Genomic DNA, 72,089 nt, shown 5'->3' on the forward strand with positions numbered 1-72,089 from the left:
CAAAGAAGTAGTTAGCGAAATAAATAATAATACAGAAATGACAATGAGCATTATTACACAACAAATGGATCAATACAAATACCAATAGAAATAGCGCTATTGATAATGAACAATACCAATAATTGACCTCTATTATCAACAATACAGTTGTTCAAATGCAACAATACATATACGTAATGAATGATAACTACAGATACAAAAGAATGCAGAAAAATGGAGGGGAAGAAAGATAAGCAACCTATATTAACCTTGTAGATTGTTATAGTAATAGGTTAAGCTTTGTCAGTGTGCCATGTGTTACCTAGTTTCCCCTAGAGCAACAACGTTAATATATGTTAGATGAAACCTGATTATGCGCATGAGTGTATGTACAGTATGTATATGTACTTGTATATGTACAGAATGTGTTTATGTATGTTTGGTACAGTGAATGTATATGTACAGTATGTGTATATGTTTGTTTGTACAGTGAACGTGCGTGTGGATGTACGAACTTTGAGTATGTAGGTATGTACTGTATTTGTGTATGTATGTGGGAGCGTAGGTACCTATGTATGTATGTATGTGAGTATATGTGTATTTGTATGTACAATATATTTGACTCCCAGTGTGTGTGGGAGCCAGAGTACGGCCCCAGCCACCCAGAGAGCCCAACCCACAAACAGCAGGTGTGGTGCCCAGGGAACCAGGCCCCACGCAGCCAGGCCGGCCAGCGACAGGAACCCCAGAGCCAGGCCCACTGTGTCGCCCGTAAGAGCCAGCAGCAGGCCGCAGACAGAGGACAAGGCACGAGAGAAGCAGGGGACAGCCAGAACTCAAGCCAGCGAGAGACCACACCCCACACGGGCAGAAAGGCGGGACAACCCGTCCGGGGGGCCCAGAGACTCCCCGCAACCGGACAGGAACACCTCCCCCGCTCCACCAGCAACTGGGCCCCCACGAGCCCAACCCCCACCCCCGGAGAGCACGGCGCGGCCCGCCCCTGGCCACCCCACTCAAGCCGGCCGCCGCAGGACCGCCCAGCACGGGGCCACGGGAACCACCCACCCCACCTGCAGGGACCCCAACGATGGAGATGGAACAACCAGCAACCGCCCTGTCGAGTTCCCCCCTGAGGGAGGGGAAAATAAAAATAAATATTAATAAAATATATATAAAAAATTAATTAATTAATAATTTAATAAATTAATAAATAAATAATAATACAAATAATTATATATTTAAAAAAATTAAAAAATTAAAAAATAAAAAATAATTAAAAGAAGATCACAGACGTGCTGACACACAAGGTCACTACCCCAGCAGCTGGCTGACTCGCAGCACCTCGGAATAGCTTGCAGCACCAAGCTACCACAATAGATGCGGGGACTAGACCCAGCAGGCCCCAACCAAGACGGGCACCCGGAAGGGATGGACGGTGGGACCCAGGAGCTCCAGACACGCAGTCCGGATGCAGTAGCCTGAGACGCCAACCCCCGCCTGACAAGCAGGCCCAGAGCGTACCCCCAGAAAAATCTACCGGTGCCTGGTTTACGGACCATAGTATTTCTGTTCTAAATTGGCCCGCCAACTCCCCTGACCTTAGCCCCATAGAAAATCTGTGGGGTATTGTGAAAAGGAAGATGCAGAATGCCAGACCCAAAAACGCAGAAGAGTTGAAGGCCACTATCAGAGCAACCTGGGCTCTCATAACACCTGAGCAGTGCCAGAAACTCATCGACTCCATGCCACGCCGCATTAATGCAGTAATTGAGGCAAAAGGAGCTCCAACCAAGTATTGAGTATTGTACATGCTCATATTTTTCATTTTCATACTTTTCAGTTGGCCAACATTTCTAAAAATCCCTTTTTTGTATTAGCCTTAAGTAATATTCTAATTTTGTGACACACGGAATTTTGGATTTTCATTTGTTGCCACTTCAAATCATCAAAATTAAATGAAATAAACATTTGAATGCATCAGTCTGTGTGCAATGAATAAATATAATGTAGAAGTTACACCTTTTGAATGCAATTACTGAAATAAATCAAGTTTTTCAAAATATTCTAATTTACTGGCTTTTACCTGTATACATATACACATACACATATATACTGTAAACACACACATACCTATACTCATACATGCACACACATATACATACATACACATACATACACACATTTACATAACTACATCCATCCATCCACATGCACACACACACACTCATATATACAACAACAAATCCATACACAGGCCAGCGGGACAGCGATCAAGTCCCGGCACCCACTGCCCACTGAGAACCAGCCGATCTCCTCCCCAACCCCCACAGGTCCGGCCGCGCACTCCCGTCACCCAGGGACAACTCCCGACAAGCCCGCCCCAGACGACGGCTTGACACCGGGCGCAAAGGGCGGCGCGGCGGAAGAGCGCAAGGGAACCCCAGGCCCACACCCGACAAGCCAACCAACATGAACGTAAACGAGTATGAAGTTCGTCAGCCCCGACAACCACCACGCGCGCGCGCTGCCACCAGTCACAACATTAACAAATGAATAAAAGCCTGACACCCCAGCGAGGTCTCTGCCCGGGAATGGCAGGCTACCAGACCGCAGTCCCCGCAACCCACGCCGGCCGAGGAGGCAATGAGGGGTGCGCCGTACTCCCGAACCCCAACCCCCCATGCATGTGTACAAGGCCCCTAGAGTGTCTACTGTGTAGTTAAAATTAGGAGGTCAGCTGTTACAGCCGACCTCCAGTTCCTATTGATGTGTGTACTGTAGCGTGAGTGAGATATGTATGCTTGTGGGAACTAATAATGTGATTAAAATTGGGGGACATCAAGGTCATGCTGGGTCCCAACCAAGCCGAGCCCCCCAAATCCAAAGTGTCTAATATGCAGCTAAGATTGAGGGATGGATGAGCAGGGGACAAGACAGGAGGACTGGAGCCCCAGAGGAAGCATCCTCATCCCCCCGCCATGCCTCCCCGCAGGACAATCCCCCAAAGTCTTATATATGTGTGAGTGTGTGTGCTATAAGTAGGAGGAGTAGAGGGCCCGGGCATACCCACCCCCAGTCCAAGCAGGCGACAACCAGGAACTACGGCCCGTGACCCACACCAGACCACTTTAACGTGACGCGAGTCCGACCCCCGCCAAACAAAGCCAGTCCCCGCTCGCCCCAACCCAACTCTGCAGAGTCCATACCAGCAACCGAATGCAGAAAAACTGCACAGCCCCCATGCCCAATGCAAACACCGCATCCTGGCCATCCATACTGCAACTTGCCCATATGAGTTCCGGCCAGGGGACGGAGCCCCTCAACGGGGGAAGAAGCCAATTCATCCCGTCCGCATGTCAGTACCCAAACCAGCCGGCAAGCCAACGCCAGCCAGCCCCCGCAACCCCACAAGCGCACAGATACCAATCACAGTCCCCCATCCACTCCAACCCAACACAGCAATGCCAACCGCTGGTAGCACCACAGCAACCATCACCACCACCGCCTGTTCGCAGTACAAATACCCGCGGCCGCCGAAACCTAAACAAAAAAGCGACCGACCCCGTAAACCACAACAACGCACATCCCCAGCTACCACCTAGGCCGCCAACCCACCGACCCCAACTCATCCACAGCCAGGCCAATCGAGCCACCGGACATCCACCTCGGCCAACCCAACACCCCAACGCACCGCCGACCACACCCAGCGCCACAGCCCCATACAGCCGCAGACAGCGCCGGGGAACGCCGCCGAGAGGCGAGCGGTACGCAGCCATCCCGGTCTGGGGAGGAAACGACCTGCAACCAGTAGACCCACCACCAATCTTACCGCCCCCAAGCATGCCCGTAGATCCCAACTTTATCCACCCCACTCGCTCTCTCAATACAAAGTAAATATATACATATGTATGTACACATATACACATGTATATGTGTATATATATAAGGGACGGCGTGGCGAAGTTGGTAGAGTGGCCGTGCCAGCAATCGGAGGGTTGCTGGTTACTGGGGTTCAATCCCCACCTTCTACCATCCTAGTCACGTCCGTTGTGTCCTTGGGCAAGACACTTCACCCTTGGTTAGCAGCCATCATATATATATATATATATATATATATATATATATATATATATATATATATATATATATATGTATGTATGTGTGGGTATGAATGTGTGTATGTATATATATATATGTATGTATATATATATATATATATATATATATATATATACACATACATACATACATATATATATATATATATATATATATATATATATATATATATATATATATATATATATATATATATATATATATATATATATATATATATATATATATATATATATATATATATATATATATATATATATATATGTATGTGTGTGTATGTATATATATATATATATATATATATATATATATATATATATATATGTATGTGTGGGTATGAATGTGTGTATATATATATATATATATATATATATATATAAATATATATATATATATATATATATATATATATATATACATATATATTTATATATATATATATATATATATACACATACATATATATATACATACACATTCATACCCACACATACATACACATATATACATATGCATATATATACACACACATACACACATACATATACACATACATACCCACACATACACATACATACTTACACACACATACACGTACATACACATATATATGCATGTACATACATATACATACACACACCTACACATACACACATGTATATATATGTATATACATACATATATACACATATACATATGTATATATGTACCATTAGTCTTGTATATTCTGGAGAACCAGCGTCCTCTACAGTAGAGATTTAATTTTGGTCCATTTATTTTGGTCTATTTATTTTGTCAGTTACTGAAGCTCTTTGCTGTTTTAAAGAACTTTTTGCAAAAGGCTAATCAAACATAATTTCTATGACAGCACTCTAGGTTTTTTTTAAGAATCTGCTGCAAAAAATGTGAGTCTTTCGCAAGTTTTTTGAACTGATCCGGATGGCCACCAGTCGAATAGCCCAAATGATGAAAGAGAGAGGACCTAAAAATGAACTTTGAGGAACACCACTAGTATAACGAAAGAAGTTGAACAAATGACTGACTGACTGCATCCAAAGTAAACAAGCTACAGCAACACCTTAGTTATATAAATCACATTATGAAAAAAATGTGGAATTTCCAAAAAGAAAAAGGACTTAAAGAGGTGTCTTAAAGAACGCCTCATTTATGTAGATCACATATTTGGGACGCCGGTGTTCAGTGTTAAAATGTCAATGCAAGGATCTGCCAATGTGGGTACAGTCGTCTAAGTATTTGTCTCCCAAGTTTTGAACTAAACTAAGGGGCCAGGTTGATGTCATTTCCAGGTGGGATTCGTCCCCCAGACCGTCAGTTGAGTGGAAAAACTACACTCTCTTTAATTAATCTGATAGACCCCTCATTGATCTAACAGAGCTCAACACCAAAAGCCCCCCTCCAGACAGATTTGTAACATATAATGTCAAAAAATCCACCAAAAATGAGTGTTTGAATCACAGACGCGTATCAACATCAACAAGTGCCTCAGGGTGTTACTAAAACGGGCTCCTTTTAGCACCGTAATATCTCAAAAATGAGTCCCATTTTGTCCACTAGCGACACTCTAATCATTACACATGCGTTTGTTTTATCGCGTCTTGATTACTGTAATTATTTTCTGGTCTCCCCATGTCAAGCATTAAAAGACTGCAATTGGTACACAATGCAGCTCCTATACTTTTGACCAGGACAAGAAAGTTGGATCATATTACGCCTACACTGGCCCACCTGTACTGGCTCCTGGTACACTTAAGGTGGGATTTTAAGGTTTTGCTACTTACGTACAAAATACTCAACTGTAGCACCATCTTGCCGTTTGTATTGTGCCGTATGTTCATCCATTGCAGTTGATCACCCTGGAAGTGGGATCCCAATATCTGCGGTCCCTTCTTAAGGTTTTCTTCTTTCTCCCCAGCTGGGGTCTGTTTAGTTTTTCCTTGCCCGGCTGTGGGTTTAGATCAGGGGATGCTGTGAGTTTGTGAAGCCCTTTCAGACACTTGTGATTAAGGGCTATAGGTTGTATTCACCTGACCTCACGTTCGGCTCATGAACTAAGCAAGGCTCGAAGTGGTGGGCCGTCTGTTGTCAAAACTTGCGTTGTTTTAGGCGGTTGGAACCATTCAAATCGCAAAAAGGATAATTTTCTTTAGATTTCCTCATGTGGAAATTAAGAAAGGCGAAAGAGTGCAAGAATTTACAAAAGTGGCACGCACTCCAGTCCAAGGGAGCAGAGTGGAAGAACGCACAGTGATCACTTTGATAAAAGTTTGTTTTATATACTCTTAACGTTTATAATTTCCCATTAAAGTATTATATTGATAATATTTGAATTTGATCTTGTTTCGGAGTCCTTAAAACACATTTTGCTACGCATGTTTTTTAAACAACCATCTCGGCGAGTCTAAATAAAAGGCAAATGTGAGCAAATTCTAAAAGAGTTAAGCTTTTACCAAGGCCAGCAATCATAAATGAAACTTTCAGCACATACACATTGAGATCTATATTTACACTATATTGACAAAAGCATTTGGCCTCCTGCCTTGACTCACATATGAACTTGAAGTGCCATCCCATTTCTAACCCTTAGGGTTCAATATGATGTTGGTCCACCTTTTGCAGTTATTACAGCTTCAACTCTTCTGGGAAGGCTTTCCACAAGGTTGCGGAGTGTGTTTATATGGTGAGTTCACACACTGATGTTGGTCGAGAAGGCCTGGCTCTCAGTTTCCGTTCTAATTCATCCCAAAGGTGGACTCTGTAGGGATGATGTTTGAAAACCGGTTCTCCCGATTGTTCGATAAGAAAAGAACCGATTCCATGGATTCAAATCCCTTTTTGAGAAACGGTTCCCGTTATCGAAGCCACTATAGTAAAGAAACAGATTTGGTTCTTTATTTGAGAGGCAAGATGGCGGCACATGGCTATGCTGCGGCTCGCTAACGCTCTTGGGAGTGTAGAGCGATTTGGCAAAAAACACCCGTCATTTCTGTCAATTTCATGGCTGGCTCAAAGCGTGAACATTCTGTGATCACATACGACAGACAGCAGAGGTGTGGACTCGAGTCACATGACTTGGACTCGAGTCAGACTCGAGTCATGAATTTGATGACTTTAGACTCGACTTGACAAAATGTAAAGAGACTTGCAACTCGACTTAGACTTTAACATCAATGACTTGTGACTTCACTTGGACTTGAGCCTTTTGACTTGACATGACTTGCTACTTTCCCCAAAACCTAAAGCTTAAAAAGTTATTTGGGAGCGCTCCGTTGCTTTCATTTTGTACGTGTCTGTCTATCAGCGTGTGTGCTGCGTGTCAGCGTGTGTGCTCTCAGTACAACAGCCAATCAAATTAGATCTACATTGTTTTCATCACACAGCATTCAGCCAATCAAATTGCAGGACAACAAATGAACAAGAGTTGTCAAACAACGCGCCAGTGAGAAAGATTTATACCAAAGTTGGTTTCGTTCGGGTATAAAAACTACGACTTGGTCTACAAAAAACGAATTGCCGTATGCAAATCACGCAGTTCGAATATTACAGACGGAGACGCAACAACTTCCAACTTCGTTCGACATTTGAAGTTGCACAAAGAAGGGTAAGTTTTGAATGTAAGCTAACGTTTATTGGCTAAGTAACATGACTTTTATTTGCTGTGTAGTTAAATCAGTGAGGCTGTAAACTCACTGCTAACGTCATAACCATAGACATCTTATAAGTAGACGCAGCATCGAGCGCTACTGCCTACTGGCGCAGACGAGACGCGGGGCCGCCATCTTGGAGTGGTGATCCGCTCCACTCAGTGCAATTCATTTGGCAGGAGCAATGAACTGTCAGCGCATTTAATTCATTTTACCTCACTGAATACCACTCATTTTCACGCGCTTTTTTGTCATACGTGTAGCTATGATAACGGACACATGTTTTATTATTCATAGTTTGCTTAACAGTAATATAATATTCTTATATGCTATAAGTGACCAGACGTCCGAGATCAAAACTGGGAATATAAACCCAGAGAAGGGGGAAAAAAACGGTCAGCTATTTTTAAGTTGAAGAAACAATATGATTACGTTATATATACATGCGTATATCCTACATAAACAATGTATGAATACATTAGATATCTATATATCTTATAGACTGTATCTCTGTTGCTGCAGCAGCAGAGAGTTTATTCTGTCTTGACACTTTGTATTGATATTTTGTATTACATTCTTCCCTTAAATGATAATGTTTACAGTGATTGTTATATATGTATTTTTTATGTATGTCGCTTTGGATAAAAGCATCTGCCAAATACTTAAACATATATAAACACCTGAAACTCTTTATATCAGCTAAAACCACCAATCTGTTTCACTGGATTCAGAATAAAACCAAATGCTGTCTTACCCAACAATGTTAGTATTTGAATATTGTTACTTGAAGACTTATTCCTGGTTACAATTATACTGTTAAGAAAGTTTTGTCTTATATTTTGCCTAAAATGAGAATGCATCATAATCAGTGGCGGCTGGTGAATTTTGTTTTAGGTGGGGCTGAAAGTTTGTAAACCAAACCCCTGTAGGGGCGTCATCCTCCCCCAGAAGATTTATTTGTGATTTTCACATACAAATATTGAAGATCTTTGCTCCTTCTCAACTCTGTGGTAATGTTATTTTCATAAAATACAACCAATAGTACATTAATGTTAAATCTTACTTGTGAAAAGTAATCCCCCGATTTCTATTTTCAACAGTCCGCTCATTTGAGCAGGAAAACGCTGAACACCAGCCCGGCATCTTTGTTTTCTACCTGTCAACTGTCAGTTTAGGCTGCTCGCCGGCTCCTCATCACCACTTCAAGATGCAATTTGCTCGCGTCACAGCAACCAATACTGCGTGTACTTACAAGATGTCTGTGGTTATAACATCATTTCAAACACAGGAATATGTTGCGTCCACTGCAGTTTGCCACCTTATTCATACTTTTTGTCAAGTGATTTTTTTAAGCAGGGTTGCATGAGGTACCTACATATAATGTTACGTTAGTCAATGTATCACACACAGTAACATAACGTTAGACGGCGGTCAGCAGCACAGCATATTTTAGCCACCTACAAAAAGACAAACATAGTCAAATAAAGGTCAGTTAAAATGTATACTATATTAAGAATATGTGTACATATTGCATAGGGCCCTGACATCTAAAAAGTACAACTCTGTTCATTGTTATGTTCATGTATTTGTTATGTTTTTCATGTGTACGCACACATAAACACACATACAGTATGAGATGAGATCAATGAGATAAGGTAAGAACAGAATAGAAACTGCTGTGGAACTAGTTACAATGCAATATGCCATGGAAATACAATGTTAACACTTTTGTACAAATAAGTACAGTTGCACTTGTTTTTGCAAATGTGTTTATTCTGTAAAGGAATGCGTTAAATGTTTAAAATTGTTTAAACTATTAAAATGACTGGTTAATAGTGCTATTATGAATTGCAATGTCAGTACTATTTTTTTTCCTGCTATTTCAAATGCACTTGTTTTAGTAAATAAATACAGCGGTTTAAAAGCATACACAATCTGTGTAAAAATATTAGTCTGTGGTTAAAAGGACTTGAAAGGACTCGAAACTCAAAATGCAGGACTTGTGACTTGACTTGAGACTTTCCAGTCTTGACTTTGGACTTGACTCGGGACTTGCCTGTCTTGACTCGGGACTTGACTCGAGACTTGAGGGCAAAGACTTGAGACTTACTTGTGACTTGCAAAGCAATGACTTGGTCCCACCTCTGACAGACAGACAATTCTGGATGTGGATGGAATGGGTCGTTATAGACTGAAAGATGCATGTACGGTGGACCTCCTCGCTAGCATGGGAATACTTCGCGGGCTACATCGAGCGGCCTTTGTAGCAGCGGAGTCAAGTGCTAGCGGTGACCGCCAATGGAGACGACGTAAGCGGTGCGAGCGGAAGCAGAAGCGGGGATGCCGAGCGGGGCTAACAACAAAGAGAAAAGCTAACCAAAGAAGCGTGGAGTCTCCGGGTAAGAAGCCATTTAAACTAGAACTAGCCGCCGTCAGGCTGGATAATCCCTGCACACATAGCAATTCTCTTAGAATAAAACACAACTCACATAATGTTTTTTCTTTTGTGACCGTGTCAGAGGCAGACATACATTGTACTGAGGTAGCTAACTATGATGCGTTCAGTTTATCGCAACATCAAGCAAACAATCTGAATATCCCTGTCGTATCAATTGGTCGAAACTATTTAAAGTGCACTACACATAATAAACGCAACATTATTAATATTGCTACTTCGGATAATTTCAACAAACAATCCTCAAAACAGCCCACTACCTATAATATGGGCTTTTTAAACATAAGATCATTATATTCCAAAACGTTATTAGTTAATGAAGTCATTAGAGACAACAAACTTGACGTCGTTGGTCTCGCCGAGACCTGGCTCAAACCAGACGATTTTTTTGCGCTAAATGAGGCATCTCCTCCTAACTATACCAATACACATGTTGCCCGACCTCTTAAAAGGGGAGGGGGTGTCGCACTAATATACAATGAAAACTATAATCTTACACCTAACCTAAATAATAAATATAACTCGTTTGAGGTGCTCACTTTGAGGTTTGTCACACCGCTGCCTCTCCACCTGGCTGTTATCTACCGCCCCCCTGGGCCCTATTCGGACTTCATCAGTGAATTCTCAGAGTTTGTTGCTGATCTAGTGACGCACGCCGACAATATAATCATAATGGGGGACTTTAATATCCATATGAATACCCCATCGGACCCTCCATGCGTGGCGCTCCAGACTATAATTGATAGCCGTGGTCTTATACAAATAATAAATGAACCCACGCATCACAACGGTAATACGATAGATCTAGTGCTTGTCAGGGGTGTCACCACCTCTAAAGTTACGATACTCCTGTACACTAAAGTAATGTCCGATCATTACCTTATAAAATTCGAAGTTCTGACTCATTGTCAACAAACTAATAATAATAATAATAACTACTATAGCAGCCGCAACATTAATGCTGCCACAACGACGACTCTTACTGACCTACTGCCTTCGGTAATGGCACCATTCCCAAATTATGTGGGCTCTATTGATAACCTCACTAACAACTTTAATGACGCCCTGCGCGACACCATTGATAGTGTAGCACCGCTAAAGCTAAAAAGGGCCCCTAAAAGGCGTACCCCATGGTTTACAGAAGAAACTAAAGCCCAGAAATTATCATGTAGAAAGCTGGAACGCAAATGGCGTGCGACTAAACTTGAGGTTTTCCATCAAGCATGGTGTGATAGTTTAATAACTTATAAACGCATGCTTACCTCAGCTAAAGCTAAATATTACTCAAATCTCATCCACCTCAACAAAAATGATCCTAAATTTCTGTTTAGTACAGTAGCATCGCTAACCCAACAAGGGACTCCTCCCAGTAGCTCCACCCACTCAGCAGATGACTTTATGAATTTCTTTAATAAGAAAATTGAAGTCATTAGAAAAGAGATTAAAGACAATGCATCTCAGCTACAACTGGGTTCTATTAACACAAATACGACTGTATATACGACGGATACCGCCCTCCAAAATAGTTTCTCTCTCTTTGATGAAATAACATTGGAGGAATTGTCAAAATGTGTAAATGGGACAAAACAAACAACATGTTTACTTGACCCAATTCCTGGGAAACTTATCAAGGAGCTTTTTGTATTATTAGGTCCATCAGTGTTAAATATTATAAACTTATCACTTTCCTCTGGCACGGTTCCCCTAGCATTCAAAAAAGCGGTTATTCATCCTCTACTCAAAAGACCTAACCTCAATCCTGATCTCCTGGTAAACTACCGGCCACCTTCCGTTTATCTCGAAAAAATTGTAGCACAGCAGCTAAATGAACACTTAGCGTCTAACAATCTCTGTGAACCTTTTCAGTCCGGTTTCAGGGCAAATCACTCTACGGAGACAGCCCTCGCAAAAATGACTAATGATCTATTGCTAACGATGGATTCTGATGCTTCATCTATGTTGCTGCTTCTTGATCTTAGCGCCGCTTTCGATACTGTTGATCATAATATTTTATTAGAGCGTATCAAAACGTGTATTGGGATGACAGACTTAGCCTTGTCTTGGTTTAACTCTTATCTTACTGACAGGATGCAGTGTGTCTCCCATAACAATGTGACCTCGGACTATGTTAAGGTGAGTTTTCCTTGCCCGTATGTGGGCTCTGTACCGAGGATGTCGTTGTGGCTTGTACAGCCCTTTGAGACACTTGTGATTTAGGGCTATATAAATAAACATTGATTGATTGATTGATTGAATCCTTGGGAACAAATCCCGTGTCACAGGAAATGTCCTGTGGCACGTCACAGGAAATGACGTAGCTCAGTCATTCGGCGGTAGATACAGAAGCAGCAACAACAATGGACCGGAAAAAACGCTCCAAGGCATGGCTTCACTTTACTAAGAAATACGATGCGGAAACGGCTATCTGCAATTATTGCCAGGCTTTGCTTTCCTGTAAGGGGAGCAGTACAACAAACATGTTAAAACATGTTTAGGCCATACATAACCTGAAGGTTAGAGAAACGTGTCGTGTCTTCGACACGTGGAGAAGCACCGACAGAGATGACGAAGCAGGCCCTCCTTTCTCTGCTTCAACCTGCAGTCCAAGTGATAGTGCCGGTTAGTTAAGTGCCGGTGAGTAACTAACGTTAACTGTTGCTGGTTAATTTCCATATCTGCTCATACAATCATGTGTGCTTACGGACTGTATCCCTGCAGACTGTATTGATCTATATTGTTTTTTAATGTATATATTGTGTTTTTTATGTTGATTTAGGCCTGGTGGTTGGGGACCACTGGCCTACACCACTCCAGAGTTTGCAGGTCTGTCTAATAAACTAGTGCTTGCAAGATGTGAATTAAGATGTTAACGTTATCCTATTTCAGATAATGACATTCATGACAGCCAGAGTGACCAGGGCAGTGTTTGCTGTTTATTTTTTTTTCTTAAAAAATAAGTGAGCTTTTGTTAAACCAAGTAGTGTTTTTTTTCCCATATACAACAACCTATCTCGATTCGATAAGAGAATCGATAAGGAATCGGTTCGATAAGAGGATTCGATAATGGCATCGAAATCGATAATTTCTTAACAAACATCATCCCCAGGACTCTGTGCAGGCCAGTCAAGTTAATCCACACCAGACTCTGTCATCCATGTCTTTAAGGACCTTGCTTTGTGCACTGGTGCACAGTCATGTTGGAAGAGGAACTAAACTGTTCCCACAAGGTTGGGAGCATGGAATTGTCCAAAATGTTTAGGTATCCTAGAGCATTCAAAGTTTATTTCACTGGAACTTAGGGGCCAAGCCCAACTCTTGAAAAAGAACCCCACACCATAATTTCTCCTCCACCAAATTTCACACTGGGCACAATGCAGTGTAACGTTGTCCTGGCAACCTCCAAACCACAGACTCGTCCACAGATTTCCAGATGGAAAAGCGTGATTGATCACTCCAGAGAACACGTTTCCACTGCTCTAGAGTCCAGTGGCGACATGCTTTACACCACTGCATCCCACGCTTTGCATTGGACTTGGTGATGTATGCCTTAGATACAGCTGCCCGGCCATGGAAACCCATTCTATGAAGCTCTCTGCGTACTGTACGTGGGCTAATTGGAAGGTCACATGAAGTTTGGAGTTCTGTAGCAACTGACTGTGCAGAAAGTCTGCGACCTCTTTGCACTATGCGCTTCAGAATCCGCTGAACACTTGGTGGCTTAGTTGCTGTTGTTCCCAAAATCTTCAATTTTCTTATAATAAAGCCGACAGTTTTACGCCGACTGTGCAGCACTCTGTTTGCTGCACAGTAGCTATGTTGGTTTTGTGGTCCACCACTTTGTTTACTTCCGTTCAAAAGTCATGTGACTTAATACAACCTACATTTTGATTGATTGATTGATGGTTGAAATTCTACTAAACTCTTTCAAAACCTCCACAAAAACAGACATGACTTGAGGGAGTTGTATATTTTATTACAACACATGCATTGCTACGCTACTAAATGTGGTTTGAAATGCGACAAGGAAACTCGTGGTGGTCCAGTCATGACATTGACCACAGTTAGTTGCGTGATGACAATTTTAGGAGTTCACCTCCAGAAATGCTTTGCAGCATCGTTGGCACTGCTCGTACACCTTTTCAAAGTCTGCATCGCTGCCCTGCAGCCAACAAAAAAGAATGAGAAATGTCACGCTGCAGTGAAGTGGCAAACATCTTCAAACAAAATAATTGAACGGAGGTTACAAATTAAGTGCCGATAAAGCAGGGATAACTTTTTTATGATGTGGCCAAACAAATGTTTAATGGGAGTTTAAGTACTTTCAAGTCATTGTCGAGTTGCCCTAGGAGGAAACAACTTCCAGACGCACTATTTCGGTTTAAACAAATGTAGCAATCATCACCCAAAGCAAAAGCAACACTTCTAAAAACAGAAACATCTTTTTTCCCATAATAAACTAGAACACAATGTTCCTGTTATTCTGTTAATTTCTCACGCTTTGAGATTAGTATGAAAAAAGATTTGAAGAGGATGAGAGTCAAATTGTAGAAGTTATAGCATGTGGGAAGTGAATCATGTCTTTATTATTCACAAAGGATCATAAATGTATTTACAGAATACTGTGCAAGTGAAGCATTCATTTTCCATGATGAATACGGTTATGCCTAAAAATTTTTGTCAAACCACAAAACACATCTGAATGATTAAATCAAAGATCAGTTGATTACAATTTAATTCTCCATTTATTGTTTTTACATAAATGTGTATATATATATATATATATATTAGAGATGCGCGGTTTGCGGACACAACCGCGGACTCCGCGGATAATCCGCGGGTCGGGCGGGTGCATGACGAAAAAATTTTTTTTTAAATAGATTCGGGCGGGTGGCGGTTGAACCAATTCAGAAAAAAAAAATACATACCGTATTTTTCGGAATATAAATCGCAGTTTTTTTCATGGTTTGGCCATGTGTGCGACGTATACTCCGGAACGACTTATGTGTGAAATTATTAACACATTATTGTAAAATATCAAATAATATTATTTATCTCATTCGCGTCAGCGACGAAGCAAATGGCAGCCATCGTCACACACACGCCAACCAATAAGAATTCGGCGGGGGCGGGTCATGGCAGAGATGCATTGTGGGTTTTGGAATGCTAACTGCTATATGCTATAAGTACGGAGCCCCTAAAGGGACATGGGAATTTTTTTTTTTTTAGACATGTATCTCGTGGCCACGAGAAAGTATCTCGTGGCCACGAGAAAGTATCTCGTGGCCACGAGAAAGTTTCTCGTGGCCACGAGAAACTTTTTATAAAAAAAAAAAATAAATAAATAAAAAATTAATTTTTTTTTTTTTTTTTTTTTTTTTTAATAAAAAGTTTCTCGTGGCCACGAGAAACTTTCTCGTGGCCACGAGATACTTTCTCGTGGCCACGAGAAACTTTCTCGTGGCCACGAGAAACTTTCTCGTGGCCACGAGAAAGCATTGGATGCGTGCTGATGGTTTAGTGTGTGTTAAAATGGCAGTTTAGGAGTTAATATGGCTGTATTTCCAGATAGGACTTTCCCCCATGTGTGTTGTGGCAAAATGTGAATGCTTGATTAGTAGGTGTGAGACAAACACTTTATCTTCCTGGTTATTGTAACGCTACGTGTTTGACATTATTTAAGACGTTATCATGCCCGGGAAAGGACAGTTTTCCTCTTCTGTGGCTGTGGGGGGGTGGGCGTGGCTTGCGGACCTGCAGCGAAGCGCAGTGTGTCAGTTAGTCCGATGTTGATGTGATCAAACTTCTTTCTTGCTTGGAAGATACACACACAATTGTAACTGTTATTTCTTCCTGCAAATAATAAATATGTACAACGTGTTTGGATGTATTCATTTATGTAAAATTGTCATTAAATGTAATATTGCCTGACAAAAAGTGATACGACGTACGTAATATTTTGATATTTACACATCGCATATTTACACACGCGCATCTGACTAGAATACCCTTATGTGCATTACATATATCAACATCAACTACCTACTGTACTGTTTACTTGTTGAAATACCCTTTTTAGAACAAATATCTACCCACATAATTTATATGTGTATATATAATATATATATATGTGTATGTATGTATATGCATATATATATACATATATATATATATATATATATATATATATATATATATATATATATATATATATATATATGCATATATATATATATATACGTGTATGTATGTATATGCATATATATATATATATATATATATATATATATATGCATATACATACATACACGTATATATATATATATGCATATATATATATATATATATATATATATATATATATATATATATATATATATATATATATATGCATATATATATATATATATATATATATATATATATATATATATATATATATATATATATATATATATATGCATATACATACATACACGTATATATATATATATATATATATATATGCATATATATATATATATATATATATATATATATATATATATATATATATGCATATACATACATACACATATATATATATTATATATACACATATAAATTATGTGGGTAGATATTTGTTCTAAAAAGGGTATTTCAACAAGTAAACAGTACAGTAGGTAGTTGATGTTGATATATGTAATGCACATAAGGGTATTCTAGTCAGATGCGCGTGTGTAAATATGCGATGTGTAAATATCAAAATATTACGTACGTCGTATCACTTTTTGTCAGGCAATATTACATTTAATGACAATTTTACATAAATGAATACATCCAAACACGTTGTACATATTTATTATTTGCAGGAAGAAATAACAGTTACAATTGTGTGTGTATCTTCCAAGCAAGAAAGAAGTTTGATCACATCAACATCGGACTAACTGACACACTGCGCTTCGCTGCAGGTCCGCAAGCCACGCCCACCCCCCCACAGCCACAGAAGAGGAAAACTGTCCTTTCCCGGGCATGATAACGTCTTAAATAATGTCAAACACGTAGCGTTACAATAACCAGGAAGATAAAGTGTTTGTCTCACACCTACTAATCAAGCATTCACATTTTGCCACAACACACATGGGGGAAAGTCCTATCTGGAAATACAGCCATATTAACTCCTAAACTGCCATTTTAACACACACTAAACCATCAGCACGCATCCAATGCTTTCTCGTGGCCACGAGAAAGTTTCTCGTGGCCACGAGAAACTTTTTATTAAAAAAAAAAAAAAAAAAAAAAATTTTTTTTTTTATTTTTTTTAATTTTTTTTTAATAAAAAGTTTCTCGTGGCCACGAGAAAGTTTCTCGTGGCCACGAGATACTTTCTCGTGGCCACGAGATACTTTCTCGTGGCCACGAGATACATGTCTAAAAAAAAAATAATTCCCATGTCCCTTTAGGGGCTCCGTATATAAGCTACTGCCGGAGCTATTAAAATGGACCACATCAACGTTGGAGGTAACTTATAAAAACTGACAAGGACTGAACTAAAATGGCACCGAAAAGGAAATCATATACTGCAGATTACGAGCTGGACGTAGTGAAATATGCAGCAGAAAACAGCGATCGAGCAGCCATCGTCACACACGCCAACCAATAAGAATTTGGCGGGGGCGGGTCATGGCAGAGATGCATTGTGGGTTTTGGAATGCTAACTGCTCAGTCTCCTTTCTGCCTTGCATCGTCTATATTAGATATATAACAACGGGTGGGTGGCGGGCGGTTGTGGTTTTGATAAAATGTTAGGGATGGCGGGTGGATGACGACTTTTGTGATGCGGTTGCGGATGAAATAATTGCCTATCCGCGCATCTCTAATATATATATATATATATATATATATATATATATATATATATATATATATATATATATATATATATATATATATATATATATATATAGGTGTGTTGCTTCATGCCTCTTATCTTCTCTCCGGACAATACAAAAACAATATTTAACGTTAGTCTTGCTCTTAGGCAATAGAAAAAGCCACTTATGAAGGACTATGCAACACCGTCGTACATCCAGTCCCAGTGGAATAAATAAATAGTTGATTGATAACCAAACTGTACCACATAGTGAAAAATTGGTTGAGCCATGGATCCCACGAGTGTTGTGAATTTTGCCGTTCCACTTCTTGTTAGAGAACAGCGATTTTTGCAAAAAGTACTGAAACATTAAACAGTTGGATATTCACAACTTTAGAGAAAGTCTAATTAACTAACTGTGTAGTGTAAAACATTATAAGACTTGGATCCAAGATAAGGCACTGCTTTTTAAACTGTCAATCCATTTTGAAGTTTCACCTGTTGTGTTCATAATAGTTTTGAGGGCATCCATCCACACTTAGGCTATAACCAGTAAACCCAAAAACTTACAGTTTCAGGTATATTTAGACAATGAATAAGCAAAATCCTGTACAACTTACGTAATACGGGTCTTTAATGATCAGCTGCTTCTGTGGGTCGTACGAACCAAGAAGTTCAATCTTTGCTTTGTGATTTTTAACCAAATTTGCTCTCCGGTTCAACTCACTGTAGAGACAAGAGTAGAAAACATGGTTTATTGGTATTGGTATTAGTTTATTTCAAACATGCATACGATTACAATATGGTGCATCAAGAAAAAACCAGTTTCTCTTTACAAAATGTCCAAAAAGGAGTAGGAAGAAGAAGAGCTTAATTAATCCTACCCATTTTCTGTTTCATAGCAATTGCTAACACATGTATTTGTTCACTTCCTGTTCTCAATCTTTAACACAAATATAAAAATAACAAATAAATAAAGTTCTCATTAATTTATAGCTGTAATTCCCTTAGAGATAAATATAATTATCACTTTATTTGATAAGTGGCCTTATTATATTACACATCAATAATTAGCCTTGTTCATTATTTAAGTACACTTTGTTGTATATTTCTAAATGAGATTTCCAGTTCATTTTATCATCCATTATTACACCTAAAAATGTGATTTATTTTATCATGTCAATGTCTACACCATCTGTATTTGTGTTTGACCTTTTTTTCTACTATTACCGGTACTGTATAGCATTCCAGGATAGTCGGTTTTTGTCAAACCATCTCTTTATTAATTTCTTCTTTTATTATTTGTATTAGCTTCTGTATGTTCTTTCCTGAGCAAAATGTGGTCGTATTATATGCAAATAATACTAACTAAGTTTTTTGTAACTTTACATACATTCATAGAGATTGAACAATTATGGTCCCTGTATTGATATATTTATGGCTGTAGATGTGGCATATTTTTAAATACATACATTTACAAAAACCACATCTTTAACTACAATCGATGAAAATGAGTAAATATGATGACATTTTTTTAAAATAAGATTGCGCACAATTTATTTCAAAAGATTCTAGTAACTTTTTTGAAAAAGTGGTTATTTTATCTTTATTTTATTTTCAGGGGTATTTTGTGTTCTTAGTATTTATGATCGCCACAAGTAACCTTTATGTTAATAAATACCATACAGTGACAACAGCATTGAAGTTGATTTTACAAATAGAAGGAAAACTAGACCTTTTGCTCCAGATAAATTGCCCTTTTTTCAGTCTGGTCAGATTAACATTTGCTGAGAAAAATATGTGGGAGAGAAAGGGTGGGGGAAAGTGCCCAAAGAGCATAGACGAGGCATCCAAAGAACTCGGTAAGCTGCTTACAGATCAGATCTGCCGTGAGCATGTGATCTCAAAATGATCCCTAAACGTTCAAAGTAGCAAGAAATATCCCTCCCCCTTTCGAAAGAGCTTAAGGAAGGATATTGCCCATTAAAAGGAGGCATTCATCTACATGTTAGTTACAGCTAAATGTTACTGGGAATTTGTGTTGGAGAAGCATTTGTCAACTTGCGAGACATTCTAATTTTTATTCATTTTATCTGGACGCTCTAGTGTGATCCCATTATTCTTTTTAATCTGAGGTAATTATTAATAAGGAGGTCAAGGACGCTCGACACCTGACATCAGCCTTTCCGGAAAGCACTATTCAAATTCGCATGAAAAGTAAACCCTCACCTTAGATTGCTCTCGTCCATGCAGAGAATGAATTCAAAGCTCATGAAATCGTCCTTAGTCACCTGCAAATGGGAGACAAACGCAAAACAAGATTTAAAATTTTGGATCTGTATGCAAAAGCTTTCACCCCCGATGTCGTTAAAAACTTTCGTGGCTGAAGCCACCATTCCCATGCTAAACAGCGCCATTTAACAGAAAACCAAACATGAAGGCATGCAGGAAAACTGACTAAGCACCTAGCACACCCAAGCTACATTTGGGATTGGGTCAAACTTCTACCAATGCAAAAAGTCATTCCATTCTTGGGATTGGGTCAAACTTCTACCAATGCAAAAAGTCATTCCATCCCCGATACCAGTGAAGACCCCAAGATACAGAACCAGCTGACTTACCGACTTGATTGATTGAAACTTTTATTAGTAGATTGCACAGTGCAGTACATATTCCGTACAATTGCATCAATCTGCATCAGTCCATCTTAGATGAGCTTGGGCCCAGCGAAGCCGGCGGCGTTTCTGGGTGTTGTTGATAAATGGCTATCGTTTTGTATAGTAGAGTTTTAACTTGCACTTACAGATGTAGCGACGAACTGTTGTTACTGACAGTGGTTATCTGAAGTGTTCCTGAGCCCATGTGGTGATATCCTTTACACACTGTTGTCGGTTTTTGATGCAGTACCGCCTGAGGGATCGAAGGTCACGGGCCTTGCCACTTACGTGCAGTGAGTTCTCCAGGATGTCTGAACCCATCCTGGAGAAATCACTCAGGCGGTACTGCATCAAAAACCGACAACAGTGTGTAAAGGATATCACCACATGGGCTCAGGAACACTTCCCTTAATTCCTTGCAATAGCTCGTTGAGAAATGTTGTTCTTGAACTGTTCGACAATTTGCTCACGCATTTGTTCAATGTGGTGACCCTCGCCCCATCATTGTTTGTTAATGACTGAGCATTTTTTGGAAGCTGCTTTTATACCCAATCATGGCACCCACCTGTTCCCAATTAGCCTGTTCACCTGTGGGATGTTCCAAATAAGTGTTTGATGAGCATTCCTCAACTTTCTCAGTCTTTTTTGCCACTTGTGCCAGCTTTTTTGAAACATGTTGCAGGCATCAAATTCCAAATGAGCTAATGTTTGCAAAAAAATTTGGTTTTACAGTTCGAACGTTAAGTATCTTGTCTTTGCAGTCTATCCAATTGAATATAGGTTGATAAAGATTTGCAAATCATTGTAATCTGTTTTTATTTACAACATGCCAACTTCACTGGTTTTGGGTTTTGTACAATGCAACTTCAATTTGAATAATGTTAGTTTTTTTATTTTGGTGTGAACCAAGAAGTGTTTTTAATAAAGATGTACAGTAAATATCCAACAAATAATTATCGGACTGATGTGGACAATTATGTCTTACCGATAACTCCAATAATATTAACAAAATAGCTCCGGTAAAAATGTGTTAAAAAAAAAACGCTGCAAAAATCAAAATTACCCATACTATGCTTTAGGTGGGTTAGGGTGAGCAAATCAAGCTGCCGTGCGGTCAATTTCCCCTGACTCATTGTCATTGATGATCGTGTGGGACTTCACTGTTTCAGCGGAAGACATTCTACATGCTATTTGCACCAAATGTACTGCTAACATTCCACAAGGGAAAAAAATAGCTTCAACAAATCAAACTTTATCAGCCACCTGAAACGCCAGCATTGCTACAACAGTGTTGTGAAAGCCTACAAAACCGCCCACGCTGCTAAAGAAGCTGCCTCAAACCCAGCTGTAAATAAAAGTGTGCAAACACTACAGTTACATTTCAATTTAAAAATAATTTTTATAAATAACTTATCGGTCTTGAGAAGTGGAAGTTATCTGTATAGATAACGGCTTAAAAAAATAATGTGCATCCCTATCTGTTAAAGGGGCTGTTTGCAACATTCACACAGATGCATAGAGCCCGCAATTTTCCAATGTATTTGTATCTTCCGGCTTCTAGGCTGTAATCACATAACTATGTACGTACTTAACACTTGCACGCGCATTAGCTTTGGCTACTGTATAATATTAGCAATTTGGATAGTCAGTCATTTGAATTGATATTCTATCCTAACAAGACTGCAAATTATTTGTTGCTTCTCTTGGACTGCTTTTGTTTGTGTGCACATGCTCCCTGCGCATACGTGTGGACGAGATATAGTGAGTGACTGCCGTAGACACAAATTTTTGTAACATAAACTTAGTAATTGTGAAAAATATAAACAATTGTAAAACAAATGTGGGCTGTTAAACCACTAATGAAAACATGGTGGTTTTTTGCCAATGGTGTTTTTGTTGTATTTTTTGCTTTGAAAAATGTAACTGAGGAAGTTGCAAACAGCACCTTTAAGACACCACATACATGCAACACGTCACTAATGTATTTGTGTTTCTCCATCACTTTACCCCAATAAACTAATAGCATTGTTCCCCAGGCTGCCCATTGTCAAGTAGTCCCTGCTAGAGCACAACCTGACTCCCACATTGATGGTAATCCTGGTTTGAACTTGCATGTTCCTCGCTACCCTTCATTCTCACACTCATGAAACACCGGTAATCCCTCAAGTTAAACCAAAAAGAGGCTGACAGAAAACTCGGTTTGGGAAATATTTGACCCAGAGTTTAAGTTGAAAAGGACAAGCATACTGCCTTACCTTCATCAGTGCTAAACAAATTATTAAGGGAAGAATCAACTACATTTATGTTTCTTCCGACGTTCATGATATAGCAATATGAGAAAATATAATACATTTGAGTCAAAGAAAAGTAAATATGTATTTTGTAGCAAAACAAATAGGACACCAATGAAAAGCTACGGTAATAGAATAATGTCATTCCAAGGATTAGGAAGATACGGCCTACAGGCCAACACTATATCGCGGACAAAGTACAGAGGACGTTAGTAAAACTACTAATACTATACCTTTAAAGGACCTCATGTGTTTAGATTACGTGTCCCACTGGACGTATTTTTTATTTTGACTGCAATACAATTGGATTTTTGGCTCCACAATTGAAATCTTCCCTCACCACATCGTGTTTTAAATACATGAGTATTTAAGTGAAACATTTTAAAAATGCTTTAGGATGACATTCTGTGATATTTTGTGTCCAAATATTGGGATCTGTAAATTGATTTAAATCATGCAAGACAGTAACAACCTGTGATTAAGCATGATTATCTAAAATTGAGTGTATATGATCTAATTTTAGAAATGTATCATTGGACAGCACTAATTAATTTATATAAAAATAGATATAATATTTATAAAATCAAAAAAAAAAAAAAAAAATTTATGTGCCACATCAGGACAATTACGGCCACACAGAAAAGTGAAAAAAAATACCGGTAAGTACAAACAATGTATGAGAAAAAGTTGAAATGTTGAATGTTACAAAAGGTCACACTAATTAATGCTTACTAATAATTAGTTGCTTTGTCACCTATAATACAACGAGCAGTTCTGTCTTTAAATAAATATACTTAACTATCTATCATATATTCACTTACATTGGTTTGATTTGTGCATGTTAAACAAGCAAAAGATTGATAATATCCAAGTGGGGAAATTTGTGAAGTCATAATAATTTAAAGAAACCTTTTTGGCCCATAATGAGGTGGGGAAGGGACCCCTGCTTACCAATTTTGCCATTTTTTTGGTCCTGCCGGGACCACTGATGAGGATGTGAGAGGAAAAAGCTTGTGCCTAACAGTCCCTCCCCATTACCACTTTTGTCAAAAATTAACAGCTTAGCAAAGTTTGATAATACCTTCTTGTGTGCATAGTAAAAGCATATACCAAACTCTTGTCAACCTTTGTCAGTTTAAGAGGAATGACAAGTAGTTGGTAATCAGATTTATCTCTACTTTTCTTTCTCTAACCATGCCTTAAAAATAATAAATAGGAATTGTATTATTTAATTATTATTTATTTTAATGTTTTCGAGGGCGAAAGGTGCGTTGCTAGGCTTGAAAACATGCATTTGTCAAAAACTAAATGATAAAAGGCCAAATTTTGAGAATGATGTGTTTTGGCCTAATGTCACGCTCATTTCTTGACAAGTACAAAAAAAACGCCAACTCCCGAAAAGCACGTTAAAAAATGTTGGTTGATTTTTGATGAAGGGAAAACACCCTACAAATATAATCCAAAACAGATTAACAAATCAGAGTGTTGGTTAATTTTTTCTAATCAATGGGGTGTCAATTCGACCAGTTTGCAGAAAGGAGAGAGGGCAAAAAAGTGACTAGAGAGGAAAACGAAGGGACAAGAGGGGAAAAGTGGTAATAGTTAATAAAGGAGGCGAAAAAGGGAACGTTAAAAATGCAAGAGCCTGTCAAAGCTCATTTTGGGGGCAAAGACTGAGACTCTGCAGTTCTGCTTTGAGGAGATTAGACCAAAATCTAGCTGGACAGGTTTGCAGAGGGACAAAGTAGCAAGACAAGAGATCTGAGGAACCGGGAAAAATCCATGCCCTCTTAGGAGGTGGGGTTGGGGGCGGGGGGGAATTGAGGGCACATGGACGCATGAATTGAACTGAGAAAAAAAATACCGTACATGGACAAACAACTCTGAAATTTTAGGTTGGCTTGAGCATTTGGAACATAACAAGGATACAAAATTATGGACGGCTCCTTTTTGCTGCCTTGTGATTCATCGCCTGCAGCCAAGGGATAAAGAGGCTGACCGCTCGGAAATACTTGATAGATTATTAAAAGATTTTGGAAAAATAGAAAACCCGCCAGAAATCTCGTTTCAGATTGTCCATAATAATCCGTTCTGACAATGCTTTTGTTTGGCACACATTTTATGCAGCAGAATAAGCAGGGCCATGAGGGCCCACTGTTTACCTTAGGAAGCTAAATCCTGCCAAGTGGAACCTAAAGCTCAACAAAGACTTCCCTGCAACAGTTTTACTCTTTGATAAGCCTAGAAATACAAAAATAAAGTCCCCAGACACCGATTTATCGGTTTAAGTAGGACATTTCTGATGGAAATAGATTACAGTCAACGGAAAGTTATTATCAAATGGCATTAAGGATGTGTCAACTTAACGTACTGGCATTAAATTATGACTGACCCTTAAAAAATATAATTGACTTTACCAGCATATTGGAAATAAAAAGTGTAAGTATTTGAAATGCAGATGACATGTTCTTTATTGAATTATCATTATTTAGAGACATACTAAAGACCCAAATACAGAATTTCCTCTAATGGTGGCTAAAGGTGTTTATCTAAAGTTCAAGTTAAAGTTAAAGTACCAATGATTGTCAAACACAAGGTGTGGCGAAATTATTCTCTGCATTTGACCCATCACCCTTGTTCACCCCCTGGGAGGTGAGGGGAGCAGTGGGCAGCAGCGGTGCCGCGCCCGGGAATAATTTTTGGTGATTTAACGCCCAATTCCAACCCTTGATGCTGAGTGCCAAGCAGGGAGGTAATGGGTCCCATTTTTATAGTCTCGGCCGGGGCTTGAACTCACAACCTACCGATCTCAGGGCGGACACTCTAACCACTAGGCCACTGAGTAGGTGGCCTATAGTGCACTGTGCACTACCTCTATTGAGTAGTGCACTAGTGCACTACTCAACTGCAGAGAGAACCAGGCATCATCATTTGTAGGGGAAGAACCTTATATGTACCAATGCATTTACATTTTAATTCCACATATATTTTTGTGTAATTTTTCAATGCATAATTAAAGAAAGACATGAGTCTAGCAGATTTTTTTGCATCAATCTTCTAATGCTTGCCCCTATCTGGCAGCTAATGCTTTTTTAAATGTGCACTATACAATTGCCATACATGTACTTAGGTAAAGACATCTGCCAGTATACATTGTAAAGGTCATTATAGACAGCATTTTTTAATATAAATCCTCTATTTCAAGTAAGTTGCCTATTAATACGAGTGGACAGCATACCTGGCAATAAACTTGTGCAGAGCATCCACAGGTTGAAGGCTACTATGAGGCAATCGGTACACACTAAAAAATGCTGGGTTAATTTGATAACCCAATTTATGAGTTGCGAGTGTTGGGTTGAATTTCCGAGTTATTTTAACGAAGAGCAATTTCTGGGTTTTAAAAATTATGAACCATTTTTGGGGTGTTTTTCAATGAGTAACGCATTTTGGGGTAAAAGGTTTTTTTTTAATTAAAAGTAACTTTTTGCTTGAAGGGAATTTTATTCTGGATTAATCTCATTAAAATTATTTACAATCTCACATTTTATGTACATGAACATATTTGAACATACTGAATAGGACTGCTATGACCATACACGGCAATTCTTGTAAAAAAATGTCATTCATATCTTGCTTTTGAGTATATTTTAATGGAATAAAAATAATTGTGATCAGTATTTGGGAAGGAGTAAGACAAACCAGCAGTAAAATTTGTCATTTTTAACCAACTATTGGGTCAAGAAGCGCTAAATTGCGCAACTCAATAGTTGGGTTGGGAATAACCCAACATTGTAGTGAGCATAACTCAGCTTTTGTGTTAAATAAATTAAACCCAATAAATGGGTTATGAATAACCCAACATTGAGGTAGCATAACTCAACTTTTGGGTTAAATAATTCAACGCAAAAGTTGGGTTGAAAAAATTAACACAAAATGTTGAGTTAAAATAACTCAAATAAGGGTCTCGTCCTTTTTTGAACCAGCAATTGGGTTATATTTGTAACCCAACATTTTTTAGTGTGTACCTGTCATTAATTATTACTTATTTAGAACATAAAAGTAACTGGAGAAAAGCAAGTTGTACAGAGATGAGCATCCTCAAAATGTTACATACAAGACCTCGCACTAGTGTTCAACACATACACACCAAATGGCAATGTACACAACATGTGGTTGTACCTGTCGGGCCCTATGACTGCTCTCAATGCCATGCCCCTTTAGACAGGCTAGCCCACGGCCATCTGGCGAGCAGCCTATATTCCAGTCGGATGTGGCGCCACTGTCTATGAGCCACTGAAACAACACAGAACAAAGGTGGATGATCATACCTGCTTGGCCACATGCCTCATGGGCACGCCGTGCCTCTTCATGCAGGCCAGACCGCGATTGTCGGGGGGGTTTCCTATCTCATAGGTGGAGGTGGCGGCACTGTCTATTCTCCACTGGGCAGAGTAGAGCACAGAGAATAAGAACACAACAAATGATGACTTCACTCATAATATTTTTCTCGTTTGATAACTCCAAAAGACACATTTTATCAAGATACATAGGGCGGACTGTTTTTGTTGTTGTTTATAGCTCAAACCCATCTTTTGCTTTGGAATTATCTTAAGTTGGACAAACCTTTTGCTAATGCTCTGATTCACCACCCCCTCAGTAGGCACAACTATATTTTATCTAATTAAATGACATACAAAAAATGTAACTTATGTTAAATAATAATATATTAACATTATTAATATATTAATAATGATATATTAATATATTAACCTAACAAATACAACAACCCTTCGAGAACTATCTTTAAAGTCAATGTGTTGATTATTGTAATTAACATATTTCTGTATGATTACTAGGGATGGAAATCAAAAAACCGGTTCTTGTTCAGAACTGGTTCCCACTGTATCAATTCCTTGGAATTGCTTGCCATTTTTTCAAACGGTTCCCTTAATGATTCCGATGGGCAGGAATTATGTCGTTACGCAACGCGCGTAGGGACGTCAAACAGCAACATGGTGCGCGTAAACACTTCCGAGTTTGGCTACATTTTACAACAAACGATTGCAACAGCGCTACTTGTAATAAATGCAAAGTTGCTATTTCATTAAGAGGAGGACACACGATCAATATGCTGAAACATTTGAACTCACAGCATGCAATAACTATAAATAAATGTCGCGTTTTTTAACCGAGTCAATCTCATCCCAGCAGCAGTCTTCTGTCGTAAATACAAGGTACTAACACCGCCTACAATATTAGCGCAATTACCTGTTAAATTGAAATTAATGCCTTCTCATTTAAATAAGCATGACTCATGGAACTGAAAGTCAAGCTATTTAGACATAAATGGATTGCTTACCCGAAATCAAAAAGGAAATGTGCCCGGCCAGCTGGGCCAGACAAACAACTGTCCATCGAGTGAGTCCCTCTAATAACGACCATTATATACAGCACGTTATACGTTTCACTTCAACTACAATCAATACGCTGTCTGGTTAAATTAGCTGTGTACAAACAAAACATGAAATGCGGGCTAATACTTTACAGATACTGTAATATGATTGTTCATGTTTTTCAGTCGGTACAGATTGGTGTCGTATTGCAGTGTTGTGCATTACAAACTCAAACGCGTTTCGTGTTGTTGTAGAAGCTAGCTTATCTCTTGCCATAGTTAGCTGTTACGGAAAATACTGTAGCATGCCATCGTGTTACTACGATAGAAAAATAGTTCCTCAGTGTTCGCTCTTACAGTAACAACGTCGCAACAGCTTGGTTATTATACAGGTTACGAAACGTAAATGAAATATTGTTGATGTTTTTTTTAATGCATTTTTAAAGTGATTTAGAAGTAGAATTGATTGCTCCCATTAGATGCATTGCTAGCCACCTAGAACGAGCCGATTTTTAAATGTTAGAAAGCAAAAGAAAAAAAACAACCTTTTGTCTTCTTGTCTCTCATAATGATTGTGAACGATAGCTAAAATATTTTTTTTAAAGTACTGTTCCCTTTTAATGTATTTGATTGTGGAACATATTAGCCGCCACATCTTCAAAATATTTGGATTTTTTTACGTGAAAACTAAATAAAGTAATATAATGTATTGTAGCGTCCAGTAGACACACAAAGTCCAACGTTCTTTTTAGCTTTTATTGCCAATTTTATGTTAACAAGGGCCCATTTTTTCCCCCCTCCGTGCACACACGTCTTTCTTCGTGTTTCACGCCCAGACACACAACACTTCCTCATTCTTCGCCGACATGATGTGTTCGCAGACCATGGGAAAAATAAACATACACTTTAACACCAGCAGATAGTTAGTTACAGTTAGAATGGATATATATAGTTTATTATTTGCGCACTAGTGATGCACTGAACATTTGGCTGCCGATCACCGAACAGCACTGCTGAAATCAAATGTGGTGATGGCGTAAGACATACGCATAGGGTTGTCTGGATCGAAGGCAGCATGTCCGCGATGTGGACGTAATTTATTGTATCCGAGATACAGTGAGCTTTAAAATTATTTTTTAAGGAGAGGAAGGCTACCAGCAGCGCAAATAAAGTACAACGTCAGGCTCACTGCAGCTCGCTTTTCATTGCGGAAATGAAGTGACAGAATTAAAGATTCTCTCTACATAAGTACAGTCCACAATAACACCAGACATACTTTAGACGCTAGATTTGTTTTTAATTTTAATAAAGAAACAGTGACTAAAAGGATTGGAGAAATCTCTAGAACAAAAAATTATTCTCAACAAAGTACCTTTTACGATAAGCAGCAACAATCGAAAAATAAAGCAAAATTATGTTATGTAAGAAAAAAAATATGTCAATACTATACTTAAAACCAGATTTATTTGAAATGTATTTATTTTTTTGCCATTTTAAAAGAAAATATTTTCACAATAGCAAGTAATGTGATGACCTCGTATTGAACACGCCCCCACCGCCACAGGTATTTGGACAATCTAAGAAAAACCCTGTAGATTTTTTAGAGTTCATCAGTCTATTTTCCAGGGAGATGATAAAGATTCTCAAAAGTTTTACAAATGTTACTGTAACATTCCTGTGTAATTTCCACATATTTATTTATAATATTTTTTTCTTATATTTATTCTGAAAAACCTTTTTTTTCTATGCTGTGTATTTGCCTTTTAAGACCTCACTGTTGGCTTAATAAGGTCACGTTACCTGTAAACTAAACAAAATTGATGCTAATCCACACTTTGTCCTCTTTATTTCCCAGGTAACAATCAATAAGAGAACCGATAAGGAACCAAATTATTAAGCAAAACTAAAAGTGAAATCAGAACCGGAAAAACCACACACAGCAAGACGCAACAGTCAAACAAAACTAAGGATTATTACTATAACGGCCTGCAGTGTTTGTATTACATTTCATGACATTGTCAATTGCTATAGTGAATGCCAGTGTTGGCGTTAACGCACTTTTAGTGTCTTTTTACGCATTGAAATCACAAAGGATGTGCATTTTCGCAGAGTTTTTTTGTTTTTTTTTACCGACCCTGCCTTCTCCAGGTCAAAACTCCAGTTTGCTTCTTTTTTTAAATGTTTGATCGATTATCGCTTTCTGCCGGTGTTTTGTCTTGTTTATTGTTAAGGTGCGCTCTTATCACGTCGTTACTTGAGGACCGGCACGTCTCTCTCTCTCTCTGGCCAGGAGCGCGAGGACGCACCTGCACGCTGACAGCGGGAGCAAGCGCGCTGTCACAAAGACAATGTCAGTGTCGTGACTTAGAAAAGATAACCAGGTCAAATTTCCGTCCTCGTTTATTGCGTTTTTATTGGTCGTCTTCAAAGTAATGAACTTTCCGGTACAATTTCTTAAATTTTGATTCGCCGGAAGTTTTATCAATCACAAATACTGCCTCCGTTTGCACTCGGACAACTTTACTGCGAGGGGCTGTCAATAGAAAGACTTCACTGAGGTGTAAAGTCAACTTTTTTGACTTCATCATGTGCCATGTCTCCAGTGAATGAGTTGTTTCAGTCTTTGTGAGTCCATGGAAACTTCACTTTTATTTCCCGCTGGATCGACATTGTTCCAGGATGGAGACAGGCTAGCTGTTAGATTCAAGCTAACCAGCCCCCGACCAGACTCTTCCACCTCAAAAACATACTTTGCAGGTCAACAAATATGTGTCTTTTGAAGTGTTAATGTGCGAAGAGTGTTCAAAAGGAGTCTCTTGGAGAAGTGGCTGACAAGTTAACAAGTGTCGCTCGCATCGCTGACAGTGACATCATCACCGTCATTGTTTACTGAAGCAGAGATGCTGACTCTGCCTTATGATAAACGCACATGCGTCGTCAGGATATGCTTTTTATCGTTATAGACTTATCAGATTTCATTTTTTATTATCTATAGCAGGAGTGTCAAAAGTGTGGCCATTTGCGGCCCGCAGCTCATTAGCTGGCCCACGGCACATTCTAAAAATACTATTAAAATACAGTAAACAAAAAAATAAAAAAAGTGGAATAAAAAAGCTTACAGGTGAAATGTAATTTAGAAAAAGTTGCAATGTTGACTAATAAAACAAAGCTGTTTATTTTCTTTAAAACTGTCATTGCTCAAAACATAATATTGAATCAAAATCAATGTTTTTATGGATTACTGACCTACACAAGGCTCCGATTACTTCACATCAAGTATTCCACTTTGAAAAATATTTTTTGTGGAAGATTTTGCTATTTTGCGTTGGCCATAAAAACACATACTTTTCTTTGACAAAAAGGGCAGAAAACAAACAAACAAAAAAACAACATGAAAAAAAACCCAGAATTGACGGATAGATCTGAAGTTGATGAATGTTTATAACTGAACACATTTACATATACATAAAAATGTGTTTTCTTTTGTATTATTTTTTTAATGAATTGTTTATGACAACCTTTTTCCAAAACACAATATAGAATGTGAGATGTTGGATATTTCTCATTGCAGAGAGCTCAAACCACGCGTAAACGTTTTTGTGTATCTGTATGCGGAGTAAAACTATGGAACAAACTGGACTTACAACACAAGCAATGCCAAACTATTAATCGATTTAAACTATTATAAAAAAAATCGGGTCTGGTTCAAATATAGAGATGAGGGTCTTTAATTTGACCTGCTGTTGTACTCTGTCTCAAAGTGTTAACATGTGCTCAATGTTTCCTTACCATTATTACTATGTTGTCTACTACCATTGTTGGTATTTTGTCTATTACCATTGTTGGTATATTCACTCTTCTTACATTGTTGATACAAATTATTGTTACAGTGTAATAATTATTGTTACCTGTGGTAATGCCACCATGATACAACATTTGTACAATACTTAAACAAAGTAACAGTGAAACTCAATGTATTAATCACTGAATTGAGAACTGGGGGTGGGATTAAATATGTTATCTTCTTCCCACTCCCTTTCAGGCAAAACTGGACCATCATGGTTCATGCTTACACACTGTACATTACCTTTTGCATTATATTAATTTATATCATTGCGTGTTGTCTACCTTGTACTTTAAAAAAAAAATGTTTTATGTCATTGCCTGAAATAAATGAATAAAATGAAATGAAGATATAACAGGATAATGCATACATTTATCATTTGTTTTCAAAACGGTTACAAAAAAGTGGGACCCCAAAAATTTACTGTGGGACCCCGTTTTTATGACTTGATGGGGTCCCTGGGACCCCATTTTGAAAATTCCTAGCGCCAACACTGGCTTTAACAGCAGACATGTATCCTAAATGTGTGCTTTACATGTATCCTAAATGTGTGCTTTACAGTAATTCAGCACCATATCACACATTTAAGTACCATACCTTATCAACAGCACCTGCATCAGTTGCCATCTTCCTAAATACGGCCTCTGCAATGGGGGATCTGCAGATGTTCCCTATAAAAGAAAACATTTGAACATATTTCACTCAATGTAAAGCAAAAGCAACACACACCACTTTCCAAAATCTCACTGTCAACACGTTGTATTGTCATGCAGTGTTTTTAGTGTATCACAAAACTGCACTGTCTATAAAAAAAGGTATAGGGCTTTTTTAAGGCTTAAATTGCTGCTGCTATCGTGGACGTTGAACTTTAACAGCCGTTATCAGGTTCCAGGTTTACTCATGGTCGTATTATGAATGAAGAAAACGTAGCTCCGCGTGTTTATAAAAAACATTCTACTCCAGTTACACCATTATTGACACTGAATAGAAGAGTATACACATTAAAGTAGATGTGGATACTAGCAAAAGTTCCCCTCAGCATTAACAGTCATTCAGTTGACTACATTTTAGTGAACACATTAGCGAACAAAGTCCGTCGACGATTTAATAAATCATTAATACATGACACCCACTGTCTAGTAATGTCAACATGTTTTGCTTTGTTGAAATAAAAACTAAGTATCTTACCCAAACAGACAAACAGAACAGATTTTGTGCCTGAGACCGCCATTATGCTGCTCGGGTCCTTGATGACGCAGTATTGGTGGCCAACATGTGCCTGAACAAAATATAAAAGTACAGTAGAAGCTGAATTAAAATTAAAATACAGTTATAATATTTTGAATTTGCCATGATTGGTCATGATTATAGTTTTGTACGATTAAACAGGAAATGCAAAAAATAATAATGTTGTGGCACGATCATCAGCGACCTTATATTAAGTACAAGAAATATAATTCTTCTGAAAAAAATGTCAACCTTGTCAATCTTATTTTTAAAACAACCGAACAAAACTGTGCACAAAGAAAGCAGAAAGAAAGGAAACAGTTAAACAACGGTTAAAACATTTAAAACAGGTTTCCTGACAGTTTTATTCCTAGTTATAAGCACGTGCAGATGCAGGGGCTGCGTAACTCCAGGGGGAAGGCATGGCTCCTCAGAACACCGGGTGCTGGGGGTTATTTTCTATAATTGCTACTTTGCTGCCTTGACATGAAGGGAAATAAAACCTAAAAGGTCTATTACTTGTCCCAACTGCTATCTAGAATGACACACACACACACACACACACACACACACATCTATACACACACACACACACACACACACACACACACACACACACATATATATATATATATATATATATATATATATATATATATATATATATATATATATATATATATATATATATATATATATATATATATATACATATATATATATATATATATATATATATATATATATATATATATATATATATATATATATATATATATATATATACACACACACACAGTATATACCTGTATATACACATTGAAATATATATATATATATATACACATTGAAATGAGAAAGTGTGTGTGTGTACATATATATATATATATATATATATATATATATATATATATATATATATATATATATATATATATATATATATATATATATATATATATATATATATATATATATATATATGTATGAATATAGTACAGGCCAAAAAAAAAGTTTGGACACACTTTCTCATTTCAATGTGTTTTCTTTATTTTCATGACTATTTACCTTGTAGATTATCACTGAAGGCATCAAAACTATGACACCTTTGAAGTGAAAACCATTTCAGGTGACTACCTCTTGAAGCTCATAGAGAGAATGCCAAGAATGTGCAAAGCAGTAATCAGAGCAAAGGGTGGCTATTTTGAAGAAACAAAAATATAAAACATGTTTTCAGTTAGTTCACCTTTTTTTGTTAAGTACATAACTCCACATGTGTTCATTCATAGTTTTGATGCCTTTAGTGACAATCTACAATGTACATGTCATGAAAATAAAGAACACGCATTGAATGAGAAAGTGTGTCCAAACTTTTTTTTTGGCCTGTACTATATTCATATATATATATATATATATATATATATATATATATATATATATATATATATATATATATATATATATATATATATATATATATATATATATATATATATATATATATATATATATATATATATATATATATATATATATATATATATATATATATATAATTTCTACAACTCTTATTTTTTTGTGATAGAGTGATTGGAGCACATACTTGTTGGTCACAAAAAACATACATGAAGTTTGGTTATTTTATGAATTTATTATGGGTCTACTGAAAATGTGACCAAATCTGCTGGGTCAAAAGTATAAATACAGCAATGTTAATATTTGGTTACATGTCCCTTGGCAAGTTTCACTGCAATAAGGCGCTTTTGGTAGCCATCCACAAGCATCTGACAAGCTTCTGGTTGAATTGTTGACTACTCCTCTTGACAAAATTGGTGCAGTTCAGCTAAATGTGTTGATTTTCTGACACGGACTTGTTTCTTCAGCATTGTCCACACGTCAGGACTTTGGGGAGGCCATTCTAAAACCTTAATTCTAGCTGATTTAGCCATTCTTACCCCTTTTGACGTGTGTTTGGGGTCATTGTCCTGTTGGAACACCCAACTGCGCCCAAGACCCAACCTCCGGGCTGATGATTTTAGGTTGTCCTGAAGAATTTGGAGGTAATCCTCCTTTTTCATTGTCCCATTTAAAGCACCAGTTCCATTGGCAGCAAAACAGACCCAGGGCATAATAGTACCACCACCATGCTTGACGGTATGTATGGTGTTCCTGGGATTAAAGGCCTCGCCTTTTCTCCTCCAAACATATTGCTGGGTATTGTGGCCACACAGCTCAATTTTTGTTTCATCAGACATCACATGGACAAACAGAAGACCTTCTGGAGGAAAGTTCTGTGGTCTGTACTTAAATTCTTCAGATCTCCCATTTCAACCCGACAGAACACTCAGTGTGCTTTGATGCACATCTGGACGTAGGAGCAAAATTAAAATAAATCTCTAGGGCAAAAAGATAAGAGCAAATTGGACGCAATTTTAAATACACGGATGGTCAGCATCAACTCTAAACTGTTTTCATTGACTTTAGTGTGTAATCCAGGATCCTTATAATGTTTTGGGCAAGTGGCAACAAGATGAAAGAGAAACCTTTCAACTGTATTGAAGTACGTGCAGAACAAAGAACATCCACTTGCAAGAAATACTCGCCATAAAACAACTGTCATGGCTGCTTAAACAGTTGTCTTCTCCACATCCTTTCGCTAATAACTGACTTTTTGTTGTGAAGTCTGCCTGTTATTCTTTTTTCAATAACCATAGATTACTATAATCAGTGAATCACGATTATATAATAATCTAATAAGATTGTAAGGTGACGTGTCATGTAGCCTGTAGTTTTAATTAGTTTCTGTTCAAATAATGTAAGTGAACAAGGTTCTTTTGAGATCTTGGATATGTTTGAATTCCGAAAAAAATAAACCCTTTGGGGTAAATCTGTTCCAGTGTCAAACTGGTACCAGGAAAAAAAAATGTGTACACATATCCGGCAGGCATTTTTGGTAAGTAACATTAATGTGACGGTTCAAATCTGTGCCACTTGTGCCAATGTTTATTGTTTGTCAAAATTTTAAAATTTGAACAACTTTTGGTGCACTTAACTTTCCAATGTTTGTTTTTGTGTATGTTTCACAACCCTTTGATTAGCCATTTGACATTGAAACAGTCCCAAGAATTGTACTTTTCCTTGTGTAGTTTGCCTGTTTGTTAGTTTTTATCATTAACCATTAATTATTTATTGGAATCAATGAATTACAAACCCCAAAACCAGTAAAGTTGGCACGTTGTGCAAATCCTTTTCAACCTATATTCAATTGAATAGACTGCAAAGACAAGATACTTAATGTTCGAGCTGGAAAACGTTGTTATTTTTTGCAAATATTAGCTCATTTGGAATTTGATGCCTGCAACATGTTTCAAAAAAGCTGGTACAAGTGGCAAAAAAGACTGAGAAAGTTGAGGAATGCTCATCAAACACTTATTTGGGACATCCCACAGGTGAACAGGCTAATTGGGAACATGTGGGTGCCATGATTGGGTATAAGAGCAGCTTCCATGAAATGCTCATTCATTCACAAACAAGGATGGAGCAAGGGTCACCACTTTGTGAACAAATGCGTGAGCAAACTATCAAACAGTTTAAGAACAACATTTCTCAACGAGCTATTGCAAGGAATTTAGGGATTTCACCCTCTACGGTCCGTATTATCATCAAAAGGTTCAGACATCCTGGAGAAATCACTGCACGTAAGTGGCAAGGCCCGTGACCTTCGATACCTCAGGCGGTACTGCATCAAAAAGCGAGTGTGTAAAGGATATCACCACATGGGCTCAGGTACACTTTAGAAAACCACTGTCAGTAACTACAGTTTGTCGCTACATCTGTAAATGCAAATTAAAAGTCTACTATGCAAAGCGAAAGTCATTTATCAACAACACCCAGAAACGCTGCCGATTTGGCTGTGCCCGAGCTCATTTCAGACGGACTGATGTAAAGTAGAAAAGTGTCCTGTGGTCTGACGAGTCCACATTTCAAATTGTTTTTGGAAACTGAGGACGTTGTGTCCTCCGGAACAAAGAGGAAAAGAACCATCCGGCGCAAAGTTCAAAATCCAGCATCTGTGATGGTATGGGGGTGTATTAGTGCCCAAAGCATGGGTAACTTACACATTTGTGAAGGCACCGTTAATGCTGAAAGGTACATACAGGTTTTGGAGCAACATATGTTGCCATCCAAGCAACGTTATCATGGCCACGTGTTACAACAGTGTGGGTACTAGACTAGCCTGCCTGTAGTCCAGACCTGACTCCCATTGAAATGAAGCCTAAAATACGACGGAGATCCCGGACTGTTGAACAACTTAAGCTGTACATCAAGCAAGAATGGGAAAGAATTCCACCTGAAAAGCTTAAAAAATTGGTCTCCTTGGTTCCCAAACGTTTACTGAGTGTTGTTAAAAGGAAAGGCTATATAACACAGTGGTAAAAATGCCCCTGTGCCAACCTTTTGCAATGTGTTGCTGGCATTAAATTCTAAGTTAATGATTAATTCCCCCCCCCCCCAAAAAATGTGTTTCTCAGTTTGAACATTAAATATCTTGTCTTTGCAGTGTATTTAATTGAATATAAGTTGAAAATGATTTGCAAATCATTGTATTCTGTTTGTATTTACGAATTACACAACGTGCCAATTTCACTGGTATTGGGTTTTGTAAGATAATGTGGTAATCTAATAAGATTGTAAGGTGAAGTGTCATGTAGCCTACAGTTTTTAATTGAATACCGGTCAAATAATGTAAGTAAATAGGATTCTGTTGAGAATCAAACACGTTCGACCTATATTTGGATTTCGAAGAAGAAATCCTGTTGATATGTATGCATATCAAGTAGGCAAGTTATAAAGTTACCGTTTAACATAACTCATAACATTTTACAACAAGTTACCATGGGTGTTAGTAAAATGAAAACATTACAAAACACACAGGGCCTGATTTACTAAGATCCAAACACCATGCGGTAAACAGGGTGCGCACTCTATGAAATACGTGTACTATAAGTAGGCTCCCTGTGCAATCGTAAAATAGTGCAGACCGCCTTATTTAAATGAGGGTTTTATGTGTACTATACGGGCCATCAACACAAAGACACTCTCATTTACTACACATTATTGCATCATGCTCCGACTCACCACTTTTTTGGGCATTTTAGAAATAGTCGGGCAGATCATCTACAATGACACCACTTTTTTTTTTTTTCTGCCGAAGGTGCGCTCATTGGCGTGAGGCTGCACTTGCTCCACTCAAGACGCACAAAAATGCACACTTTAATAAATTTTAAGAAATATTATAATGATATATACAGTACAGGCCAAAAGTTTGGACACACCTTCTCCTCATTCAATGCGTTTTCTTTATTTTCATGACTATTTACATTGTAGATTGTCACTGAAGGCATCAAAACTGTGAATGAACACATGTGGAGTTATGTACTGAACAAAAAAAGGCGAAATAACTGAAAACAAGTTTTATATTCTAGTTTCTTTAAAAAAGCCACCCTTTGCTCTGATTACTACTTTGCACACTCTTGGCATTCTCTCGATGAGCTTCAAGCACACCTGGGAAGTGTTGTGTTCATTCAAGTTAATCTTAAATACTGTTCTTATACTTGAATGCCTCTTGGTAATGTGTTCTACTGTCTTACTCAGGCTATTTACGTTGTGCCTTTTGATACCTTGAAGCCACCGTAGTTGGGCTGGGCCTTTTGAGGAAGTTACTGAAATAAAGGGGAGTGCTGTTGTGAAGTTGAGCGAGGCTGTTGTGTCTGTTATTTGAACATAACAATTGGCGAACGAGGATGGCTGACACACCTATATTCTCCCTGCCACCTCCGGACCCGTTTCTACCCCTCCCGGGCGATCCTGTCATTCCCTGGAATCAGTGGAAATCGTCTTTTGAGACGTATCTTTTGGCCACAGGTTTGGACAATGCCACTAGCGCGAGGAAGCGCGCCATTCTCCTACACCTGCTTGGAGCGGAGGGGAACAGAATTTTCAATTCTCTCAGCGGTACGCTGGACACTTATGATGCAGTCATAACAGCTTTGAGCGGACATTTTGTAAAATCACAGAATATCCTACTCCGCCGGTTGGAGTTCAGACGAAGATGTCAGCGCCCGGGTGAGTCTGCCAGGCAGTATGTAGCAGATTTAAGAGCCCTATCACAGAACTGTAATTTCGGCAACCTCACTGATGAACTCATTCGAGACCAGCTCATTGAAAAAACGTCTAATCCCAGAGTGCAGGAGGAGTTGTTACTCAAGGATGCAACTTTGACACTTGATGACGCACTAATAATCGCAATACAAGTGGAATCGGCTACTGAATGTGCGGCCAAAATTGCGGAAAATAAGCCTCATAGGCCTACCCCTGTTATTGAACAGTCAGTGCAACAGCTATCAACCTCAGACCCTGATGCTGCTATACAGGTAGCGCGTCCCCAGCCAACACGTCAACAGAGACGGTGTGGGAATTGTGGCTCCAACCGCCATGCAACAAGGGCCCAGGACTGCCCTGCTAGGGGCCAAACTTGTCGCCGTTGTCAGAAGCCTAACCACTTTGCCAGGTGGTGCCGGTCCGCTCCGGCCGATTACCCTGATGCACAGTCACATGACCCGGCGGTGCCTGTGCGCACTGTAGGCCCCCACTCAGCGACTTTCTCGAGGTGCCCTGTTTACCTGGATGACTGCTGTGTCCCTCTCCTCCTCGACACTGGGGCCAAAGTGTCACTACTGAATGTCGACACCTGCAACCTGCTCTTCCCGAACAGACAGCTACAGCCCCCGTCCACTGCCCTCTGTGGCTACGGCCGCAGCAAAATCGATGTCGTCGGCCTTCTCTACCTCCCGGTTCGCTACACCTCTACAGCTGTGGACCGTTTCCCGTTCCACATCACGCGCCGCGGCGAGAACATCATGGGCCTCGACCTCTTCACTAGCCTGGGTTTTACCCTGCAGGACAACAGCGGTATGCGGATTCTACACGTAGCGTCTCCGAGGCAACACGACCAGCCGGAGCTGTTTAACGGCCTGGGCTGCCTCAGCTCATTTACACACAAGCCACCCCTGGACCACAGCGTGCCTCCCGTGGTCCAGCCCCTTCGCCGTGTTCCCCTGGCTTTGTGGGACGGCGTTACGCAGGAGCTTCAACGCCTCCAGGCTGGTGGAATCATAGAGCCCATCGACGCTTCCCCATGGGTGTCCAACATTGTCATCGCCAAGAAGAAGTCGGGCGGACTGAGAGTCTGCGTCGACCTCCGCCAAGTGAACAAGGCAGTGGTGCCTGACAAATATCCTCTTCCTACGACGGAGGAACTCACTACACACTTCCACGGCTCCCGAGTTTTCAGTAAATTGGACTTGCGCCAGGGCTATTTACAAGTCCCTTTACATAAGGAGAGTAGGGATTTGACAGCGTTTATCACCCACACTGGCCTGTACCGCTACACGAGGATGCCTTTTGGGCTCAATTCAGCGCCGAGTTGTTTCCAGAAAATCATGTCCACAATCCTCGCTAGCTGCACTGGGACTGTGGCGTATCTGGATGATATTGTGGTGCATGGGCCAGATGCTGCCACACACGATGCCCGCCTGGAACAGGTTTTCACCGCACTCAAGCGCCACCATGCCACGCTGAACACAGAGAAGTGTGTTTTCGCTGCACCCGCCATAGACTTTGTTGGGTTCCGTGTCTCCGCCGACGGCATCTCGCCTCTCCAGTCGAACGTGGATGCCATCATCGACGTCCCCACTCCTGCGACGGCCTCCCAGGTGGCATCATTTTTGGGGATGACAGCCTACTACATGCGGTTCCTGCCTCAGTACTCCTCCATTACGGCCCCGCTCAGGATGCTGCTCAGGCAGGAGACACCATGGTCTTGGACTCCCAAGTGCCAGGTTGGTTTCGACGAGTTGAAGCGGCTCCTCACCACGTCTCCGATCCTGGCGCACTTCCAACTGGACAGCCCCACATTCGTGACCTGTGATGCTTCCGCAGTGGCTCTAGGTGCCGTTCTGTCACAGATCCATGATGGCGTAGAGAGACCGGTAGCGTTTGCCTCTCGGGCGCTCAGCCCCACTGAGCAGAAATATTCAGTGGGCGAACGGGAGGCACTCGCCTGTATATGGGCATGTGAGCGTTGGCATCTCTACTTATACGGAAGGTCCTTTACTTTACGGACGGACCACCAGGCCCTGACGACCCTGATGTCTACCTCTGGTGTGGGGCACAGGCCCCTCCGTCTTCACAGATGGTCAGACCGTCTGCAGCAGTATGACTTTCAGCTACAATTCACCCCTGGCAGGAATAACGTGGTGGCAGACTACCTGTCCCGTCCTGCCACCACCCAGGGCCCCGCTGTCTCCCCGGAGGACGAAGAAGACGTGGTCCACCTGGTCCACTCACCATTGAAGGACACTGTCTCCCTTCGTGATTTGGAGACGGCCTCAGCAGCCGAGCCTGTCTTCACCATGCTGCGTGACTACATCAGACACGGTTGGCCTTCCCGTGTCCCACCTGAGCTAGAGCCGTATTCCCGTGTGAAGAACGAACTGTCATGCTGGGGTGAGGCCTGCATCGCCCGGGGACACTGCGCTGTTATCCCAGTAGCCCTCAGAGGGTGTGTCTTACAGATGGCACACCAGGGTCACCTTGGCATAGTCAAAGCCAAGCAAAGGTGCCGTGACACAGTGTGGTGGCCCGCCATCGATCGAGACCTGGAGGGACTCATCCGCTCCTGTGCAGCGTGCCTCACCAGTGGGAAGACTGGGCCACCCGCTTCGCCTCCACTCCAGCCCCTGGACTGGCCAACTAAACCGTGGGACCATCTCCAGCTTGATATCTGTGGTGAGCTGCATAATGTGCCACACCACCAGAGGTTTCTTGTGGTGGTCTACGACCTGCATTCCAAGTGGCCTGAGGTGGCTCCCATGGGAACGGTCACCTCTGCTGCCGTCGTCGCCTTCCTGGACCGCCTGTTTTCCCGTTGGGGTTTACCCCGAGCCATCACCACGGACAACGGTCCTCAGTTCCTGTCCTCGGAGTTCACCGCCTACCTTGCCAGCAAGGGTGTTACTCACATCAGAACCTCCGTCTACCACCCCCAGGCAAACGGGGGGGTGGAAAGGTACAACCAATCACTGAAGAATGGACTGCGTGCTCACATGTCCGAGGGATACTCGCTGGAGGCTGCACTGAATCAGACCCTCCTCCACTACAGGGCGACTGTCCACTCTACAACAGGGGTCTCTCCTGCCAGCCTCATGGTGGGTCGAGAGTTTGTGCTTCCCCTGTCGAGACTCCGCCCACCGATGGCCGCGAGCCCGCGACCATGCTCAGCAGCAGTCAAGTCTCGCGTCAAGGGACAACAAACTTCCATGAAGCAAAGGTTCGATCAGAAGCACAGGGCTAAATGGCCAGCTGTCAGAGTGTCGGACTGGGTCAGAGCGCGCCGGCCCCACCGCGCCAACAAACTGTCAACATTCTGGTCTGCTCCATACCAGGTCAGCCGCCAGCTGGGCCCAGCTTCATTTCAGTTAACCGATGGATCCCGTTGGCACGCTAGCTGCCTGCGCAAGGTACCTGCCCCTCCTCACCAGCCTCACGTCACAGGGGTGGCACCGAACATTCCCGCATTGGGGCCACGCCCTCCGGTGCCCGATCCAGTGGCAGCACCCCTCGCCCAGGCTGTGCCGGTCGCGCAGTGCCCTGCTCCAGCACCGGCCCCACTGCCGGTCCCCCTTGCTCCTGAGCCTCGGCCTGTTAGGGCCCGTGCACGCCCTGAGCGTTTTCAGGACTTTGTGGCCACCTTCCATACTTGAAGTTTTAAGAGAGGAGGGGAAATGTTGTGTTCATTCAAGTTAATCCTAAATACTGTTCTTATACTTGAATGCCTCTTGGTAATGTGTTCTACTGTCTTACTCAGGCTATTTACGTTGTGCCTTTTGATACCTTGAAGCCACCGTAGTTGGGCTGGGCCTTTTGAGGAAGTTACTGAAATAAAGGGGAGTGCTGTTGTGAAGTTGAGCGAGGCTGTTGTGTCTGTTATTTGAACATAACAGGAAGTGAAAACCATTTCAGGTGACTACCTCTTGAAGCTCATCGAGAGAATGCCAAGAGTGTGTAATCAGCGCAAAGGGTGGCTATTTTGAAGAAAAACATGTTTTTAGTTATTTCACCTTTTTTTGTTTAGTACTAACTCCACATGTGTTCATTCATAGTTTTGAAGCATTCAGTGACAACCTACAATGTAATTAGTCATGAAATGAAAGAAAACGCATTGAATGAGAAGGTGTGTCCAAACCTTTGGCCTGTACTGTATATTCTATGAAGAAAAAAACGAACACCATTACAAACTACAGGACTAAAGGACACCAAACGAAAGGACACCAAAACGCATCGATTGAATTCATTTTAATCACCCCCTTAGGCCCCTAGCAGCTGTAAAATTATAAAATTATGTTGCTCAATAGACAATATGTCTAATAATTTTTATTTTTGACCATCCAAAATGTTGACACACACACAGATTCTCGTCTGTCCATCGTCTGTCTATGCAGCGCAAGCTCTGATCCTGCATCTGTGTGAGGAACTGTGTCAATTTGCACGTTCTTCCCACACATGCTCAATAAAACGTAAAGTAGTGCTCGCAAAAATGGTGATGAGTGTTGATTAATCTAACAGACCTTTATGTGGTTTTCCTGGATCTCGCCAATGCCTTTGGCTCAGTCCCTCACGACCTCCTGTGGACAGCTTTCGACTACTTCAGGGTCCCAGCAGCTCTCACAACCCTTGTCAAGGCCTACTTCCAGGACGTCCAGCTATGCGTGACAACTGCCGAGTACACCACAGCATGGCAACACCTGGAAGTGGGAATCATGGCCGGCTGCACCATCTCCCCGCTGGCCTTCACCATGGCCATGGAGGTGATCATCCGGGCATCGCGATGGGTGGTTGGGGGACAGCTAATAAGACCTGGCCTGAGGCTGCCGCCTGTCAGAGCCTACATGGATGACCTCACAACACTCACCACAACCAAGGCTTGCACTGTACGGCTTCTGAGAAAGCTCCAAGAAAATATCGAGCTGGCTCGCATGAAGATCAAGCCAAGCAAGTCCAGAAGCATCTCTATTGACAAGGGGAAACTGTCACACCACCGCTTTCACATTGGTGAGGAACCTATTCCAACAGTCTCCGAGAAGCCTGTGAAGTCCCTAGGTCGTTGGTATGATGCCTCCCTCAAAGACAAAGAGCAGGTAGATCAGCTCAGGAAGGAGGTAGCCAGCGGCCTGGCGAACATCGACAGAACCCTGCTTCCTTGCAAGCTGAAGCTCTGGTGCATGCAGTATGGACTACTTCCACGCCTATTGTGGCCACTAACCCTCTATGAAGTCCCGCTCTCTAAGGTGGAAAAGCTGGAGAGACTGGTTAGCTCATATGCAAGGAAGTGGCTTGGCCTTCCCAGGTGCCTCAGCAGTATTGGACTCTACGGCAAAGGAATGTTAGAACTGCCCATTTCCAGTCTCTCAGAGGAGTTCAAGTGCGCCAAAGTCAGACTGGAGATGATGCTACTGGATTCGAGTGATCCATTTGTAGCCCACTTCCTACTGGGAGGTAGTGGACCCCACTGGCTGCAACTGAGCAGGCTAAAGCAGCACTCAGGCACAGAGACATTGTGGGCCGAGTACAGCAGGGGAGGAGTGGTCTTGGCCTTGGGGCCAGTACACCAGCCTGGAGCAAGGCCACTCCATCTCAGAGACGCAAGCTGGTGGTCCAGGAGATACGTCGGGAAGAGGAAGCAAGGAGGTGCGTACAAGCTGTGGCGCAGGCAAAACAAGGGCAGTGGATGACATGGGAAGGAGTAGAGAAGAGGAAGATCTCCTGGAAAGAGCTGTGGGAGATGGAGGCATTCAGGGCGAGCTTTACCATCAGGGCTGCCTACGATGTCCTGCCTTCTCCAAAAAACCTCAGCCAGTGGTATGGTGAAGACACCACATGCTCTCTGTGTCCGAGTCCAGCAACACTGAAGCACATCCTGGTGGGCTGCAAGACCAGCCTCACCCAAGGCCGTTACACCTGGCGGCACAAGCAGGTGCTAAAGTGTCTTGCAGCAGTGCTGGAAAGTCGACGGACAAGTGTCAATGCCCTTCCTCCTTCGTCATCCCGTTGGCAAGCAACAACATTTGTCCGGGAGGGCGAGGGTCAAGCCAACCTCACCCCCACAAGACCAGACACTGGACAGCTAGGCGGGGCACGGGACTGGAAACTGCTGGCAGACCTGGGCCAGAGACTCTGCTTCCCAGTTGAGATTGCGTCCACCAACCTGCGGCCAGATCTTGTTCTGTGGTCATCTTCGCTCAGGCTCGTGTACATCATAGAGCTCACGGTGCCCTGGGAGAGTGCAATGGAGGAGGCCTACGAGCGCAAGAAGTTGAGGTACACTGAGCTTGCAGCCGATGCGCAACAACAAGGCTGAAAAGCGAGGGTACGCCCAGTGGAAGTAGGCTGCAGAGGATTCGTGGCCACCTCAACATCCAGGCTCCTCAGGGAAATGGGAGTGCGAGGGAAGGCCCACCGGCAGGCAGTGAAAGACCTCTCAAAAGCCGCTGAAAGGGGAGTCAGTGGCTGTGGGTCAAGCGAAGGGACTCCACCTGGGCTTTCAAGTGAGTGATGGCATCTAGGGAGTGATCCTGGGACGCTGGGACTCACTGCTGAACCCTCTGGAGGTGTCGTGGGCCTATCAGCGAAACACTGAGGAAGGGGGGCGCCCACTTGATAACCCAGAGGATGCCTTCACTCACTTGACCATCCCACAAAGTCGCATAGGTGTCTCAAGTATGCATTAGGGGATTGTAACATCTAGTCCTACACAACAGATCTGAGATTGCACGTGCTAAATAATTATATGTGCATCTTCTCCTCCCAGTATCATGGGCATTTTGATGATTATTGCAAAATAATGAAGACAGAGACGCAAAATGGATTGCACGCCTCAGTCTGCTCACCTAACAGACGCAATCCACTTTGCACAACTGCACACGTTTGGTAGAACAGTTTTGCGTGTGCTATCAGGTTTGCACGTGTTTTTGTACATGCAAGCCAATGTAAATTAGGCCCACAGTGTTTACTGTAATATAGGGACATTATGGAAAAAGTGTTTCAACGCCTTTTTCTTAACCCTCACACAAGTGTAAAAAGAAGTTAACCACTGTAAAACCACAAAACAGTTGTCCATAACGCTAATAACAACTTCTTCTGTCTCGTGAGGTGGCTCCTTCTGAAATACGTGTTGCAAAACCGAATAAAAAGCAAAACATTCCTTTTCTTCCTCCACAAGATTTGCTTTAGAGGATGCAAACGGAAATTATTTATTTTAAAAATAAATCAGACTGGAACAAAGAAAAACGTGCTCATAGCACGGAAGGCAAAACTAGCGTGGGAGTTAGCAAGTAAAAGGGCCTAGCGTGGAAGCTAGCAGGTACAGAGCAGGAATCAAAAACTGTCATCGACTGTTGCAAAAAGCAAATTAGGAAGCCAGACCGAGTGAGGCCAGGGCATAGACTAAATAGCCCTCTGATTAGTGCCCGGGCAACAGGTGAGCGTCCCGAACACTAACCAGAGGCAGGTGAGTGCAATCGCCGTCATGGCAACTGAAACAAACAAACTCAGGAGGTGCTGAAAACACAAGTGACCCGAGAACGTAAACAGACTGTGATCCGGGCAGCGGATCATAACAAGAGGCTTATTGTTCACTAAAATGTTAAAATTCCAAGCAACTTTCTAAGTATTTAACTTTTCACAGTTTGTTTGTGTGCATGTCTTATTACCCTGTAATTGTTTTGGCCAGTGGACATTCAAACAGTCCCAAGAATTGCACTTTTATTCAGCTTGATATTCCAAAGTTTTATTTTTGCACCTTATTAGATGCATTCACTAGTGCACATGAGTATTCTGTGAACATTTTCCCACGTATCACTTCTGGTAGGGCTCACTAGTACTTTTTTAGAACACTTTGTTGAACTGGCATGTACAAAAGTATGTACAGTATGTGCTTGGCGTCTGAGATGCTTTGCAGCTGGACAATACAGCTGCTTGGTAAGAGGACAGAGGGATTGTTAATGGGCCTTTGTTTTCATTGAATAGGTCCAAAATAATTATTGATTCCAGTAGATTCCAGAATTTTTGTTTAATCTTTTGGATAGAAGTAAGACAATTTTGTACAATGTTGGAGAGACAAGGAGGGGGGACAAAATCCCCTCATAAATGTATTCCTTCCTGTATTTACACGTTATTTGCATACACCGTGTATTGTTTGGCTAGAATCAAGACAACTTACAGTATCATTCAGTAGCCAAGCCTTGAGTGGGGACTTAACCTATGTCACAATTATACAAACCCCGTTTCCATATGAGTTGGGAAATTGTGTCAGATGTAAATATAAATGGAATACAATGATTTGCAAATCCTTTTCAACCCATATTCAATTGAATGCACTACAAAGACAAGATATTTGATGTTCAAATTTCAATCAATCAATCAATGTTTATTTATATAGCCCTAAATCACAAGTGTCTCAAAGGGCTGTACAAGCCACAACGACATCCTCGGTACAGAGCCCACATACGGGCAAGGAAAAACTCACCCCAGTGGGACGTCGGTGAATGACTATGAGAAACCTTGGAGAGGACCGCATATGTGGGTAACCCCCCCCCCCCCCCCCCCCCCTCTAGGGGAGACCGAAAGCAACGGATGTCGAGTGGGTCTGACATAACATTGTGAAAGTCCAGTCCACAGTGGATCCAACACATCAGCGGGAGTCCAGTCCACAGCGGGGCCAACAGGAAACCATCCCGAGCGGAGACGGGTCAGCAGCGCAGAGATGTCCCCAACCGATGCACAGGCTAGTGGTCCACCCGGGGTCCCGGCTCTGGACAGCCAGCACTTCATCCATGGCCACCGGACCTATGCAACTCCCCCTCGCAAGGGACAGGGGAGAAGAGGAGAGAAGAAAAGAAACGGCAGATCAACTGGTCTAAAGAAGGGGGGGTCTATTTAAAGGCTTTTAAGATGGGACTTAAATGCTTCTACTGAGGTAGCATCTCTAACTGTTACTGGGAGGGCATTCCAGAGTACTGGAGCCGGAATAGAAAACGCTCTATAGCCCGCAGACTTTTTTTTGGCTCTGGGAATCACTAATAAGCCGGAGTTCTTTGAACGCAGATTTCTTGTCGGGACATATGGTACAATACAATCGGCGAGATAGGCTGGAGCTAAATTTATAAACTTTTTTTTTTTTTTGCAAATAATAATTAACTTAGAATTTCATGGCTGCAACACGTGCCAAAGTAGTTGGGAAAGGGCATGTTCACCACTGTGTTACATGGCCTTTCCTTTTAACAACACTCAGTAAACGTTTGGGAACTGAGGAGACACATTTTTTAAGCTTCTCAGGTGGAATTATTTCCCATTCTTGCTTGATGTACAGCTTAAGTTGTTCAACAGTCCGGGGGTCTCCGTTGTGGTATTTTAGGCTTCATAATGCGCCACACATTTTCAATGGGAGACAGGTCTGGACTACAGGCAGGCCAGTCTAGTACGTGCACTCTTTTACTATGAAGCCACGTTTATGTAACACGTGGCTTGGCATTGTCTTGCTGAAATAAGCAGGGGCGTCCATGGTAACGTTGCTTGGATGGCAGCATATGTTGCTCCAAAACCTGTATGTACCTTTCAGCATTAATGGCGCCTTCACAGTTGTGTAAGTTACCCATGTCTTGGGCACTAATACACTCCCATACCATCACAGATGCTGGCTTTTCAACTTTGCGCCTATAACAATCCGGATGGTTCTTTTCCTCTTTGGTCCGGAGGACACGACGTCCACAGTTTCCAAAAACAATTTGAAATGTGGACTCGTCAGACCACAGAACACTTTTCCACTTTGTATCAGTCCATCTTAGATGAGCTCAGGCCCAGCGAAGCCGACGGCGTTTCTGGGTGTTGTTGATAAACGGTTTTACGCCTTGCATAGGAGAGTTTTAACTTGCACTTACAGATGTAGCGACCAACTGTAGTTACTGACAGTGGGTTTCTGAAGTGTTCCTGAGCCCATGTGGTGATATCCTTTACACACTGATGTCGCTTGTTGATGCAGTACAGCCTGAGGGATCGAAGGTCACGTGCTTAGCTGCTTACGTGCAGTGATTTCTCCAGATTCTCTGAACCCTTTGATGATATTACGGGCCGTAGATGGTGAAATCCCTAAATTCCTTGCAATAGCTGCTTGAGAAAGGTTTTTCTTAAACTGTTCAACAATTTGCTCACGCATTTGTTGACAAAGTGGTGACCCTCGCCCCATCCTTGTTTGTGAATGACTGAGCATTTCGTGGAATTTACTTTTATACCCAGTCATGGCACCCACCTGTTCCTAATTTGCCTGTTCACCTGTGGGATGTTCCAAATAAGTGTTTGATGAGCATTCCTCAACTTTATCAGTATTTGTTGCCACCTTTCCCAACTTCTTTGTCACGTGTTGCTGGCATCAAATTCTAAAGTTAATGATTATTTGCAAAAAAAAAAAATCAATATATATATAATATATCAAATATGTTGTCTTTGTAGCATATTCAACTGACTATGGTTTGAAAATGATTTGCAAATCATTGCATTCCGTTTATATTTACATCTAACACAATTTCCCAACTCATATGGAAACGGGGTTTGTACAAACCATCAATAATATACACAAATGCAACAGAGAGAGGCATTTCTAATATTGGGGATGAATACTATGGCTGGGTGGGTGAGAGGGAATGTTATCTATTTGTTAAGGTATCGGTCAAGGTGTTGACCCCAGGATGCAGAGACGGGAGGAAAGGTTGAATTACAAAAATGAAATATTTTAATTAGTCAAAAAAGGGGAACCAAAAGGCGATGGTGCAGAAGCGCACAGCATGTATCACAGACCAAAACAGGTTCCTCAAAGGTCGACAGGGGGATAGGCCTGGGGCGCACTGACCATAGAAAAAAGTCCAACAAAAGATATCCTCTCTACCTCAGGGAGGCTAGGAAGAAAACACAAAGAGGTTAGGTATATCAGGACTAAGGAGCGACCAACGTACCAGGACTGGCGAGGCGAAGCGGGCGCATGAGATGTGAGGAGTTCAGGAGGCCAAGCTGTCAGTGACAATTTAAGCTTAAATACTAACAGGCTAATTAGTTGCAGGTGTGCCTCAAAGTCCGCCCCTCGAATGAACTGAAGACAAAGACCATAGGAACAAATGCAGACGTCACAATAAAGGAGAAGGCAGGAGAACGATAAAACACAACACTATTGCTGCAACGCAGAGTTCGGCAGTCTAACAGCTTAGAAAGAAGCTGTTCCTCAATCTGGTAGTCCTGCTATGGATGCTCCGTAGCACCATGTCTCAGGGGATGGGGTCAAAGAAAGGATGTGCAGGGTGGGTGGGATCCTTGGAGATGTAGAGAGCCCTGTAGTTGCTGTGTCACATTGTTATGCTGGTGCTGACGGTGCTTCCTTAGGAAGTAGAGATGCTGGTGTGCCTTCCTGAGCAGACATGAAGTCGTGTGGCTCCAGGTGTGGTCCCTGTTGAATTCCAAGATACCTCAAGATGGAAACCACTTTCCCAGCTGACCTTCCTGAAGTTCACCACTATCTTCTTGGTTCTTTTTTAAATCCATGCAAAGGTTAATGCTTCTGCACCAAGCCACCAGATGTTCTATCTTCTCTCTGTTCTCGAACTCATCGTTGATGCGTCCCACTATGCTACTGCAAACTTTACAATGTGACAGCTGAGATGTTTAGCAGTGCAGTCATAGATCAGTAGTCTGATGAGGAAGGGGCTCAGCGCACATCTCTGGGGAGGTGTTGTGGATCCTGACAGTATGTGGTCTGTTGGTCAGGATGTCCAGGACCCTGTTCCCCAGTGAGGACTTCAGCTTTGGCATGTCCAGCTCCTTCACCAGGGTCTGTGGGATGATGATGTTGAAGGCAGAGGTGAAGTCTGGAGGAGCAGGTGGACATAGGAGTTCCTGCTCTCCAGGTGGGTGAGGGCTGTGTGGGCTACTCAGCAGTGGGGTGGTTCTTGGTACTAGTGATCAATCTGGCCCATCCGTCAATCAGGCCTGTCACTTTGCTCTTTGGTACAGGAAGGATGGACACTGTCTTCAAACAGAGGAACAGAAGGATAGTTGGAACGAGGTGCTAAAAATGTCCCGTACAACCTCAGTCAATCGGTGGGCACACTCCCTCAGTACCCGCCCTGGGATGTTTTCTGGGACTGCAGATTTTTGCGGGTTCTTCCTCACATCAGCAGGGTGGGTTATCAGCCGGTGGTGCGAGTCTGTTGTTGCTGGGGTCACCAACAGGTTGAGAGCATGTGGCAACCGAGGTGAATCTGAAATCTCATTGGGGAAATAAACGGCCCCATTCCTAACATATTTTAAGGCAGGGTTTCTTAACCTTTTTGACCCTCGGGCCCCACTTTTCCACTACTGTAGGCCCTGGGGCCAACTCAAATATTAACCCTAAATTAGTAATCTTACTCGTGATTGAATCTAATTTACTCACAGTTTACAACCTTTTCAAATTGTATAAAACCATGTATAATCACAAAGATTATTATTTATTTAACATGTAAACCTTTGGTTTTGGTCAGGCTGATTAGAAAAATAGGTACGAACCTGATATACTGAATATGAAGGGACTCATAAATAACTGCTGCAAAATACATTTACATACATTTGAGTTGTGGTAAAGTTTATAAACTAAATAAATGGAGACCAGCTGCTGGGTCTCTGCCACACCAGAGTCAGTTTGGAGAGACTGGAGGAGATGCGCTGAAGAGACAGGGCTGCGGAGTTGGCGCTGAGCACCGGGACGGACAAGTTTAACAGTGTCTTGGCTGAATGAGCAGGTATCGGACACCTTGGTCTCCTTAGACGCATCCTACCTCATCCATGCAGACTAGACACTGGCCGAGAGTTGGTGGGCGGCCGAGGGTGGTTGCTTTGTTGGGTCTTGGTTGCTTCGTTGGGTCTGCTCCTGTCTCCTGTCTCTGGCCATGCTCCCCCCACTCCAGCAGACGATGGCGTGGAACACCGAAGAGGCCACCACAGTGTATATGTTTTTTGTTTTTTTTGTTGTTGTTTTACTTTTGTGGCTGTGAATAGAAGTGGCTGGTTGCATCAGCTCTGCTCTTTTAATGTCTTCAATGTCCTTTGTGTTTTTTGATCTTACACACATGTTTATTATGTGCTATGGCTATGAGGTTTTTTTTCTTGGCCTCAGTCTGGACCCCCTCTCCAGGGGACCAGGCTTAGACTGAATTTTTTTTTCTCCCCTCCCCCTCCCCAGCGTTTACCTGTTTCTCACCTTTTTTGTAAGGAGCGCCGGAAGTTGGCAGACCCGTCAGCGATCCAGTTCTGTCTCCCTGTAATGTTTGTCTGATCTTGAATGGGAAGATCTTGAAATCTTAATTCCTCCTCTGGGATTATTAAAGTATTTCTGATTCTGATTAAATAATAAATATATGTTTCCTAACGAAACTGTCAATAAAATTTAAGTGCAAATGAAAATACAGTCTCACCACTGTAGTCATAATTTTTGCACTGAAGAAACTCCTTCAGACTTCTTCTGTTTGTTTGATGTTTTCATTACTGCCACATGTGGTGGATAATTTTGTTACAACTGAAAATCGCCAAGGCCAATACGGACAACAGCTGAGAAATAGATATTTCGTAGCGGCCCTGTGGTTAAGAAACACAGGTTTAATGGGCCTGCGCTCTTGATTTTGAATGCTCTGAGAAGATTAGAATTGACATAGCAGCACATAGAACCTGCAGCCTATTGAACAAACAAATCTAACATGCACGTACTGGAAGCGTGCAGCCAAGAGACACCCTAGAAATGAAAATAATGTTAGAAGTAAATTAATGTTTTAATGGAACAAATACTACAATTTAAGTGTAAAAGAGTGCTTCTAAAGTGTTTAAGCCAACAGACTGTGTGGATTTACCCTGACAAAACACAGCTTTAAAAAAAAAAAAGTTTTCTAGCCTACTGTAAGAAGAGCTTGTGATAAATAGACTTTCACTAATTGAGAGCAAGGCGACCTATTAGTGCTGCATCCATTATGGTTGATTAGCGCTACTTTTCATCACACTCAACACAATAACAGCAAGCAAAAGATGCCTGCGGAAATTAGATGCTTTCATTTGCAAGCCTTCCATTTAAATTGAGTCTGCCGGTTACATTCACGTCTCCGGGATGGAAATTAATTATTGTGAATGACTCAGTAAAAAACAAAATCATTTTGAGTATGCCGTGTCACGTCGAATTGGAGAATATATTTGTCAAGTTGGGAATTCAACACAGGAGGATGGGCCCAGGGGAATGGCGCTTAATAGCCTCTACGTGTTTGTGTCTACTGCGCTCCCCTTTGGACCCTAATCCCTTCTCTCTCCTTCCTCAAATAAGTGGAAACAGATTGCGCCACTCATCAGACAATGTGCTACACGCATGTAAACAACGCCGCTGTCCTTGGATTCAACTCCTTCAGATGATGCGTGACGCAGGACTTTTTTTTTTTTTTTTTTGAAGATAGGTTTTCTGTTCAGCTAAAGTCTAACAAGTTCAAAGTTTGAGTAAAAAAAAAAAGATAAGAGAAGGAAAAGGGCACAACAGATTGCATAACAACAGCATCTGTCAGGTGGCATGGAGAGAAACAATTCAGCTTTGTAACAAAACAGATAGTGATGTCACTTAAATGCAATAAACCGCATCATGAATTACTGTACATTCCTGCAGATTCTTGCAAAAAATATTTTATTTGCTGTATATATTTTTTTTTTAAACGACAATCTTTATTAGTCTCTGGTATTTTGTTTTATTTTTTGTCCACCGCTTTTAGTTTTGTTCCATTTTCCCTGTTTTCCCCCTTGTTGCCACTACTTCTGTCTGAGCACTGGCTCCCTCACTTGATTCTGATAGCCAGTCAGGACACACCTATTCCTGGTTGCCAATCAGGATGCTTTTTATGCCAGCACTGTAGGACATATCATTGTGGTTTGTACACTCATGCTGCATAGTGTTCCATTATGCGTTCTGTGCACTTCTCTGTGGCACTATTTTTGTTTTTGTCCTAAAATACATGTTTACCTTCACTCTGCCTGCCGTCTCTGCATCCTGGGCTGCAGACCAACAACACCCGTACTGAAACGTAACAGTTTTTTTTATGGTAACAGTCACATTTTACAAAACCAGTGATGTTAGCACGTTGTGTAATTCGTAAATAAAAACAGAATACAATGATTTGCAAATCCTTTTCAACTTATATCCATTTGAATAGACTGCAAAGACAAGATATTTCATGTTCGAACTGGGAAACTTTTTTTTTTTTTTGTTGCAAATAACCATTAACTTAGAATTTAATGGCAGCAACACATTGCAAAAAAGTTGGCACTGGAGCATTTTTACCACTGTGTTACATGGCCTTTCCTTTTAACAACACTCAGTAAACGTTTGGGAACTGAGGAGACCAATTTTTTAAGCTTTTCACATGGAATTCTTTCCCATTCTTGCTTGATGTACAGCTTAAGTTGTTCAACAGTCCGGGGTCTCTGTTGCCCTATTTTAAGCTTCATATTACGCCACACATTTTCAATGGGAGACAGGTCTTGTCACGGTTGGGGTTGCAGCTTGCTGCGGGATCGTTCCTCCAATGCTACACGGACTACTCCGGACGACAGCGTGAGGTAGGAGATGATTTATTCTCATAAATCATAGACAAACCGAAAACAAGCAAAAAGGATGCGTGCCGATTGCACGTGGAAGCTAAGGCAAAACTTAGCACAGGAAACACAGAAGCAAGAATTAGGAAAGTCAAACGTAACAGTTGCATGGAGCAAACAACGGAGCTACAATGAGTGACTGGAAAAGGCAACTTAAATAATGTCTCTGATTAGCGCTCGGGAAGCAGGTGAGCGGGCGAGCACTAATCAGAGACAGGTGCACACAAAGAGTGACCATGACAACCAAAACAAACTCCTGAAGTGCACAAAACAACCAAGGAAGTCCAAAACTAACAGAAAACACAAAACAAACATGATCCGGACCCAGGATCATGACAGAACCCCCTCCTCAAGGACAGATACCAGATGTCCATAAAAAAAAACGAAACAAGCAGGGTCAAAAGTCACGGGCGGGCGGAGGGAGGACTTGGAGGTGGGTCGCCAGGCCAAGTGTCCCCGAATCCACCGAGGCAAAGTCAAGTGGCGGCGGCGAGTGGAACGCCGCTGCAGCAGACGAGGCGGGCGACCAGGGAGCGGCCACATCCGTGGCCGACGGCGAGGCGGAGGACTCGACGCCTTCATGGCAGGCTTGGACGCCCGTACAGGTGCCTGGCGAGGAGCAGGTACTGGCGCTTTGCGAGGAGCAGGCGTCTGCCGGGGTGCAGGTGCGGGCGTCTGCCGGGGTGCAGGTGCGGGCGTCTGCCGAGGAGCAGGTGCGGGCGTCTGCCGAGGAGCAGGTGCGGGCGTCTGCCGTGGTGCAGGTGCGGGCGTCTGGCGAGGTGCAGGTGCGGGCGTCTGGCGAGGTGCAGGTGCGGGCGTCTGGCGAGGTGCAGGTACGGGCGTCTGGCGAGGTGCAGGTACGGGCGTCTGGCGGGGTGCAGGTACGGGCGCCTGCCTGGGTGCAGGTACGGGCGCCTGCCGGGGTGCAGTTACGGGCGCCAGCCGGGGTGCAGGTACGGGCGCCAGCCGAGGTGCAGGTACGGGCGCCAGCCGAGGTGCAGGTACGGGCGCCAGCCGAGGTGCAGGTACGGGCGCCAGCCGAGGAGCAGGTACGGGTGCCAGCCGAGGAGCAGGTACGGGTGCCAGCCGAGGAGCAGGTACGGGTACTGGAGATGGTGGCGCCTGCAGGCCCACCGGAGATGCTGGTGGCGCCTGCAGGCCCACCGGAGATGCTGGTGGCGTCTGCAGGCCCACCGGAGATGCTGGTAGCGTCTGCAGGCCCACCCGGGCTGAGGTTAGCCATGAGCATGGCAGAGGTGGTCTAGCTGGGGGTTGCGGTTTGGCATGCCGACGGACTGGTGGTGGAGGACGGGCTGGAGGTTGCGGCTTGGCAGGCCGAAAGACTGGTGGTGGCGGCCGGGATGGAGGTTGCTGCCTGGCTGGGCGCAGCCCAGCAGCCCCACCAGCACAGCTCCCGGCCCCAGCCCCCCCCTCAAGGGGCGGATACCAGACGCGCTCCGGAACAGTCTTTAAGGGTGGGTGGCGGGAGGTCAGGCGGGGGGCAAAGTCCTCCCCTCTAAATTGTCCAAAATGTCTTTTCCCATCCCCCCCTGAGGTCTTTTGGGAGGATGAGAGGAAAAAGTCACTGACTTGGGCGGGGCATGAGTCTTTAGGGACGGAGTCCAAAAATCAGGTGACTGGGATTTACAAGACCTAGTGTTCAAAAAACTGTTCTGATTATGCTTTATTTTTGGCATAAAGTCTTTAGGAGGTGGCTGACCAAGGGAGACAGAAGGCAAAAAAAGAAAATTTTTATCAGTGACTTCCCTTGGAGATGCCGGCGGAGTGACGTTATCTTCGCGCGCCGGTTTAGTGACGTCATTTAAAGTGGAGTTGTTGTCAGAGTTAATTTGGCTTGCAGCCCAATCTAAAAATTGTTTAGCAAAACTGGACACGGGATTAACAAACAACTGAGGGGAGGAGTGGGCTGCTTGAGGCATGCTGTGTGCCGGAGGAGGCGTCTGAGGGAGCGGCGCGTCCCGGTAGCGAAGCGACTTCCGTCCTCGCTGACGCGTCCGATACTGGAGTGTAGCGATGTCCTCCCTCGCCTTTAACAACCTCCTCGTACCTTTATTCACCTCCTTGGAGTCCATGGCGAAGGAACTCTTCTGGTAGCTCCGTTCTGTCACGGTTGGGGTTGCAGCTTGCTGCGGGATTGTTCCTCCAATGCTACACGGACTACTCCGGACGACAGCGTGAGGTAGGAGATGATTTATTCTCATAAATCATAGACAAACCGAAAACAAGCAAAAAGGATGCGTGCCGATTGCACGTGGAAGCTAAGGCAAAACTTAGCACAGGAAACACAGAAGCAAGAATTAGGAAAGTCAAACGTAACAGTTGCATGGAGCAAACAACGGAGCTACAATGAGTGACCGGAAAAGGCAACTTAAACATTTTGCCAGCGATGGAGCTTTTAACTAACACTATCGTTATATAGTGATAATGCATGTTGATGACACAATCTAGCTGTGTCCTGCAAATTTGACAGCATCAAGCAAAGAAATGTGTCCTCAAAGCAATATAGCGTATTATTAAGTTACCACATACAGTACAGGCCAAAGGTTTGGACTCACTTTCTCCTTATTCAATGCGTTTTCTTTATTTTCATGACTATTTACATTGTAGATTGTCACTGAAGGCATCAAAACTATGAACTAACACATGTGGAGTTATGTACTTAACAAAAAAAGGTGAAATAATTGAAAACATGTTTTATATTCTAGTTTCTTCAAAATAGCCACCCTTTGCTCTGATTACTGCTTTGCACACTCTTGGCATTCTCTCGATGAGCTTCAAGCACACCTGTGAAGTGAAAACCATTTCAGATGACTACCTCTTGGAGCTCATCGAGAGAATGCCAAGAGTGTGCAAAGCAGTAATCAGAGCAAAGGGTGGCTATTTTGAAGAAACAAAAATATAAAACATGTTTTCAGTTAGTTCACCTTTTTTTGTTAAGTCCATAACTCCACATGTGTTCATTCATATTTTTGATGCCTTCAGTGACAATCTACAATAGTCATGAAAATAAAGAAAACGCATTGAATGAGAAGGTGTGTCCAAAATTTTAAGTCAGCAGCCAAATTAGAAGCTTTGGTAACCTGTTCCGAAATGGTTCTATTATCATTTAAATGCCAAATAATATAGGATAGGATAGGATAGAATAGGATAGGATAGACTTTTATTTATCCCACAATGGGGTAATGACGTTGTTGCAGTGCAGGTTTTTACATACAGTAACAGAAGTAAAACATAATGAAAAGCAAACAAAAATAGTAATTAATACTACTTGCGCACTAATACTTATAGATGAAAGATGAAATTAAACAAAAACACTACCATCCATATTGCACACGAAGAAAAAATATCACAGTAATCACATGAGTGCGTTCCTAGTGAATTCCTTCCTTCACTGTGGATGTAAATAGTACCCAGAGTAACCTGTGGGACATAGCAATGTGCCATTAAATAAAAAATTTAATTTAGAAAAAAAAGATAAGTCTTCTTTTAGTCATTAAGTAAGACGTGCAGAACACATGATATAAACAAAACTGTTATGTACTGAGAAGAGAAGGAGGCGACAACCAAGGCAGAACTGCGGTTTACAAGGTTTATTAAAACCTTTGATGAGTATGTGGCGACTGTATGCTACTCTAGGTGAATGGCTGTAGACGATGTGTCGAATCAATTGTGTAAGTGTTACCATAGGTTGTTGTCTGTGAGGGTTGGATGTATCCTTCGTCGAATCAAGGAGGCAGGCGAAGAGGCAGTCCGTAAACAGGCAAGTAGTCGAGGGTAGGAGAGTGGCAGCGTAGTCCGTGTCCGAGCAGGGGTCGAGGATCAAGGAAGGCAGTCAGAGATCCGGATGGATGTCGAGAGGCAAAACACGATCATGGATGACGGGGAAGACACAAGGGACATGAACGAGGGAGACACGGCAAGAGCACAGAGAAGGCGAGCAAAGCACAAGGGAGGGAATGCCAGACGTGATGCTTACTGGGAAGATGAGCGACGTTCTGGCAAAGGTTCCTTTGGTCCGCTGGTCTTTATGTCGTTCCCTCTCATTAGGTCCAGGTGCGTTGATCTGCGATTGTCTGCAGCCTTGTCGCTGCGTGGGCGTGCTGCGCTCAGCGCGAGTAGGGGCATGTCTGGGCGCACTGCCAGCGGAGGTGCCGGCAGACCCAGCTGCTGGGGAAAAGCGGGTTCGAGCCTGTGCCATGACAAAAACATTTGTTATTTGCCATAATTCTCCATTTCTGTAGTCCATATAACTCTTGTGCTTATACCTAGACAGTCATCTGAAATTTCCCAGTTCCTTGGAATGCATACTACATTCCAAAAGTTGCAAACGACTGAATGTGTTTGGTTTAGTTTACAAAATGTACACTGTGGTATAACAGCAACACCGGTAGACAAATAGCTGTAAATTTGTGACCAATTTACAAGTCCTCTTAGACGTAATTTTGGAGATAGAGAACATCGGAAATTTTATTTAAAACAGTCATGATTAGAAGGATGTCTAGGCGAAGAGAAAGTACAAATAAACACTCCCAAATCCCCAAGTGGGCTTTTTGGATTTGGATAAAACAGGCCAAAGGATAAAGCGAACATTTGAATTAAAAAACAATTTTCGAAAACAGATGTGGAATGATAATTGAGTCCAAAAACAATGAAAAACACAATGCAATTTTAAGAAGGAGAAGGATAAAGCCTTTTTTTCATGACATGAAGTAATTGAATTTAAGGTGCACCCTCAAGCCCCATGCATGAAGCTGGGTGGTGCACAATGCATTCTCGTGCTGCCCTCTGCCTTTTGAAAATATTTTTTTTGTTTTGTTTATTGTACCCTAGCAAGGCACAGGGCGTTCCACTGGACATAACATCATAATTTAGCACTAGCATGCATCACCTAGCATCATTGTTCCATAAATACCTGCAAATGTGTTCAGAGTTGCACCCAAAAAAATGGCAGACTAAAGACAATTGACACAAATGTTATATAACAATATGTTCTTTTAGTTTGGAGGTTAGGGCTAAATATTATCTTGACTTTAGTATATCTGCTTATAGTGGGGAAAAAGAATATGTAATATGTTTGACCTTTATTGTCATTATGAACTTGAGTGTGTATTTTTTTAATCACACAAAGGAACAGTATATAAAAATAATCTCTGTTGCCAAATATTGACCCATCACAGAGGACTAATAATGGGTAATACTGAGCAAAAACGTCTTAAAATTGATCTCATGGGAATTATTTTAATTTTAATTTTATTTAGTTTTTTGAGTTACATAAACACACTGACAAAATATTTTTATAATCTGTATGAGGATTTGGACAACAAAAAGTAATGATATCTAACTAAAAAAATGTCATTAGGATTTGGTGTGTGATTTTTTTTTGTAATATAACACTGTATAAAATGCAAAGTTTTTGCCATACCAAATTACTGTCAAGTTTTGGTGGTGAAGAACCCCAAGATGCAGAGATGGCAGGCTTGGTGCAGGAAAACATGATTTAATGTCCAAAAATGCAGGTAAAACACAAACCAGGAACCAGGAAAACAGGAACAAAAATCAAGAACCAGGGAACAGCTCACAAGAGACGAGGAACCAAGGAGAACTGGAGACAGCAAGCAGGGGATCTTAAAAAAAGTAGAAAAGCGTTATACAAGTACAACCCATTTACCATTTACCACAGCTTACAGCTAGTAGCATAGAGCCAGTAGTCCACAGCATACAGCGACAATACTCCAGCACTGACTGGAGGGCAAGGCAGGTATAAATAGCAACCGACTGATTGACACCAGGTGTGGCCAGGTGCCAATCAGCCGCAGCTGAGGGGACGGATCCAAGACGTCCCCAGATAGGCCCACAGACGACAGGGATGGGTGGAAGAGGGCTTGAATTGAGGCCAAACTTTTCCTCAATTTAGCCATCAGCGCCAGAATCCTGTCAAGCCTCTCCGCCATCGAAATCTCTGTGGGGTTCGTATTTGGCTGGAGTATTCTGTCAAGTATTGGTGGTGACGAACCCCAAGATGCAGAGATGGCAGGCTTGGTGCAGGAAAACATGATTTAATGTCCAAAAATGCAGATAAAACACAAACCAGGAACCAGGAAAACAGGAGACAGCAAACAGGAACAAGAATCAGGAACCAGGGAACAGCTCACAAGAGACGAGGAACCAGGGAGAACTGGAGACAGCAAGCAGTCCACAGCTTACAGCTAGTAGCATACAGCTAGTAGTCCACAGCATACAGCGAAAATGCTCCAGCACTGACTGGAGGGCAAGGCAGGTATAAATAGCAGCCGACTGATTGACACCAGGTGTGGCCAGGTGCTAATCAGCCGCAGCTGAGGGGAAACAGCGCTCAGGGAGACAAGCAGGAAACTGAACCAAAATAAGAGCGCTGACAGGAAATAAAACAAACACAGGAAAAACTAAAACATAACTAAACTGTCAGGGACAAGCCTGACAATTACAATGCATGAAAATCATTGGGCCCCATTCAGCAACTGTTCTTTAGAACAAATGTTGTTCTTAGGCCCACTTATGAAGTTTTTAAGGAGATTTTTGTATTCACCAATGTTTTCTTGGCTGGCATTTGTTCGTAGGTAAGAACAAAATCTACGAGTGCTCCAGAGCACTCGTAGGGTGGCCTATTTGTTCTTAAGTGTGATAAGTTCCCTTACTTCTATTGTCTAATATTAAATTATTATCATAGATAGATAGATAGATAGATAGATAGATAGATAGATAGATTAGATGGATATATAATAGACAGACAGATACTGGCACACCTGGGTGAAGTCTGGTCTGGGTTTCGTCTGGTTTCATGTTGTTTTGTCATTTCCTGCTTTATTTTGAAATGCTGACTCTCCCTCTCGTTTCAGGTCACTTGCCTTTCCTCCTGTTTCCCTGGTCTGACGTCTTTCCTGATTGCCTGATTGCGCCCACCTGTGTCACCCTCCCTCATGTGTATAAATGTCTCATCCTCTTTCTGTCCTGTGCCAGAGTGTTTCGTATCGTCTTGTGCAGGGGTGCTCATTACGTCGATCGCGATCTACCGGTCGATCACGGAGGGTGTGTCAGTCGATCCCCAGCCAGGCATTAAAAAAATAGTCCTAAAAATGAGCGATCATAAATCTTCACTATGACGTCACTTTCGTCACTTGATTGACATTCACGGCACCACTGGCTGCTGCCAGCTCATTATTAAGAAAAAATTACCGACAGGAAGGCGAGAAACACTTTTTATTTCAACAGACTCTGGCGCCGTACCTGTCGTCAAAACTCCAAAGACCGACTGCACAGTTGCACAATAAAAGCTCTGCTTCATTCTGCCTACGCTATCAAAATAAGAGTCTCAGAAAGCTGGCGTGCACAAGCTAGCAAGCTACGGAGTGTTGCACCTTTCCTTCTTCCTGCTCCCAGACCGTAGTCGAAGAGCGCAGGGGAGACACTTCTCCAGGGCCGATGTATGCTCAGGGCAACACCCTTCACTTTACCCGGCAGTGGGTCTCCACAGCGGACAACTTTAGGGTGAATGATGAGTCCGGCGATTAGTTGCAAATCTTGCTTTATTGATTGCTTACACACAGCCAATCCAACACAAAACAAACTAGTCCCCGCCTGCCTCTCTTCTCTCGCCCACCCACTCACTGACGTCACTCACCTCACATGCTGTCACCTATTAAAGGGCCACACACACATACGCTACTCTCATAACAGGAGTTTGCCGCCAATGTATTTCTTGTAAAGTGTATACAAAGGAGTACGGAAGCTGGACAAATAAGATGCCAAAAACCAACCGCTTTCATGTGGAATTGGACAGAAAGGAGGACTTTTTTTTTCCTCCATTTGAAAATGCGGACGTTATCAGCAGCACTGTCTGATTCCTATCAATGCAAGTCATCAGAATCAGGTAATACACCAACTTATATTCTTGTCTGTGTTAAACATGCTTGCATTATCTTTAAACACCTTTAACTTGTTAACAATATTAACCATATGTGTTAAACATGCTTGTATTATCTTTAAACACCTTTAACTTGTTAACAATATTAACTATATGTGTTAAACATGCTTGCATTATCTTTAAACACCTTTAACTTGTTAACAATATTACCTATATGTATTAAACATTCTTGTATTATCATTAAACGCCTTTAATTTATTAACAATATTAACTATATGTGTTAAACATGCTTGCATTATCATTAAACACCTTTAACTTGTTAACGAAAACATATATTTCATAAATCCATCCATCCATCCATTTCTACCGCTTATTCCCTTCGGGGTCGCTGGAGCCTATCTCAGCTACAATCGGGCGGAAGGTACACCCTGGACAAGTCGCCACCTCATCGCAGGGCCAACACAGATAGACAGACAACATTCACACTCACATTCACACACTAGGGCCAATTTTAGTGTTGCCAATCAACCTATCCCCAGGTGCATGTCTTTGGAGGTGGGAGGAAGCCGGAGGGAACCCACGCAGTCACGAGGAGAACATGCAAACTCCACACAGAAAGATCCCGAGGCCGGGATTGAACTCACGACTACTCAGGACCTTTGTATTGTGAGGCAGATGCACTAACCCCTCTGCCACCGTGCTGCCCTATATCATAAATAAGTAAATATAAATTATATATATGAATGAGGTAGATCCCCGCAACTTGATCAATTGAAAAGTAGCTCGCTTGCAGAAAAAGTGTGAGCACCCCTGCTCTTGTGCGTACCTCCAGCGTTCCACGGGAGATTCTTTGTTTGTAACCTTTTGTCAGGTAAGATTAGCTCCTTAGCATCGCCTCCGTTGGAGCGCTTTTTGTTGTATTTGCTAGTTTTTGTTCTTTAGCCCCTTTTTCCCTCCATAGCCGGAGCGTTTTGAGTTATTAATATTTTTGTTAGTTTAGTAGTCAGGTTAGATCTGTTTTGATAATGAGAATAAACAACTGTTTTCAGTAATTCTGCATCTGTGTCCAGAGTCCTAGTCGGGTCGTGACAGTAACAAAGAATCTCCCGTGGATCAAAAGTACAAAAAACGTGGCAATGGCTGTAGACAAGGCTGTGGCAAAGGAACGCTGGAGGTATGCACAAGACGATACGAAACACTCTGGCACAGGACAGAAGGAGGATGAGACATTTAAACACATGAGGGAGGGTGACACAGGTGGGCGCAATCAGGCAATCAAGAAAGACATCAGACCAGGGAATCAGGAGGAAGGGCAAGTGACCTGAAACGAGAGGGAGAGTCAGCATTTCAAAATAAAACAGGAAATGACAAAACAACATGAAACCAGACTTCACCCAGACCAGACTTCACCCAGGTGTGACAGATAGATAGATAGATAGATAGATAGATAGATAGATAGATAGATAGATAGATAGATAGATAGATAGATAGATAGATAGATAGATAGATAGATAGATAGATAGATAGATAGATAGATAGATAGATAGATAGATAGATAGATAGATAGATAGATAGATAGAAAGAGACAGATAGAGATAGAAATATATATATATATATATAGATAGAAAGATAGATAGATAGATAGATAGATAGATAGATAGATAGATAGATAGATAGATAGATAGATAGATAGATAGATAGATAGATAGATAGATAGATAGATAGATAGATAGATAGATAGATAGATAGATAGATAGATAGATAGATAGATAGATAGATATAGATAAGACAGACAGACATATAGCAAAATGAGCAATATATAGACATTTCAAAATACCGTGTACACACACACACACACACACACACACACACACACACACACACACACACACACACACACACACACACACACACACACACACACACACACACACACACACACACACACACACACACGCACACACCATTTATTTTTAACGTCCTCAACTGTGTGGACCTCGCCGCTTGACACCAGTTTACTGCATCGGTTATAGTGCCCCAGATCTTAGCTTTATATGTGCCCTTAAACCCTGAGTTTGCACTGCTGAGGATCACTACTTTGTTTTTCTCCACTTCCTGCAGTAGAACCTCCATTTCTGAACTCGACCAGTTTTTCTTCCGCTTTGGGGCTACCTCAGCAGTCCCCCCTTTCTTAAACTTACGTTTTGACATTATGTATTTCCCCCGCGGGTCTTCTGTAATCTGTTTGTGTTTTCTCCATGTGTTTGATGTTCGGCTTTTCCGCCGGAATTGTGCCCTTATATGGAGAATTAAGGGTGTTTACCTATGCAAATTACACAATTAAGGGTGTTTACATATGCATATTGGGGAAATAAGGGCGTGTTTATATGCAAATTATGATAGACATGCACACGCTAAACATTTGGCATTCAGCAACTTAAGAACAGCAAGTGGGAACACTTTGGCCGTTTAAGAACACGTCATGAATTTGAATGGACTCCTCTTAGAAAATCACTTAGGAAGAAAGATAAGAGGAAAAGTTAGGAACTTATTGCTGAATGGGGCCCATTGTTGCCAAGCAATGAAGGGTCAGCGTGGCTCGGTTGGTAGAGCGCCCGTGTTAGCAACTTGAGGGTTCCACGTTTGTCCCCCGCTTTCGCCATCCAAGACACTGCTGTTGTGTCCTTGGGCAAGACATTATATAATTACCATTATATAATTCACTTCACTTATTTCAGGCTCTCATGATCATCATCGTCATAATCATCATCTTCATCATCATAATACCAATAAGCAATGGAAAAAATGCAATAAAAACAGCGAAGTTATATGAAAATATAGTTATTATTCTTTTTTAATATGTGCTGTATACTATTTCATGCTGAAAAAGCTTAGAAATATTTCCTTTTTCATGTTAATCATATTAACGTATAATGTATGTAAAACAGTTTGGGAAAACCCTATATTTTTTGCAGTTAGAGACAAATGAGTGAAGACATTTGACGGACATCAAATGACTCTGCAATGTTTATCGTTAGTCAGAAGAGGACTTGTGGCATGTGAAAAACATTCACAACTTTAACTGAAGCATAAAAGTATTTTTATGTGTTTCTTTGCATCACCCTCCATCAGTAGATATGTTATGATGTTTAAAGAAACTAAAACATAATTTTCGTACTTAAATCTCACTTTCCATTATTTACTTTCATGCAGCAATGTGCATTTCAACCAGGGACGTGCAGCCAGGGTTGGCAAGGGATATCGTTTTATTGTAGATCCCAAATACTCAGAAAACGGGTACCAGTAGGTAAGAAAAGTTTGATTTGGATACCGTATCCCCTTTAAAACTACAAAGGGCCTCACATACCTTAAACCTCCCCGCACTTAACTGATTCCACACATTGTGCAACATGAACTTGGACTTGGACTTAGACCAGGGGTATCAAACGTACGCCCCGAGGGCCGGATCAGGCCCGCGAACAGGTTTTTTCCGGCCCGCGGGATGAGTTTAACCTGACTCTCGCCAGATCCTTGTAGTTCGCTGAGCTCCACACAAGGATCTGGGAGTTCTCAATAGGAGATGTATTTCAGAAGGCGGGGCCTTGTAAAAAAATCATTGTATGTGATTGGATAAATCACTTGTCCGTTATCTTAAATGACATGCTACTTCAACCACTCACATCGAAATCAACCCGTGACACTGATGAGAGCGACGCTGGGAAATCCAAACCCGGTCGGAAGAAGAGCCGAAATATCCTTGCCACCAATAAATGCTTTCAAAACCGTTCTCTGTTCATCTTTTAAAGAATTAATGTTTGATAGATTCGACAAAACAGTTGCAATAGCAGAATCAATGTCAGCACACGACGCAGTGAGGGCTGCGTGCCGCCACTGTAGTTTGAATCAAAGAGTCGCTTCGGCGCTACGTCACATCTATGAAATCCCGCCAGGCGATCCTGATTGGTTCATTATTTTATGCTATCTTGAAGGAATTTGCAAAGCCTTCAAGCCCAGATCCTTGTGTGGAGCTCAGCGAACTACAAGGATCTGGCAAGAGTCAGGTTAGGATGAGTTTGATAGGTATAAAAATTAACCTGAAATTGTTGAATGAACGAAACAGCTGTTCTAAATTTGTCCACTGGATGTCGCAATGCAATAGAAATTCTTCGTATCTTTGTAGATGATGTACAAAATAAACCACATGATGTTAGTACATCAGTCGAGGAAAATTATCAAACTGCATACACTACCGTTCAAAAGTTTGGGGTCACCCAAACAATTTTGTGGAATAGCCTTCATTTCTAAGAACAAGAATAGACTGTCGAGTTTCAGATGAAAGTTCTCTTTTTCTGGCCATTTTGAGCATTTAATTGACCCCACAAATGTGATGCTCCAGAAACTCAATCTGCTCAAAGGAAGGTCAGTTTTGTAGCTTCTGTAACGAGCTAAACTGTTTTTAGATGTGTGAACATGATTGCACAAGGGTTTTCTAATCATCAATTAGCCTTCTGAGCCAATGAGCAAACACATTGTACCATTAGAACACTGGAGTGATAGTTGCTGGAAATGGGCCTCTATACACCTATGTAGATATTGCACCAAAAACCAGACATTTGCAGCTAGAATAGTCATTTGCCACATTAGCAATGTATAGAGTGTATTTCTTTAAAGTTAAGACTAGTTTAAAGTTATCTTCATTGATAAGTACAGTGCTTTTCCTTCAAAAATAAGGACATTTCAATGTGACCCCAAACTTTTGAACGGTAGTGTAAATAAAGTTAAAAGTTAAAGTACCACTGATAGTCACACACACACTAGGTGTGGTGAAATTACTCTCTGCATTTGACCCATCCCTTTGTTCCACGCCTTGGGAGGTGAGGGGAGCAGTGAACAGCAGCGGTGGCCGCGCTCGGAAATCATTTTGGTGATTTAACCCCCAATTCTAACCTTTGATGCTGAGTGCCAAGCAGGGAGGTAATGGGTCCCATTTTTATAGTCTTTGGTATGACTCGGCCGGGGTTTGAACTCACGACCTACCGATCTCAGGGCGGACACTCTAACCACAAGGCCACTGAGCAGGCACATAACATTTGATTTTGATATAATTTTTTTAATCTTGATAGATTGAAAATGAACACCAATGAGTAGACTGATGAACATTATCACATAATTTATTTAGAAAATATAAATAACGACAAATAAAGTACAAATACTAACAACCGCAATGGGTAATTGTAAAAAAACAACAACACCATTATTATTTGTACAATTTCAGAATATGCTTGTTCTTTTTTTAAACAAAGAAAACAATCTGAAGTTGTCTTTATTTTTAAGTTATCGTGCCATGATTTTACCAGTCCGGCCCACTTGGGAGTAGATTTTTTCTCCATGTGGCCCCCGATCAAAAATGAGTTTGACATCCCTGACTTAGACAAACGTTATTGATCGACAAGGGAAATTGTTCCACACAGTAGCTCAGTTACAAATTATGGAAAGGGTAAGGATGGAAAGGATAATGCACACAAGGGCACAAAAAGAGGCCGAAAACAAAAGGCATAAAGTAGACTAAAAATTTACCATAGTAATATGGTATGTGAATGGAAGCCAAGATTATTTGCAAAGTGGTAAACAAAATATCAAAATACGAGTTTCTTAATCAAAGCCTTGCCCGAGAGACGGTAAGTGATATGTGACAGTGCCAGCTTTCACTGTTCTTACTTGCGATCCTATCAGGTGTACTTTGAACTGGCCCGTGTTTGGTTGAGAGCAGACTTGCACAGGATGGGTGGGGTTAAGAGGTGTGTGTTTGAGCAGGAAAAAAAAACTCTCCAGTTGGGAAACATGCTCAGGCAAATAGCAGAATTGAATGGAATCTTCCGCATGCAAAGACTGAGGAAAAAGCTGCTTTGAGGGCTCAGTCACATGCACCACTATGGAATCACCTAGCGATACCTCAAAAATCCTGGAGAAGGGTCCAGAGTACCTTCGAAAGCAGATGGAACTGGAGAGCGAGGTGAAAGGATCAATGAGTGCTGTTGAGAGACTTGCTGCGAGCAAACCCAAATATGTGAAGAGCCAGCTGGTGGTCAGATCGACTCAAGAACCGGTCATCAGCCTGGGATCTGCATCCGTTAGCAGCATGGGGTCCTCCAACTGGAGCTCAAGGCAATTCCAGGAGTCTCCAAAACAAAGCTCCTCACCGGGAAATGTAAGACGCTCCAGCTCCAAAAAGCGCCCCGACTCCCTTTTGCTTTACAGACAGAAATGTGAACTATTAAGAGGGGCTGGAAATGACCGCAAACATCACATAACGCGGAAACTTCTTCTCAACGCCACCAGGGTAAGCATTACCTTACCTGAGACAGAAGAAAAAGAGTGCGGGAGTGAGGGCGAGGGGGGAAGGGTCAACCCACCTGAGGAATATAGCTCGAGTGCAACGACCCCGACCCTTGGGAGGAGGAAGAATGTAGTAGAACACACCACCAAATGCATGGATCCTGGGCAAAAAGAAGGTTTTGGTGGTGTGAACACAATTGATAACCGGCTGAAGGTTCCTATCAGGAGGAGCAAAGGTGTCGCCCGATCCCGCTCGGACATCAGCTCCAGGTACTCCAAGAATTTTGCAGACTTCGACGCCTTCTTCAAGTACTGTGGCCTGGACGGGGAGGTCATCGAGTCACTGGGAAAGGAGAACTTCTCTGCGCGCTCGGACGAGATCGCGATGAAACTGCGAAGCGTCAGCGTGTCCACGTCGGACGACGGCTTCTCCAGGAACAGCGACGACAGCGACGGGCTGCAGGAGGACGTGTTACGCAAAAAGATCCGACAGGGGACATCCGTCATCGAGCGGAATGCACGCATTATCAAGTGGCTGTACAGCTGCAAAAATGCTGCAGATAGCGGCAAAAGGTTAAGGGACCTTGACTAAAAATGTTCAGGGGAAACTATCCATAGCTGGTATTCCCTGGGAGGGTTCGGAAGACATGCATCAACTTGAGAAAAACAATGAAAAACATCTTTTTTAAAGCTGCTTAGCGAGCTTTAGTTATGGTTTAAGGTGAAATTAACAGATTTTTGGTTACTACAGTGTGCAAACAGAGTCTGAGGTGAGCAGAAAAAGTTTTTTTGGGGAGTCGATTGTAAATTCCCTATAGGGCAGGGGTGTCAAACCGCATGGAGGAAAATCTATTCCCAAGTGGGCCGGTATGGTAAAATCATGGCATGATAACTTAAAAATAAAGACAACTCCAGGTTGTGTTCTTTGTTTTACTTTTGCCAAAAATACAACAAGTACATTCTGAAAACGTACAAATCACAAATAATCCTCTGGACAAAACACTACAAGTTTGTTAAAAATTGTGAGGAAATTGGTGCAGTTCCAAAAACACAATGAAATGGGACCCATAACCTCCCTGCTTGGCACTCAGCAACAAAGGGTTGGAGTTGGGGGTTAAATCACCAAAATGATTCCCGGGCGCGGCGCCGCTGCTGCCCACTGCTCCCCAAGGGGATGGGACAAATGCATAGGACAAATTTCACCACATCTAAGTGTGTGTGTGACAATCATTGGTACTTTAATCTTAAAACTTTAAAGCTTAGACTTCGTCTTAGTGTATCTACAAACCAAGGATTACACTTTAAGTTTAGTTTAGTTTAGTTTATTAAGGATCCCCATTAGTCTACACCCAAGTGGAGACTATTCTTCCTGAGGTCCAGACAAAAAACATCACACAATCACAAAACAAAAGATTACAATGCAGTACAACATGATCAAATAATAAAATGTTGCAATACAAAAATAGCAACAACAAAGAACAAAAAAAAACAACCTATAACTTCGAGTTTACATAATAATGTTCATACCAAAGATAAAAAGAGCAATATAAAAATAGATATATATATTTTTGCAAAAATAAAACAAAGAACCAATGGCCTAAAATATACACACTAGTGTACCAAAGACAAACAATAAGTGACGAAAAAGTACCATCCATCCATTTTCTACGGCTTGTCCCATAATCAATAAAATAGTCAATAATCAATAAAAACAGTCATGATATTAGGTACAATCTAGAATAATCTCTTTCGCAATACCTCTCCTCTTAGTCTATTCTTAAAACCCCCTATGCTGGTGATTGATACCAGATATTGTGGCAGTCGATTCCAGTAAGTGATTGCCCTATACATAAGAGTCTTTTTCAAAACATCAGTTTTGAGTTTAAGACGGGTGAGAGCACCTTTTAGGGCTCGCCTGGTACCATAGTTGTGACTGTCACTAGCAAGCAACAGCTGAGAATACAGATAAGCAGGTTTATGGTATGTATAGATTTAAAAAAAAAATAGAATCAGACTACAAGCTAGTCTTTCACCAACTCTCATCCATGACAATTCATTATGCATGACCTCAATGCCGGTCCTAAATGTCACAAATGTGACAAAAAAGTCACAATCTTTCTGGGATTGAACAAAAACACATGTGAACTCTTCTAGGTATCAAACACCTCCTTTATCATGTCCACATATCAATCAGAGCTAACTCAACAAACCGTAAGAAACGGAGGTAAAAACTATTCAAAAGGGTTAAGTTCTCTTTTCTCGCGTTTGACAGAGACATTTTGGGGCAACGAGGGTGCCAAATGATGACGTGTTCGAAGCAGAAGACATAAAACGGCAGGTTTTAAGTTTCTTGTGGGTCGAGGAGGAGGAGCCACAGTTCCTTTTTACTGTGTACCTCTTGCTGGGCCCCGGTATAAACCGTTTGCTTGCCTAACAGAATTGCTATTGTGACATCCAGTGGACACATTTAGAACAGCAGTTTCTTTAGTTAAAAAAAAAAAAGCAGCTAATTTTTATACTTGGCAAACTCATCACGCGGGC

At 41.6% G+C, this 72,089-nt stretch overlaps 2 protein-coding genes across 3 annotated transcripts; one reads left to right on the forward strand and one right to left on the reverse strand.

The window, feature by feature from the left end:
• Positions 1-14,177: 14,177 nt before the first annotated feature.
• Positions 14,178-33,565, reverse strand: acp1 (acid phosphatase 1). 2 transcript variants are annotated; one of them, XM_062035103.1, is made up of 6 exons: positions 33,440-33,565; positions 32,849-32,922; positions 27,195-27,308; positions 20,297-20,358; positions 18,688-18,793; positions 14,178-14,377 (listed from the first exon to the last, which is right to left on the reverse strand). In XM_062035103.1, the coding sequence occupies exons 1-6, from the start codon at positions 33,480-33,482 to the stop codon at positions 14,300-14,302; spliced, it is 477 nt and encodes a 158-aa protein (XP_061891087.1). In that variant the 5' UTR covers positions 33,483-33,565; the 3' UTR covers positions 14,178-14,299. The 2 variants fall into 2 exon arrangements, with proteins under 2 accessions (XP_061891087.1, XP_061891086.1); XM_062035102.1 differs by lacking the exon at positions 27,195-27,308 and adding an exon at positions 27,344-27,457 and having other exon boundaries at positions 33,440-33,562.
• A 35,491-nt stretch (positions 33,566-69,056) lies between these two features.
• On the forward strand, positions 69,057-70,511 carry fam110c (family with sequence similarity 110 member C). The gene has a single exon (XM_062034295.1). The coding sequence runs from the start codon at positions 69,145-69,147 to the stop codon at positions 70,138-70,140; it is 996 nt and encodes a 331-aa protein (XP_061890279.1). The 5' UTR covers positions 69,057-69,144; the 3' UTR covers positions 70,141-70,511.
• The last annotated feature ends 1,578 nt before the right edge of the window (positions 70,512-72,089 follow it).

Source organism: Entelurus aequoreus, linkage group LG23 (genome assembly GCF_033978785.1).
Source record: "Entelurus aequoreus isolate RoL-2023_Sb linkage group LG23, RoL_Eaeq_v1.1, whole genome shotgun sequence".
Taxonomy (NCBI): domain Eukaryota; kingdom Metazoa; phylum Chordata; class Actinopteri; order Syngnathiformes; family Syngnathidae; genus Entelurus; species Entelurus aequoreus.

What these genes read in the sequence shown, in the direction of transcription:
- acp1 (XM_062035103.1), bottom strand. Translation starts at nt 33,482, where the DNA reads ATGGCGGTCTCAGGCACAAAATCTGTTCTGTTTGTCTGTTTGG. An exon ending in ATGGACGAGAGCAATCTAAG is followed by an intron (nt 18,794 to 20,296) that starts GTGAGGGTTTAC and finishes TTGTCTCTACAG; the next exon opens with TGAGTTGAACCGGAGAGCAA. An exon ending in TCATTAAAGACCCGTATTAC is followed by an intron (nt 14,378 to 18,687) that starts GTAAGTTGTACA and finishes TGTTGGCTGCAG; the next exon opens with GGCAGCGATGCAGACTTTGA.
- fam110c (XM_062034295.1), top strand. Translation starts at nt 69,145, where the DNA reads ATGGAATCACCTAGCGATACCTCAAAAATCCTGGAGAAGGGTCCAGAG.